Source organism: Calliphora vicina, chromosome 2 (assembly GCF_958450345.1).
Source record: "Calliphora vicina chromosome 2, idCalVici1.1, whole genome shotgun sequence".
Lineage (NCBI taxonomy): Eukaryota > Metazoa > Arthropoda > Insecta > Diptera > Calliphoridae > Calliphora > Calliphora vicina.
This window is the reverse complement of record NC_088781.1, coordinates 98,026,311-98,098,399: the sequence shown is the minus strand read 5'-3', so window position 1 is coordinate 98,098,399 and position 72,089 is coordinate 98,026,311. Positions and strand designations below refer to the sequence as shown.

The 72,089-nt window shown below is 30.5% G+C and overlaps 3 protein-coding genes across 3 annotated transcripts; 1 reads left to right on the top strand and 2 right to left on the bottom strand.

Moving 5' to 3' along the window:
- Positions 1-22,340: 22,340 nt before the first annotated feature.
- LOC135951383 (uncharacterized) lies at positions 22,341-22,957 on the bottom strand. The gene has a single exon (XM_065501024.1). It carries the CDS (start codon positions 22,947-22,949, stop codon positions 22,536-22,538), a length of 414 nt encoding a protein of 137 aa, XP_065357096.1. The 5' UTR covers positions 22,950-22,957; the 3' UTR covers positions 22,341-22,535.
- An 8,600-nt stretch (positions 22,958-31,557) lies between these two features.
- On the bottom strand, positions 31,558-38,342 carry LOC135950238 (amino acid transporter heavy chain SLC3A1-like). Its single transcript, XM_065499772.1, has 3 exons — positions 37,277-38,342; positions 33,151-33,332; positions 31,558-33,088 (listed from the first exon to the last, which is right to left on the bottom strand). The coding sequence occupies exons 1-3, from the start codon at positions 37,643-37,645 to the stop codon at positions 31,720-31,722; spliced, it is 1,920 nt and encodes a 639-aa protein (XP_065355844.1). The 5' UTR covers positions 37,646-38,342; the 3' UTR covers positions 31,558-31,719.
- Positions 38,343-49,355: 11,013 nt separating this feature from the next.
- Positions 49,356-58,327, top strand: LOC135950269 (phenoloxidase-activating factor 2). Its single transcript, XM_065499810.1, has 3 exons — positions 49,356-49,449; positions 56,437-56,785; positions 57,348-58,327. Exons 2-3 carry the CDS (start codon positions 56,450-56,452, stop codon positions 58,224-58,226), a joined length of 1,215 nt encoding a protein of 404 aa, XP_065355882.1. The 5' UTR covers positions 49,356-49,449; positions 56,437-56,449; the 3' UTR covers positions 58,227-58,327.
- Positions 58,328-72,089: the final 13,762 nt, after the last annotated feature.

The window sequence follows — 72,089 nt, the reverse complement described above, 5'->3', positions numbered from 1 at the left end:
ACAATAACAGCACAAAATTTATTTTTAAAATATTAGCTACATACATATATTGGCGATAAAATAAAAAAATCTTGCTAACAGTTATCTCGTTCCTATAAAAAGTTGGAACTTGTGAAAAGCACCGTATTTTTTACGTTGTTTTTTCCAAAAAAAACCCATATTATCCGGAATGATAAAATATGTAAAGTAAAATTTAGCTCACTTAAGCGGACATAACACCCCTCAGACCTATCCAAACTAGGCCAATTTAAAATACAAATTTCAGTTTGAGTAAAAAATTCTAAAAATATCCATGAAAGAGCTCCATATTTGTATAACCCTATATGTTTCTTAAATAATTACAATGTTTTTTACTATCACACGGTAAATAACATCACAGTAGGCACTTTTCTAAAAAAAAAACTCAGTTTTTGGAACACATTTTGTCGAAATTTCGGTATTTGAAAACAAAAAATTTCAAAAATAATAATACCGTTGATTTAAAGACATTTGAGTCTTAGAAAGTAACTAGCCGGTTTTCATGCTCACAAATCCATACTAACAGCCTAAGAGTGATAATAGAGCAGTCTGTAGAATCGATATCACCATCTCATAGAAGGGGAATCACTTGGGGTCTCCCAGGCTGAGGAGGACCTTGACTAGGCTGATAAAATTTGTCTACATACTCACACCTTTTCAGAGATGTCTAAGTTATCACTAGTCCAGGAAACTGTATAACACGTTGCATTTAAAAGAAATATCAGCAAAACAAAACAACTAAGAAAGCTGGTCAGTAAATGGACAAAAACTGTTTTCTTTTCAAATTTCAATTGATTAATTATACTAATATTTTTGGGCGTTACAAACATCAGCACCAACGCATAATGCCTTCCCCCACTATGGTGTATGGTATAAATAAGGTGAATAAACACAAATAATGAGCAAACATTAACCGTTCAGAATCAATCGCTTGACGAAGTAGATTCAATCTGTTACCTGGGATGCATATTGGATAAAAGTGGAGGTTCCAAAGCTGACATCTCCAGCCGTATGAACAAAACCTGGCAAGCATTCCGTGGGGAACTCGTCATATATGTCAAGTTTTTAAAGGAAAAAACCTAACCTTTTGAAAAAGTTTGATTCTGCAAAAAAAGTCAAAATTTTTTTATTTTTTTTTTAAAGATTGAAGAAATAGCTATCTAAACATCTGCAGTGATCGAAAGACTCCCTTTGTCTTTAGTTATTTGTCGAATTTCAGAAACAATGCAATTTTTGTAAGTCATTATAACTTATTTAAATTAAAAATTATGAAACATTTTAAGAAATTTAATAAATTTAAATATATATGTATGTATGTACATTTATTCGTTTTATTCAATTATTCTACATAAAATTGATCGAATTATACATTGACCGAACGATCATTACTCGAATGAATACCGTAAATAATACGTATGAAGACAGATTTAACTTATAATTTTTTATCTTGACAGCCATTTTGTCGTTTATCATGACAAAAAATTATCAGGTATTATCAGTGTGTTATATTTTTGTTTGTCCATTCAGCACTGCCAACTATATTTTAACTTATTTTTTTGTATACAAATTTGGCATTTTAGAATTTAGCCATTTGTTTACCAAGAATTGGTAACAATGGCTGAGATATAAAAAACTTGAATATTTAAATTTTGTACTAAAAAATTAACTTTTAAAAATTCCCAGATACTACAATAATACCTAAACTCAGATATATCTGTAATTTGTGTCGAGAGATTTATCCCATGATTTAAGCGATTCTAGTGAATAAGTTTTAAATGCAATTATCAATCCAAAGCATTGGAATCGCATAAAATTAAATGTCTTAAATACATATATGTTTAGGTGCACGTAATAATGTGCTTCAATTACATCATCTTAGAGGGCAATATATGTATTACTATCGGATTTAAAAATCTTAATGTTTAGTGATTATATGAATATTAGGGTGGCCCTTATTTTCTTATTTTTAAAATTGTTTTTCGTGGTTGTTGTGGTATTGCAAAATATAGCAACATTGGATTGTCATCTGGTTTATTTATGATCTGGAGATTAAATTTTCGAACATAACTTCGAATTTGATTTCTAATTTCCAACATAATACTGCAGGCTTTTCGGTCAACGACAACTAGTTCAAAATTGACTAACATAGCAAGTTAAATAAAAGTTTTTAAAAATTGTTTTTTGTATTTATTTTACCCATAGAAGTTAAAATATAAAATATCTTAAAATTTTATGAAAATTAGTTTTTGATCCTTTAATAGTCCTTTAATATAAAAATTAATCAATAATAATACGGTAGCACTGACCGTAACTTGATTGGACGGGATTGATGAAATGGGCGTGGCACCTTCCATACAAAGTAAATAGTTAATTTCGAATATCTGAAGAACTTTAATTGTGAAAGTCTTCAGACTTTGTTCAAATAGTAGACTTATCATTTTACATAGCTTGAATTTGATTTTTAGATGACGAAGAATAATTTTAGTTCAGAGGAGCATCGAAAATCGCAAAATAAGGACCACCCTAATGTACATATTTGTGGTCACAAGCAATAATAGCCTTAGTCGAAAATCATGCATTCGAGAAAAATTACGTTTTATAACATAAAGCGCTTCTGAAAAAATGTTAGAAGTGCATTAGACAAAATTGAATGCTAAATTCTTACAAATACAATGCTAAAGTTGCATTGATTTAGGAGATATTTATTATAATGTGTGTTTTTCGCAATATCTTCAATCCCGGGAATTATTTTTTGTTTAATATTATTGAATTGTGTTTAATATTATTGGGTTTTAATTAAAATTTTTACTTAATTTTTTATTTAACCCTCCGTTAGTTGCAATCATTTTCAATTGAGAATAGTCGCAATGTATCAAATTGATATTGTTACGAAATTGTACTTGAATTCAAATATAACGATTTTAACGGCTGATTTAAAGTTGCATTATGCTATTTGAAAGCAGTGCCTCTCAAACTGTAACATATATGTGGGCATTATTAACATTAAATAAAAGCTTTAAGTTGATCATTGATCGTTTGCTGCGACTCGTATATTCGAACATTGTAGAAAGTTCACAAGAGATGGCGTGTGCTCTATGCTGCGAATATACGAGCTTTGACAGTTAAAGAACAATCTAGAGTGCAGATGGCAGTGTTATTAATAGTAGATTGCAGTCGTTAGTCAGTTTATCAGAGACGCTAATCGAATAAACATCAACTGAGTGCCTTAAAGTGTGCTGTATTTTCAAGTGAATTCGTGTACATTATAAAGTGTGTCTGTATTTCTGCGAATTTATAAATGTGTATAAAAAAACATTGAGTGACTATTTAATTCTGTTGTTGTACATTTTAAATAAATAAAGAGTTGTTACAATTTTTAAACTACTAAACGGCTTTTATTTGCAATCAAAAGTATCCGGTTTATTTAAAGGAAATAAACCAACGTTTTGAAAAGGTTAAAACGTAACAATATTAATTAAGAAAATAATCTCATCACTTTTTAATTCGTAAACATAAAAAGAGTACTAAAAACAAAATTGCAATAAAATATATATTGTTACGTTTTAACCTTTTCAAAACGCTAGTTTATTTCCTTTAAATAAACCGGATACTTTTGATTGCAAATAAAAACCGTTTAGTAGTTTAAAAATTGTAACAACTCTTTATTTATTAAAAATGTACAACAATCACAGAATTAAATAGCCACTCAATGTTTTTATACAGGTTTATAAATTCTCAGAATTACAGACACAATTTATAATGTACACGAATTTACTTGAAAAACACAACACACTTTAAGGCACTTAGATGATGTTTATTCGAAAAGCGTCTCTGATCAACTCACTCACGACTGCAACCTCTGCCACTATTTATAACACTGCATTACCATCTGGAAAGCTCTTTAACTGTCAAAGTTCGAATATTCTAGATCATACGCCATCTGTGGTGTACTTTCTACAATGTTCTCCGAACGAGTTCATGCATTTCTTTTTCTGCTGAAGCACCTCACCCATCTTGGAACCCGGCCTGGTGATCTTTTCTCTGCGGGACAGACCAAGCACTCCAACAGGAACCATTCCGTCGTTGCACTGTTCAACGAGGGCCTCCATTGTTACATGACCACTTCTCACATCCACTGGTTCCAACACCAACAAACCATAATCCTCCACTTCCTCACGGGCCCATACCAAATCCTCTGACTGCGGTGGCAACCTTTTGTGCTCAACAAAAACTAACTTTCTTACTTGAGACTTGCTCTCATATCCGACGTCAAGGGGTATTTTAACATTTCGCCAATTCATGACTTTTTGTCCCATATCCAAAGTAATGCTGTGACTAATCATGAAGTCTGCACCAATGATTACTTCGTCCACAATATCGGCAACAACAAAGACATGATTTACGCTAATACCACCAATAGTTAGTTTTACATTAACTTTACCATGGACAGCGGCAGGCTCTCCAGTAGCGGTGCGTAGACTTACATTGCAAATTGGTTCCATCGATTTCTTTACTAAATCTGTTCTGATGATAGACTGCGACGCTCCCGTGTCCATAGTAAGGATGTGCTTCCGACCGTTGATGTACCCACTAGCAGTAAGATTGTTATTTTCCTGCTGCAGTACTGATATGGAGATGGTAGGGCCATCAGGTGTGGGTGTCAGATCATGTCCCTCAGTGCTAGCTCGCTTTAAAGGTGGCTCCTGTAATACTTGATGATTCGCCAGCTGGTTATTTCTTGATGGTGAAACATATCTGATTCGCTTTCTTGGTGCTCTGCAGTTTCGCTGAATGTGACCCATTTCTCCACAGTTATAACATTTAACTTTGGCTTTAGTTTGTCTCTTACTTAAAGCCTTTAAAACTGCCTCTTTTAATTCCTTTAATTCGTTGACCATACTTCTATCATTTTCAGCGACAACCTCAATTTTCCGCACATTACACACCTGGGGCTTTGAAATTATCTTTGCAGTTTCTTGTACCAGCGCGAATGAGACGGTTTCAACGAATGATGACTTTGGTGTGGCACATACCGCATATTTTATCTCTGGATCGCGAATACCATTCACAAATGCCTCTATCTTCAAATGCTCCAAAATCGGATGGTTCTCCACTGGATAAATAAGCTGTAGCAAACGCTCGATTTCCATCGCAAAATCTTGTAGCGTCTCATTGGCATTCTGCACTCTACCACGCAATTCCATTCGGTATAATTCTTTTTTATGTTCGCCACCGTACTTACGTTTTAGCGCCTCCATTATGTCATCATAACAATTTATGTTGCTTGCTGGCACGCTTTCAAGAACTACTGCTGCATTCCCTTTTAAGGCCAATATCAATTCTATAGCTCTTTCTTCATTACTCCATACATTTCTCTTGGCAACTGTATCAAACTGGATCTTGAAAACATTAAATGGTGTGCTGCCATCAAAACTAGGGGCCTTTTTTCTACTAGAGGATTCTGGAATAATTCGTACCGCTCCTTCTTGATACTGATGACTATTCACTTTTGTTACCAAGTCGGACACCTTTTTGTCAATTTCATCCATTCTGTTGTTAATAACTGCTCCTTCTTGACATTGAACATTATTCACTTTTGTTTCTAAGTCCGAAACCTTTTTATCAATGACATCCACTCTGCAGTTAATAACCTCAGACATTTCCTGAATTTTCTCATCTGTTACTCTAGAAGATTCTTGAAGTTTCGCTTCCATTTCCGCTAAGTGTTTAATAGTTTCTTTGACTTCAGCTTTAACCTCAGAACGAAGTTTCTCATTGTCGGCAAGAAGTTTCTCATTGTTGACTTGAGAAGTTTCTTGAACTTCTTTAAATTTCTCCATCATAACAGCAAACATTGTGGATAAATCCATGCTGCTTGTTGTTGCACGGGTAGAAACTTCCATTTCTTCCTTATACTCAAATTCGTAAGCACCGATGTCAATATCACGCCGCTTGAATTCGTCTATCAGCCTCTTCTGCAATTCTGCCTTGTTACCTGCTGTTGGTAGCTCCAACTTACTCAATTCTTTCTTGAGTTGTTCAACTTTTAGTTCCTCAAACTTCATGCTTATTAATTTGCAATTCCACTTCTGACACCAATTGTTACGTTTTAACCTTTTCAAAACGCTGGTTTATTTCCTTTAAATAAACCGGATACTTTTGATTGCAAATAAAAGCCGTTTAGTAGTTTAAAAATTGTAACAACTCTTTATTTATTAAAAATGTACAACAATCACAGAATTAAATAGCCACTCAATGTTTTTTATACAGGTTTATAAATTCTCAGAATTACAGACACAATTTATAATGTACACGAATTTACTTGAAAAACACAACACACTTTAAGGCACTTAGATGATGTTTATTCGAAAAGCGTCTCTGATCAACTCACTCACGACTGCAACCTCTGCCACTATTTATAACACTGCATTACCATCTGGAAAGCTCTTTAACTGTCAAAGTTCGAATATTCTAGATCATACGCCATCTGTGGTGTACTTTCTACAATGTTCTTTAACTGAATATTCGAATACAGCGTTGCCAACTTACGATCAAATCAACTGAAAGCTTTTATTTAACAATGCCCACAGATATGTTACAGTCCGCCATTACAGCACTGTTATTTGAAAGCATTATGCTACTTTTAAATCAGCCCTTAAAATCGTTATATTTGAATTCAAGTACAATTTCGTAACAATATTTTTATCATAAAAATAGCTTAGAAATTTAGGGCATTTAAACAAATTTACAATAAAAATGGTTGCTTGTATCAACCAGATCAGTTGCGACTAACAGAGGGTTAATAAGCAAAACATTGTCAATTCAAAATTAAAAGAAATCAAATATAACGAAGATAGAACAAAATCTAATGGAAATTGAAACCATTCCGATACAAATCCTGTATATAACCAATATTAGAAATCGAGTCCGTTTATCTCTTTATATTAAATGTTTAATGGATTTTTTTTTGTATCCAATTACATTTTAAAACCAAAGACATTTTTAGCTTTTTAAGGAAGTCTACATTCTTAAAATTTAATATTTTAGGCTGGAATTAATCCCAATTTTCCCAGGAAATGAAAAAGTGCGGGAAAAGAAAAACACTAAATGTAATATCAATTGCGTGTGACAAATGTAAGATGCGAAATTGAAAAAATGATGTCTTATAAAAAGACTCTTATTGTTGTAGCTTGATTTTGTTAATATCTTGTTAAAAACATTGTTTAAGAAATAGATATTTCACATAAATATAAAGTAACTGAATTCTTTGTTATGTGAACTTAGGCGGTTACAGATTGTGACCACAGATATTGTGTGAATTACAAAAAAGTATGTAAAAAGTACTTCTAGAAAAATACTAAGTTTTACATAATAAATTTAAAAAATTTTATTGCAAAAAAAAAATGTCGTAATTAAATATTAGTTTCCTTAGTAAATAATATCAATTAATCACAAAGTATTTACATAAATTGGTTACTCAACCGAAGTCAAGTTTTTGGCCGATAACGATTTACTTGCAAATTGAAAATTTGAAAATAGAAATTTACGTCACAGAAAAAAGATTGAATATAAATCAGTAGTATGAATTGCTTTCATTGATTTAAATTCATTTGCCTTTCATGCATATACTAGATCCATATGAAAATTACTGATTCATTCATGAATGAAAAAATAATGCATAAATTCAAATTAGAGAAAGAACATTTTCAAATAAAAATATTTAAGCATAGGAAAACTTAATTTAATTAAATATAATTTTGAATGCATTATTGTCCACGTCGTTTCTGAATTGTTTCCAAACAACATTATTGTCAGAACTAGAAATATTTTCATTATGATTAAAAGGTATGTTCAAGGGACATTGATTTTTGGTATCTTCGGTGCTTTCAAAATCTAAAGGCGAATAATTTCAGATGTTGGGAGCACCGAAATTCGAAAAACTTTAATTGAAGATGGACCAGCCTAATATGTATTACTGAGAACTAAATTCGAAAATGTTTTTAAATTTATTTAAAACTAAACATGAAGTGACAATTTTTGCTAAATTGAAAACGAAAACCATCACTATGTACGTCACAATTAATTGATAGTTGATGCTGAAAGTGCTAATAATTAGAAGAACAATGTATGATAACCCCAACAGCAAACATTGCGGGGGATATCATACATTAATTGTTTGAACAATAATAATATTTTTTGGAAAATTTGTCAAGGTTTGTTTTCAATTAATTTTCCACTCAACCGAAACAAATGTTCCATTAGTATTTTTCAAATAAATAAATAAATATACATACAGCCATAGTGAAAGGCTGGGAAACCCAAATATGTACATTATAAACAATTATGAATGCGCAATAAATTTGTAGTAAAAACCAAAAAAATATGCGGAAAAAAATTCGGTATATTTTACGTTTCCGTTATAATTTGTCAACATACAAATTTGGTTTTTATAAATCACAAAGCTTAGAATAAACTAGAGTTTCGTGTTCGGTTTTAATCGAAACCGAAAACGCGGTTTTTCAAGGCCTAAAACCGAAACCGACAATTATTATTCAGTTTTGACTTCTAATCTATTTTCAGTAGAAAAATTAAAAATTTAGAATTGAGAAACAAACTCTTTCATACAAGTATTTCCTGACAATTAAAATTCAAATGACTGTTTATTTATTTAATTTTAAAAAAAGTGCAAAGTGTTTTTAACAAAGACTTAGTTATTTTCAAATATGCAATAAAAGTATGGAGTACTGGCTGACCTGGTGCGCTTCGCCACCCCAATTAGAAGAAAGAAATAGTACTATTAAGTCTCCCTTTGTGAATTAATAACAATTCAGGATAACATGTCTCTAGTTTCAAGTTTATTGGTTCATTGTAATGTGGATTCAAGCTCATTCGAAACGTATTATTAGAATTAAAAAAAGTACCATAAAGACCCACATTTTGTATTCCCACTCAGCATAATGAATACCTAATTTCATATTTCTGGTCCCATTATTATTGAAAATGCAAAAAAAATGTACCACAAAGTCACCTTTTGCGAATTCTAACTCATTCAGAACCATGTGTGTCTAATTTTTAGGTTTATTATTATAAAATATACCAAAAGTACTATTACAACAGAGAAATAGTACTATTGACAACTATTATGTACATAAATAAAAAAATTTAATATAATAAAAAGTACAACTAGAAGATAAAGTACCAATGTTCCACAATTGAATCCCGTCAAGTTTGAAATCAAAGTAATTTATTGATTATAGGTTCAATATTACAGAAAATTCAAAAAGTACCATTTTGAAGAACGAAAAAGTACTCCTTAGTTTGGCTTAGTTCTCCTTTTTTGGTATCATAATACCATTGAGCACCCTATTCTTGATTATTTATTTACTGAGAAGCACTTTAATGTATATAAGCTAACTAATCTTCTTCTTATATATAAAAAGAAGTGTACATTTTGATGTCACCACTAACTGCGAAAATGGGTCGACCGATTTCAACCAAAATTTCAGGGTACGTTGGGAATGGTCTGTAGATGGTTTAAGTGAAGTTTGCACGAAATCGGCATAGTGGTTCCGAAGATATAGCTGGACCGATTTTTATCAAATTTTCAGTGAATCTTCAGATTTTTGATTTCGGTCTATGGGCGGAGGGGCGTGGTAAAATCAAATTTTTACACTATACCGCTAATGACACTATACCTAATGATTTCAAGGTCAGTAATTGTGGCCAAACTTTTGCAAATAAAAAACCCCAAAAAAAAATTGTCAAAAAATTATTTTTATTTTTTCATTCGAGAAATAAATGCTTAACATCATTCTAAAAATTTTAATTCACAGTGGTGTACTCTGAAGCGAATGATTTGGTTAACATGTCCGGTACATACCAAATTTTCATATCGTTCGATAAAACAAGTAGGCCACTGTTAACATTGTACTATAAAAGTGCTTTTATATTATCAACCGATGATAAACAAAATTTCCGAAAGTACAACTAATATAGTAAACAACGTCGACAAATCAGATTTCGTTCCCTCCAAACCAACTAGAAAAATTCGGATTGGCTGTGGTAATGCGCAATTTTGGTACCAAAAAATGATGATGTCAACAAGCTCAATGAGCGAATTAATTGAAACTGACTGGCGAAACAATGAAATACAAATCGATTGACTCAGTAATGAACGAAGAACAAGCCTCAATTATGCTACTGAAACATTGAAGGTAGGATCACAGATAATGTTTCTCCACAACATAAACGCGCCAAAATTATGCAACGGAACACGATTGACCATCAAAAAATGTTCACCAAATTTAATTGAGGCAACAATCATCGGTGGCAGATTAAAATGCAAAGACGTAATGATTTCACGCATACCAAAGATTTCCAACGACAAAGCATAAGGCCAATCGTTGACTTTTGCAGGCTTACATTTGGAAAATTCATGTTTTGTATGTGGTTTGCTCCCGAGTAAATAAAAAAAAATAAACGTATATCCCCTGTCCTTAAGATGAATTCATAAATATAATATCCCATTTGCCTTAAATACATCCGTTTCTCTTTTTTAAGGGCATATTATAAAACTGTTCTTATAGATATCTGCTACAACATTGTCAAATGACCACCTCAGTGTTTCGGGTTCGATGTCAGGTCGGGGAAGTCCGTGCTTTTTTTTGTCCGACACTGTATATTCAAATCGAGATGCAATATAAAACAGAATTATTGTAAGGGCCAGCAACGCGGACCGGGTTCAGCTAGTTTAATATATTAAAAAAGTAACATTAAAAGAAAATGTACCAATTTTCCTTATCCTCTGAACACCCGTCAAGTTTGAATTTTAAATTTGTTAGCATTTCCTATATTATCAACGGATTTTGTTTCTATAATACTTGATATTTAATAAATTATCACAAAATCGACCGAAACCGATCGGTTGTCAATTTTTTAAAACCGAAACCGTGGTTTTGAAATTCTTCGGTTTATTGGAAACTCTACAATAAACGCATAGAACGAAAGGAGAGAGTAAAAAATTACTCTCTTTTCACACATACTGGTGATACCATAGTAGAAAAATAGAAGGTAGTTTCATTCTCTCTTTATTTTTTAAAATTCTACGTCTGAAATGCTTAAGGATTTTGAAGTTTTTGTTAAAATAGTAATACCATATTAATTAAAAATTTTCCCATATATTCTTTGAAGTTTGTGAAAAAATTAATACATAATTTTCATTAATTTGAAAAATATTTAAAAAAAAAATATAAAAAATATTTAATATCAAATTGGGATCAAAGGTAAGATTTTCATTTTCAAATATTGCAAAGCTAATTTGTGAACATTATTTTAAGATTTAACAAACATGAGTTGCATTTTCCCCAACTGCGAAAATACCAAATATTTTTGCAAAAATTCAAATGTAATTTTTTTTAAAGTCCCTACATTACCTAACAAACGACAACAGTGGCTGGATGTATGTAAAACTTGCGAAGAAGATTTACCAAAAGAGCCAATGGTGTGCTCGGACCATTTCCTTAAAAGCAATATTTCAGTTAATACATTAACTTCCAACACAACATACTTAATACATTTTTATTTAAATACTAACTTATAAATTACACATTTTTTGTAAAAAATTTCTCTAAAATAAAAATCATTTTTAGGAATGTGGCAACGCTTTTTATAATGCTCACAAAATAAGGAAACTTCAAAAAACCTTATTTGAAAAAAAAAATTTGATTGAAACTACCTTCTATTTTTATCATGGGTGATACAAAACAAAATACATGCAATACATTCTCATGAATTAGGTTTTTGACAACAGACATAGGTTTTTGACTCTCAGTTACCTATCTAGTTGTTGTCTATGTCACAAACAATTTTTTATTTGTTCATATGTTTTTTATGTCAAATTTCAAATATTCAAACAGATTCGTTTGAAAATTATAAAATTCTATTGTGACGAATTGAATGAACTAAACGAATTATGAAAAATTTGGGGTAATTTTCATTTGTAAACATTTTTTAAACTTCACAGGATTAAATTGTCCAATATAGATTAAATTTTCACTGTTGCGGTTTTATAACAACACAGAGGGAAAAGGGAGTTATAAAACTATGAATCCATCCGTTTATAAAATTGACAATGAAGTGTTTATGATCTTTCGAGAACATCCGTTCTTAAATCTAGAACAAAATGTCAAATCAAGAACGAATCTATAAAAATACCAGACGTTGTCCATTAAGAACGTACTGTTCTTAAATCAAGAACGAAAAAATTAAAAATACCAGACGTTAAATTAAGAACGGACTGTTGTCAAATCAAGAGCGCCCTATTGTTAAATCAAGAACAAGTCGTTAATAAATTAAGAACTTTTCATTTCGCCTCATTGTTTTTGTCTTCAGTTTTGAAAATAATAAAAACGGAAAATCTACAAAATTGTATTTATAATAGTGAACAAAACCTTTTATTAATTTGATGAAACAAAACTCAAATATTGAGGCCTTAAACTGTAGTGGTTGATAATAGCGACGATGATTTTGAAAAATCCTTAAATCAATAATAGGAGCGTATTTCTTACATTTAAAATAGTATCTTCTAAACAAAACGCTTAAAATATAAATAAATATAGATATTTTATTTCATGTATACTTTTAGGAGTGACAAATAAATATTTAATTCATAAGTTTTGTGTTTTAAACAAATTGTAAGTTACTCCTTAAGGCATGTGAAATTTTTGTAGCAGAACATTTTTACAAAAGTTGAAGAAGCAAAACCAAAACGATACGAATTGGAACATACGATTATTTTCACTTTCGTAAAATTTGTGACGACCAGTCCATAATATACATAGTTTCCATAAAAAAAAAACTCTTGTAAATTGTATCGTTATTGCTATAATAGGTCATAGCTTACATATTTTTTTTTTTCATATTTTATTTATTGTATCTTCACAAAATAATATGAACTATCAATAATTTGTTCAAATCTTAAATCTAAATATTAATTTTTATTTACGTACCACCACAGTTGGACGAAAAATTATGTTTAATTTATAGATCAGCGCAGGTCTGTTGGATTCCTTCTTCTTAGTCGGATGTAGCCATTACTTCTCATTAATGTTCGTGCAAGTGGGTTAGGGTGAACTTCTAACTTTTTCAAATATGACTCCGCTTGTTTTTTTATTTAATTTTTCACCAGCGAGACACCTAGGTCCTTATGAGTTAATATTTCTCACATACCAAGGCGCTGCGAAGGTGGGTGAGTGATCCGAGGATAATTCCAATGAATTCTGTTAAGCACAGCCTGCAATAACATTGATTGTATCTTAAGTATTTCTTGCTTAAGAGTTAATACACAAAGTTAAAAAAAACAAGTAAGAGCGCTATATTCAGCTGTGCCGAATCTTATATACCCTTCACCAAATTATACTTCAAAATTTTAAAAATTTTTAGGTAAACAAAATTAAATTTTTTTTCCAGTTGTTTTTTTCAGTTTTTGGAAAAAAAATTTTTTCGTTTTAAATTTTTTTTTTTAAATTTAAAAATTTTTTTTTTGTTAAATTTTTTGGTGAAAAAAAAAAATTCGGGTTAAAATTTTTTTTTTCCGATTTTGACCCATTGTAGGTCCATCTTACTATGGTCTTATTTATATACGTCGTTGCAAATGTCTTTGAAATATCTATTATTACCCAGCAGTTCTAGGAGACAGTACCGAACTAGTGATTTTACCCATCATTTAGGGTGGGAGCTAGTTACTTCAATAGCCACGTGACTAGTCATTTTAACACGGACATGTCCTAGGCATGTCTCTTTTTGATTACAATGGGACTGTCTAATAGCTGGTCCAAAGTAGGATTCGATTCACAAACTGGTTACATAGCGTCAGTTACCTTGCTAGCTTTGTAACTGGTTACTTGATCAGCTTCATGACTAGTTATTTTAACATGTGCATGTCCTGACCCTTTGACCCTTTTGATTACAATGTGACTATCGCATAGCTGATCGAAGGTAGTCAACGTCAAAAAAGTTTGAAGTGACTTCACCATAGGTTACTAAGAGACACTAAAGTGACTATTGACTTCATGCTATGTTACATGCGATATCAGTATACTTAAGCAAAAATAAAAATAAACTATATGAGAATTATATTAACACAATTTGTAAAAAACCAGTTTGTTTTTAAACGTTTAAAGTGACTACACTCTAGATTACTTAGAGACACTTAAGTGACAATTGTCTTCACGCTAGATTACTTGGGATGCATAAAGTAACCAATTGTCTTCTCTCTGCACTACAAAGAGCACACACGTGTCAAACGACCAAAATATATAAAATGGAGTCAGCCAAGTGATAAGACATTTGTGACAATTACTGTCTTTAAGGGATACATTGACGGTACCGTGAAATAGCTCCCAAATGAAATAACTCCCAGTGAAATAACTCCCAATGAAATAATTCCCATCAAAAATTAAATAATTCCCAAACTTGAAAAATGAAATAACTACCAAAGGGTAAAATGAAATTACTCCCAATAATCGGCGGTTTCATAATTTTAAAAATATTAGTCCCAAAAAAGTGAAATAACTCCCAATGAAATAAATCCCAATAAAAAAGAAATAATTCCCAATGTGAAGCAATTTATTTATGCAATCTAAAAAAATTAACTACAAAAGTGAAATTATTCTTCGCTTACCAAACATTTTTTGCATTGCGGGCCTATAACGTAGCGCAAAGTTTCACTCCTCTGGGATGTGTCAAAAACTGGCTTCACTCAGAAAATTTGTTTTGCATTGCCGCTAAGTTTTTCTCCTCTGGGGTGTATCAAAAACTGGCTTCGCTCTGAAAAGTTTTGTGCATTGCCGACCTTCGGCCGTGCGCTAATGTTTTCTCCTCCGGGGTGTATCAAAATCTGGCTTCGTTAAAAAGAGATTTCTTTCATTGCAGAAAGGTTTTATAATATTTCAGCCGGTTTTTGATACACCCCAGAGGAGAAAACCTTAGCGCTCGGCCGAAGGCCAGCAATGCAAAAAACTTTTCTGAGTAAAGCCAGTTTTTGATATTATGGGTCCTGCTTTTTCAAAGTAGAACCCAACAAAAATTAAATAACTCCCAATACAGTGAAATAACTCTTAATTCCCAAAATAAAATGAAATAAAACCCAACAAAATTTTCATTGGGAGTTAGTGCATTATGAAATAACTCCCTATGCGTTAGGAGTTGTTTCATAATGAAATAAGTCCCAAGTTGTATGGAAAATTTGGTAGGTGTTATTTAATTTTTTCGTGGGGAGTTATTTCATTTGAGAGTTATTTCACGGTACCTACATTGACTACTTGCGTAACTGCTGGGTAGATATCCATATTGTCTATATTAATGTCTTAGTAATCCAGATATAGGTCAAAAATCGAGGTTGTCTTGGTTTTTTCCTCATATCTCAGCCATTTGTGGACCGATTTTGCTGATTTTAAATAGCAAAGTTCTCGAAAGCATGTCTGACAGAATTATTGAAGATTTGGATTCCAAAGATATCTAGGGTCTTCAGAAAATTGATTTCAACAGACAGACGGACAGACAGACAGACGGACATGGCTTAATCGACTCGGACCTGCAATGGGTCAAAATCGGGAAAAATATTTTTTAACCCGAATTTTTTTTCATCAAAAAATTTTTTTTGTCATAAATTTTTTTTCCAAAAAAAAAAATTTTAAAACTAAAAAAAAAAATTTAAAAAAATTTTTGAAAAATAATTTAAAAAAATTAAATTTTGTTTACCTAAAAAAATTTATTTTAAAGTATAATTTGGTGAAGGGTATATAAGATTCGGCACAGCCGAATATAGCTCTCTTACTTGTTTTATTTAATAATATTATTAAATTAAAAGCGTCCTTTCGCGTAATTAATAAACAGGTGTAATTTATATTTATTTTCCGAAAGAATCATTAAAATAATGAATTAACTCGGAGTAAAAATAAAACACGTCCAATTTCAATTACATAAATAATTACAAAATAATCCCCCAAAAATAAAATGAAATAACTCCCCAAAAATTAATACAGAGAGCAACAACAACGAATTTTGGGGAGTTATTTCAGTTTTTGGGGTATTATTTTTTAATTGGGGGGTTATTTCATATGAAATAATACCCCAAAATATCATTATGAAATAAGTCCCCAATATAAATTTTGGGGGATAATTTCATTTTTTAATTTATAAAGAAAACGTAAATTAATCTGTTAATTATGTTCCGATATATTAACAACTTGTATTTACCATACACAAAAAACATGTGATGTCAGTGTTAAGAAAGTTATAAAGAATAAAAATAAATTTTGTAATAGAAACTGGGTTCAGAATGACTTTTTTTGGTTCAGAATGTCAAAAAGTCGGTATACAATAGTACAAGTAAATAAGAGTACAGGAATAAAACTTGCAAGGCAAGAGTAAGTGTGCTAACAGCTAGTAACTGCTTACTTGCCAAGAATTCAACATACAGAAGGACAAAGAATTGTATGAGGAGTTAAAGGATCTGAATATAATTAAGGACTAATGCGATGATCTTTCAGGAATATTATGAGGCGATACCTCTGCAATGAGCTTATAAGATCTTCTTTCCGTAATATTTGTGAAACTTAAGTTGTATGGTAGTAAGTTAAAAAATATTGTTCTATTTTTCTTTAAATTAGAAATTTGTGTTTGAAAATACTTTCCAAAAAAGCAATTCAATTTATTTCCTCATATTTAAATAAATAAAAATTAAAAAGATTTTAATTTTAAAAAAATGTCTACTTTTTCATAGGAAATTTGTATATTTAGTCAGCTTTAAATTTTTTAATAAGAGCTATAAGGTTTAATTTCAAACCAGTTTAGTTGAAATATTGTTTTGTAAATTACTGTAATGTTTTGTAACAAAGCGCCGCAGTCGAAAAATTGTGTAAAAAATAAAAAATCGCGCGAAAAATCTTAAAAGAGATTTCAACGCAAAATGAGAAAGCTACAAACATTGTTTTTATTCCGTGCAAACATCACAAAATACAGTTCACAGATTACAGTTCAGGAAACTATATAAGTATTAACAAACATTTTTATTTTATTTTGTCAAATGTAAATACAAACATTTGGGGATTCAAACGGTCTGCTATTAAGTTATGTTGTGATAACGTCCTAATATATTATGATAGTTTAAACAAATTGTTGTTGTACTTCAAACAAAAAAGTGTTATTTTATGATAAAACAATAAAAATAGTTCAAAAAGTCTAATAAGTTTAAAACGTTTTTGTTTGAAAAACAACAAAAATTTGTTTAAACTCAAGAATTATAGAAACATAGATTGCGCATTCAGTATGTAAAAAAATGTTCGTTCTGCGCATGTACGTCATATCAGCCTAGAACTTGAGAAAAATAAAAGCAAAACATAAAAAAAAAAACATTTTTTAAATTTTTTTTTAGACGTCAATCACTTTATTTGCTGATGTGACGTAGCACATCGAACACCTGTTGATTTAAACCAAAAAAAACCTGCGCAATGCGTAATCTATATTTTTATAATTCTTGGTTTAAACTATCGGATATTATGACAATATGACCCAATAGAAGACAGTTTGAAACCCCCAATAGTTTTTGATCACCTTCACTGTGTTTGGGAACTAATTTCATTTTAAAAATTGGGGTTCTATTTCATATGAAATAAGGCCCCAATAATGGGGTGTTATTTCATTTCTGTTTGGGGCATTATTTCATTTCGTTGGGGTCTTATTTCATTTTCAAAATTGGGGTTTTATTGCAAATGAACATAATCTTTGTTGATCCGAAACGTTTGGTATTGAAAATGGGCAAAACCAAAACAATTTATGAACAAAATGTCTGTCCGACTTCTAAAAGCAATTAAAATACGAGGAGACCTAGAAAACCGATTTTTTTTAGAAATAGTTATTGCTAATATTCGTGATCTCATTTTATTTTGTAATATTTGCCGATGTTGTAATATTCCTAATTGAGAGTAGATTATAAAATTATAAGTACATAAAAATAACAATATGTAAAGACATAAACTACCTTCACTTTCTTTAGAAACATTTAACAAATCTCTTTTTCCATTTCTGATCAGTCCGAAACCGAACATACATGCTTTTAAATTTCATTTATGAAAATATGGAATTGATTCAGAAGTCATAGTAGGGATGAAAACAAACGGAGGGTTTCTAAAATTAGAAGCACTAGTTACGATATCTTCATTTGGACAATTTTGTTTAAAATGTCTTAAAACATGATTTTTAACTTTGCAATTGAAATTTTTGTGAACATATTTCAAAGTGCTAATACAATTTGTACCAGGTTGAGTTCAATGATCTTGTAAATTAAAAGAAACAAAAGCACTGGCCAAGAAAACACATAATTTAGATTTAATTGATAGGTTTTTTTTATTTTTCTCAACACTATTGCATAAACACATGTTATCGCAACAAATAAAGATTAACTAAATAAAATATACAAACAGTAGGCGAATAAAATAAACGTAAAAACTAGATTGTTTTTTTACGATTTTATATTTCTAACTGCCACTTAAAACTAGATGAAAAAAATGCAAAACAAAACATGCTAAAATTCAAATTAACGGACAAAACTTAAGTAAATATAGGCTTTACGTTAATTCAAGTTTTATTGAAAATGCAATAGTATTCAATTATTTATTTATCAAATGCTGTTTATTAAAATTGTAATTTGGGAAAGTTGTAATATACATTGATAAATACTACATGCAAAATTATATTTTATAAAAAAAAAAAAATTATCTATTAAACTAAGGATAAGCTAAAATATTGTCAAAGATAGAATAGAAGCTAGATAACTATAGTATTTTATGAAGACTCATAAATAAATGCTGTTCGTTATCATCTTCTCCGGTCTTCTCTTCATGATAGATATTCCGAGTTCTAAAAAAAGATTATGGTTGGGGAAGTGAAAATATTAATTTCTGCATTGCTTTCTTGTTATCTAAAACATTTCTATGAACGAGTTTTTACTATCAGCCCAATTATGAATAAAAATTCCCTGGGCGTTTTTTCCATTGAATTTTAATAGGAAAAATGGGACAAAATTGCCGGGGAATTTTTATTCATAATTGGGCTATATATGAAATAGCAGACTAGTTTTTAATACAATTCATTAATAACAAATTTTCACAAAAACTTACACACTTAACTCTGACAATTAATTAGATAAACAAACTAACCTTAAACAAACCAGCTAACACAAATATAGGTGCGAAATTCAATTTCGATACTTTAAAATTTACTTAAACGGTGGGTGAACTGAGAAAAAAAGTGGAAATAAATCTGTAACTTCTAAACCAATAGATCGATTTCAATAAAATGTAAAATGTATATCTTTTCTTTTAAACTAGTGCAATTTATGGATTCAAAATCAACACCAAACAGGAAATTAGAAAATCTAGCCGATTTGTAATATATTTTTTTGCACTGCCTTGCCGACTGATGCATATCCAAATACCGGTGAACATTACAAGATGATGCTAATTACTGTGAGTTATGTATTTTGAAGCCATTAATGAGACTAATGGAAAAGAAAAGATATACATACATACATATTATATATCAACGTTTAGGAAATTATGTCCTCTTTTAAAAAATGTACAACATTTTCAAGAATTCAAAAAATTATAGAAGAATTTTTTCAAAAATATGGGAATAAAAAATGGTGGCTGATTTTTTTTTTAAATTAAAATTTTTAAAATGCAATAAAAGTTTTGTTTATGAATCGTTTTTAATGAAATTTTACAGTTATATAGAAATTTTTGATTCAAATCCAAAAGTTTAATGACTATCCCACAATTATCAAAAAACTTTTCAAGTCCCAAAATTGGGGTTTTTTGGATATATTGAAGGCACCAAGTTCGGGGTTATGAAATTCCTTTGCAAAAAATTGAAGAACATATTGGGACATACAAAACAGGTATTAGTATTTTGAAAGCAGTTATGCGATTAGAGAACATGTTGTCTAATGTTGAAATTTACATAAAAAATAGGTCTAATTCGGAAGGCTCCACGCACTAACACGAATTTTGATATTATTTTGCTTTTATAATATTACCCGAGATGTTATCTTTCAGAAAAATATAAATACATTATTTATCTTTGTCTTATCTTCTGTATAATTTAAAATTAATGTAAGTACTTTTTTCGAAAAAAAAATGGCGAAAAACTACTTTTTTATTTTTTTTAAGTTTGAAGACACATAACTTTTGACTCAGTAAAGGTTTTTAAACAGATTTTTCTAGGATAATTTGTTGTTAATTAAAAAAATCGGGAAAAAATTGGATCCGTTATTAGCAAAAAGCAGACCGAGGTAGATAAAAAACATAAAATTTTACTTTTCAAATGCGAATAACGCGTAAACTATAGGAGAAAATATATGGCTAAAGCAATGTAGATCTCGTCTAGTAGATTACATACAAATATATAAAAGTCTTTTAAATCGGATCGCAAAAAAAAATTTGGCATCATTTTTAATTTTTGATATACCCGAGGTGACCCACAGGCATTGTGGCTCGGCGCCCCTTGGTGTTATAAGCCATGTGAATTTTTATTAAAATCGGTCTATTCGTTTAAAAGTTACAGATTTATTTCCACTTTTTTTTAGGTTCCCCCACTGCGGCATAGCAACTTGCTACCAAGAAAACCTAACAGCATTCCACGACACACAGTTGTTTAGAAATGATTTTTTTTGGAAATAATTTGGAATCTCGGAAGATTCGGATTGGTGATATTGTTTTGAAAATTCACATAGTTGCAGCTGAGGTGTTTTCGTGTTTAAGTTTTGAAATTGGTTTAAAACATATTATAGTTTACGAGATATTTGCATTTGATTTTAAATTACTATTTCAATTAATTTAGCTACCTTAGTCTGTTTATTTTTGCTAATAGGGATCCAAATCTTTTCCGATTTTTACTTAAATATATTTTTAATTACATTTAAAGTAAAAAAATCAAAAAAGTTGTTCTAACACTAATAATTAATAACACTATGTGTAATTTTTTAAGTCATGGAAATATAACCATATACGGACACCACTATGTGATAAAAGACCAAAAAAGACCCGTCTCCCAGTTTTCTAACTGAATAAAAATTTCACACTTTTTGCAAGATATGAGCCTTAGAAAATCTGTAAAAGTCGACTTTATTGTATTTTTATTACGGAAACGTGGAATCATTAAAAATACAGTCACAAAAATCAATTTAATCGTACTACTTTAGTGCTTTAGTAAATATATATAAAATATTGACAGTTGGTTTTATATTATTCTTAAAAATTCAGCTAACAAAATAACGGGTTAAATTCTATTTATTTTTTGAATCTTCTTACTTATACAATTACCCCAATATTCATAATCAATTTTTAAATGAAACAAAATTTCCATACAAAATTTGTTTTATAAATCTTCCAAAAATTTCCATACAAAATTTGTTTTATAAACCTTTGGTAAATTTAAGAATTAATTAAATAAAAATACGACTTAAAAACGACAAACAATTAGCTATAGTTTTTTATTTCCTACTTAAATACATTCTTTATATCTTAATTTTCCTAACCACTGTGCGACGTTATGATTAAATGATCAATTAAAATAAGCCAAGCCCTTTATAAAAGCGCCTCATGACCTACTAAGTGGAAATGCTGTTTTGGCCCAACAGCCAACTATATTATTACAAGAATAATTTACTCTAATAAAACCTGGTAACTGATCCAAATACGTAATAAATATGTACATATTATGGCATATGCCCAAACTCACACTCACTCCAAAAATATGCCCATATTTTGTCGATCGGATAGTTTTTATTTATATATTTTGTAATTATAAAATATAATGCAGTTATGAATACTAATTACGAATACAAATTTATTTGTTTAACCATTTAGACCTGTGAAAAAAAAGAAAGTGCTCTGACGAAATATTCGTTCGTTCATTCGACACATTGAACTAAAAAAATATAAAAAAAAACAAATTAAATATTTGTGCACATTGGAATATGAATGAATAAAAGTGTTTTTTAACACAACATAGTGAGACCATTAACAAAAATTCGTAGTAAATAATTGCGGTATGATGAGCATGGCTCATTTTTAGTTAATCACAATATATGTGATAATACATACAATTTCACAGATTTCCGTATTGCTTTTAAGATGAAATGACGCCTCAACCTACTTAAGTACGTTAATACAAATATTCGTAGTCACCTAATCATTGCAAGACAGAAATTTCATAACCAGACATTGAAAACAAAACAAAATTTAAATAATAAACAAAACCAATTTACATAATTCTTTTTAAAAACATCACTTAACACAAGATCGTTATTGTTTTTTTTTTATTTAAATTAATTAATATTAAAACTATTAAATAAATAAATAGATAATGGAAATTATGTATATTACATAAATAAATACTTTACTAAATTACACTAATGATTTTTCTATATACAATTTTACAATCTCAGCTTGTTACACTTAGAATGCATCACCACCGAATAGACCTGCTAGAGCGGCCTCATCAAAGTCTCCACCATCTTCACCGTCGCCACCAAAGCCGAATAAATCACCATCGGCATTGGGCGGCACAAAGGCACCATTGAATAAGCTCTCCAGACGTTCTTCCACACCCATGCTGGAGGCCAGACCGTAAATGAAACGCATCACTACCAAACGTATAAAATCGGGAGTACTTGTCTCACGACCGATTCCTTTCAAGAACAGAAATTGTCTGCTGTTGTTGTCTTCATTTTCAGAGTTTGAATTGTGTATTTGTAAAGTTCTGGATTTGACCAAAGCTTTGCTCTCCACCAGAGCCATAGAGGTCATTAGCAACACGAGCATCATCATGCCATAGATGAATGATTTGGTCACCGTTATGCTGTGCAACATAATGTATTATTTATTGTTGTTCTCGTTTTTATTATTCTCACACAGATCTTCAATTATGTATTAGCAACAGCAATTGATAATTTTCAATCAATGTGCTACAATTGTAGTTGATTGATCGACTGCTTGATTGATCAATGAACAAATGAATGAATGAATGATCCCGATCTATCAAACAAATGAACACACGAACGTATGAGCTGTAAATGCAAAACACTTTCTTTATTGTTTTTATTTTGTTTTATTTATCGAATCTTTTGCGCGTAAGCTTGAATTTCTTTAATGCTCTCTCAACTATGTTTCCAACTCAACTGACCAATGCGGCTACATTTGCAGTGTATGTTGATCATGTCGACTGGGGTCTATACTCGTGGTTAACGGCATCTGCTGTTTAACGCAGCTGCGGTTTCTCTCTGACATTTGTTTACACCACATGTTGTACGTGCGTTTTCGAAAGAAATGTTTTATTTTGGAGCTCTCCAGTACTTTTTAAACAAACAGTAAATTGTACTTTAGACCCAAAATAAAGTACCCGACACACTTTAAGTAGTGCATATAAGGAATGTTTGTTTACATAATTATAAAGTTAAAGCGAAGCCGCCACTTTTGATTGTTTGCTTATTATTTTGAATGCAGTTTGAGACTTTAATAATATTTTATTTTTCAAAATGGATACATTTTATGGCCAAATGCATTCCAAGATTAAAAGGCTGCTTGAGAGAATTTTGTCCAAACGGAAAATAATTGACGATGGTTCATCCTCCAGATATACTAGTGATCTGGAAGACTTTAAACCACTCCGTCATTAATACCTCAGACCTGATCACTTAGGAATCTTTATTGTTCACAACTTACAGATCTAATTCCCAAATAGCGTTTCTAAACCAAATAACTAACTAATATTTAGGGCGGTTCGAATGTCACATAAGACGAGTTATTGTATTATTAGTCCTTGTAAGTCTCTGAAGTACCCTCTGGCATCTGGCATTAATCCATACATTCAGCTAATGAAGCAAAATAAATCATCTGATTTACAAACACCGATATCTTCTATGCCACTTAACTCTATGGGGTTGACATGCTCTACACAAACTCTAACAAGACTGTGAACAAACTCCACCTGACTATTAAGACATCTCCAGTTTACAAGTTACAAAGTTCAAAAATAAGCCACTAGCATTTTGATATTGAGTGCAATTTCTATAAAAGTACCATATTCTCTGAAATTAAGTCACTTTATCAACCTGATGATGCAAAATATATCCGATATACTCTAATCCATCGTTGAATTGCCGATCCACCTACTTAACTTTGTGTGATAATAGTCTCTAACTCCAATTCGTCCCACAAGTTCTACAGCGTGATCCATTTGAAAGAACAATCTCTGGCATTTATTTTTTGAAGATTATGTCTATCAAACGTTGGTCGTTGTTACGTCGCAGATGGTCCATCCGTTGAGTTCAATTTTCGATGACTCGTTCGAGCATTTCGACTGGTAACTGGCGAGTGACACGCGTGATTTTTTCCTCCGAGGCCTGAATCGAAGCCGGTTTGTCCGCATAAACTTTAGACTTTACATATCCCCACAGGAAAAAGTCTAACGGTGTGATATCACACGAGCTTGGTGGCGAATCGACCGGCCCAAAACGTTAAATTATGTGCTCACCGAAGTGTTTTCTCAATAAATCCATTGATTGATGCGATGTGTGGAAGTGGAGCAGTCTTGCTGAAACTAAATTTCGCCGAGATCACGAGCTTCAATTTCAGGCATCAAATAATCGGTTATCATGGCACGATGAACGTCGCCATTGACGGTTACGTTCGACCGCCGGTGATTCCACCGGCCCACAAGCTTCACAGCGTGGTGTATTCGGTCGATTATTATCCAATAATGAATGCTGGGTCTCAAAATGGGTGATGGTGTTGCGAATAGTACGCTCAGTAGGCCGATTATGTTGACCATAAATTGAGCGAAGTACACGAAACACATTCCTCAAAGAACGTGAATTTTCGTAATAAAGTTGAACGATTTGTAAACTTTGTTCAGGCGTAAGTCTTTCAATTATGAAATGCCAAACAATACTAAACAAAAATAACATGACAACATGACACACGTGATCTGTCCAAAAAAAGCTATTGAAAAAAGTATCTCTACTTGAATCACCCATTACAGCAGTCAAGAGTGCTGTTATTGTATCTGCCATGTTATGATTGGACACAAGCCCAATAGTAGTGCCTAAGCGGTGGTTGCATTCGAACCTCCATGGGAAGTTCCGATCATCCGCATTACTGTTGCACCCAATATTCCAGTGTCCTCGTATTCAACACAGTCTTACTTCATATTATTCTATTAACCCATTCAGGGCTTCCTTAAGTTCTTGTAGATTGTTTTTAACCTTGTAGCCTTTCAGAGTTATTTTAAAGTTATCTTATTACCCCAGGTGGAATACCCCAGTACAAGAACTGAATCTTTCAAGGCCGCCAGAAATATCTAGTGTACATCTTAGTAAACACCAGAGACGGAGTCTTTTCCATTTTAGATCCGCCAGTAACGCAGTAACTTTCGTGAAATATAACAGACATCTTCCGGGTGTCCTAACGATGTTGGTTTTCGTAATCATAAAGTCTAAGATAACCGGATATTCGTATAAGATCTTTATGTATTTGTCTTAGCAGAGCGTAAATCGTAAAGTTTACAAATATGTATCGAAATAGTTCCCAGAACAAATAAAAGTACATGTAAATTTTTATAAAATTTATTTGAACTATTTTGTCAGCATAACATGAACAAATCTTGTTGCCATTCTATGACATACTCTTCAATGGATAATAAATGTCAAGTGAGTCACATCTTTTAACTATGGTCAGTGTCTTCTTTTGACACTCAATTCCCATTGCTTCCCATAATTAGTATATCCGTAGGTTAGAATTAGTCTCACAACTGATATGTATATCTGGTAATTGCAATTGTTACCAATAGAATTTCTGCACGCGTAGCCATTGAGTCCAGGTATGATTACATAGAGAAGTGAGTGAATTTTTAAAATATGTAAACATATTGTTACGAAATTGTACTTGAATTCAAATACAACGATTTCAAATAACAGTGCTGTAATAGCAAACTGTAACATATCTGTGGGCATTATTAAATAAAAGCTTTCAGTTGATTTGATCGTAAGTTGGCAACGCTGTATTCGAATTCGAATATTCAGTTAAAGAACATTGTAGAAAGTACACCACAGATGGCGTATGTATTAGTAAGATCTAGAATATTCGAATTTTGACAGTTAAAGAACAATCTAGAGTGCAGATGGCAGTGTTATAAATAGTGGCAGAGGTTGCAGTCGTGAGTCAGTTTATCAGAGACGCTATTCAAATAAACATCAACTGAGTGCCTTAAAGTGTACTGTGTTTTTCAATTGAATTCGTGTACATTGTGAAGTGTGTCTTTATTTCTGAGAATTTATAAACGTGTATAAAAAACACTGAGTGACTATTTAATTCTGTTGTTGTACATTTTAAATAAATAAAGAGTTGTTACAATTTTCAAACTACTAAACGGCTTTTATTTGCAATCAAAAGTATCCGGTTTATTTAAAGGAAATAAACCAGCGTTTTGAAAAGGTAAAAACGTAACAATATTTTAAATCTGTTTTAATTCCATCAAGACGTAACTGGTTCTCTTTGTGAGGAAATACGAAATACAAGACTCATTGTTTTGGAGAATATCGAGATAACAAGATGAACTTTAAAATTAATGTCATGGAACTGTTAAAAGGACGACGGCTTGTGTTAATTCATGTAGGAGAGATATTAGGAAAACTTGTGATGTCTTTCGAGATCCTTCATCGGATTTTTCTGTATGGAGTAATGGAAAAAATTAAATACAAAAGTATAAATACAAAAATATCGGGATTCTTCGCGGAAAGATATTTCTGACAGAAGGTCTGACATGTAATTAGTTTCAGCGTATCACTAAAGCTTCGGGGTAACTGCAACATTTTTTATACAGAGATTTTGTCAATTAAATATATTGAGGATTAATTAGGATTGAGTATCATTGCTACAACTGTCGCCAACACCAGGATTCTTGGTCCTGAGAAAAATAACAGCTCTTGACTGGCGCTCGTATATTAAAGATATGGCTGAGCCGTTAAACATTAGGTTATTATAGACGAATATTGAGACTGGTGAATTTGTTAGACTTAGATCTGAAATTTGTTATTATACTGTTACTCTTATTCAAATAAAATCTACCGGAAACATTACAAAACTACAATAATTACGGTGATACTTGGAAAACCTATGAAAAATGGGAATTGCTGTGTTAAAAATGTACCAACGTACTATTTTATTTAAATTCGTACACCTTTTCCAAAGAAAACAAATAAAAGTTTATAAATAATACTTGTATATCAGTATCTATGTAAATAGTAAATAACAATGCGAATAACAAAAAAAAAAAACATGCATTCAACCACACATCTTCTCAGCAGTTGAAGATGCTTAAAAGATGAATATACTTAAATTAACAACTCTTTTTGTTGCCGCATCATACTCGTACTGACAAGTAGTTTTACGAGTTTTTTACGTTTTTCTTTAGTTACTACCAGCGTTGCCGCTTTGGTCCAATTGGACCAAAATTGGTAGTTTGAAGTTAACAAATTGACTTTTGGTAGTTTGGTTGGTTTGTTCCGATATTTGTCGTATTTTGGTAGGCTACGATATTTCTGAATACATAAGTATTTTTAAGAACAAAATAATTAAAATAATAACGAAAAAACTACTTATGTTAAGCCAAAATAATAAAACTACATATTTGCAGAATATGAAGATAGCATTTTCTAAACTATTTAGTTTAGTCAGGTAAATGTGTATTTATTTAGTAGTGTTGAGTTCAAAAAATGCCAAAGGGCTCTCAAAACTTTTATTTTCTAATAATATGTGTTAAACTCTGCTTCAATATCATTCTTCCTCTGGATAATTTTATAGCAGCAATAATATAAGTTTAAGTTATCTATTAATTTTGAAACGAATTCATATAGCATTTCTCAAATATTTTAAATTTGGTAGGTTTTGGTAGGCTTTGGTAGTTTTTAATTAGAAATTTGGTAGGAAAAATATTTTATGAGTGGCAACGCTGGTTACTACAGTTAAAATTTAAATAAAATTCTCCCATTTGCTCATCGACTAAATTATTGAAGTTCAGACAACTCACAGATTCACACAAACAAAAGCGAATGTCGTAATACTCATAAAAATTATGGTAAAAAGTCTCTTTTTTATTGTGCGTGAAGCGCTTAACGTTTCGAACAGCTTGTGTTTGGATGTATTTCTGGTTCTCAATATTGAATACCAATTAATTTCTCTTTATTGTTTAAATTAATACTGTCATATTCACATAGATATTGTATAAATCTATGTTAATTAATGTTGGACAAACATCTGCACTTGACAAGCATGGGAGTTTAAAGCTCTTGAGGTTTAGATATTACGTTCATATTTATTGGATTGGGGATAGAGTAACACATATCATTTTACAAATAAGCTCTATTTAATTAATATGAATAAGTGTGCCGTAAGCTAAAAAATTGGAAAAACGTCAATGTTTTATTTTTAGATTCGATATTTTTAATAAGATTATATAAATTATTTAATTGTTTGGTTAGGTTAGAAAAGAGCCACACAGAATTCTATTCTCATAGATTTCAATACTCGCATATTGTCCGATACGGAAGCCTGCATTGTAGAATTCTAGTTTCAGATCATAAGACGTTTGCGTTGTAGCAAAGTTAAACTAATTTCTATTTACATAGGCGGCAATGAACAGATATAAGGCCCATCTATAATATGCATAAGCTAGCTTAAGTTAATGTCAAAACCGAACGAAAAGACTGTCAAATGCTTAAGAAAATCCGAAGAAACTTTTAGGTAGCCATAATGGACTTATGTGCATTTAAAACAATTTAGCCCCATTTGCACATTTATGTGCAACGCGTAATTAAAAAAATACTTTTATGAAAATAAATTAATTTACTTCAAGCTTTTCATTTTTTCTTTATTTTCTTTGTATACAATAAAGAAACTTACGGAATGTGCGACCAGCTTCGATCTTTGCTTAAGCAAATAAAATTTGACGAAACTTGACGAAACTCTCTTAAGTACATTACAGTTTGTCACATACGTTTTATATGTATTCGAACAGTTGCTTAAGCTGACTTAAACTAGTATATGCATATTATAGTTGGGCCTATAAGCTGTCAACATAAACAAACCATCAAGGGTGTTTAACCCATTTCGCTGCATCATTCAATTTTTATTTTTTTGATTGTAAAAATCTAGTCCAAGAAATCATATTTTTCGTTTTCTCAGAAAAGCCTGTTTAAAATTTCGAACTCTGGCGCTTAACCTATATGTCAGCATTGTATGCAAGTAAAACATCTGAATTTATTTGCAGTTTTCATACCCTTCGCTTTCGTGAGAAAGGTTTATATAAGTTTGTCATTCCGTTTGTAATTTCTACATTTTTCATTTCCGACCCTATAAATTATATATATTCTGGATACTTATAGATAGCGGAGTCGATTAAGCCATGTCCGTCTGTCTGTTGAAATCAATTTTCTGAAGACCCCAGATACCTTCGGGATCCAAATCTTCAATAATTCTGTCAGACATACTTTCGAGAAGTTTGCTATTAAAAATCAGCAAAATCGGTCCACAAATGGCTGAGATATGAGGAAAAAACCAGGACAACCTCGATTTTTTACCTATTTTTGACCTACATATTATCGAAATATCTTCAAAATTAATCGACTCAAAAAGTGATTCTGAGTCTATCTATCTGGGCGATACAAACATCTACATAAATGCATTATAGCTATACTGTGCCGAATCTTATATACCCTTCACCAAATTGTACTTTAAAATACAATTTTAAAAATATTTAATTATACAAAATTTAAAAAACAAAAATTTCAAAATAGTTTATTAAAATTTAAAAAAATAAATTTTCAAAAATTTATCAAAAAATACAAACTATGCAATAGAAAAAGCTGTAAGTCCAAAAAACCTTTTATCTCGGCAAATACTTATTTTATCATTTTGCTTTTACGTACATAGAAAACAAAGAAAAATACAGAAAAAAATTGCGTTTACAGAATTCAAAAATATTTACGCAAAAGTTTGAATGTATTTTGTCTCTCCTATAAAATTTTAAAATATGGACTTAGAGCCTTTGCATGTTAAGCCAGCGATATGTATTTCATTTATTAACAGGAATTTTTAAAGATTTTTCTTAAGCTATTTAAAAAGTGAAATATTATCAGGCAGATTTTTACAAAATCAGAAAGTGCAATTAATTGGTGGAAAAATGAAGTGAATTTTAATAATCTAGCAATAAAACTTTTCAAAAATATTGATGTAAATAATCTTTGACAAAACCGTTACCAATGTAAACACAAAGCTTTTGATATTTTTGCATATTAACTAAAAAACGGCAGTTAAATATAAATTATATTTGAAAAAGAACAACGCACAGTGGTATGTGAAAAAAAGAGGGAAATAAATCTGTAACTTCTAAACCCTTAGTCCGATTTGAATGAAATTTGAAATGCACACAGACGAAGTGTAGTCGAGTTTAAGTTTTGAATTTTGACGGCATGAGCCCACCGGGGGTGAGGCCAGGATTCCCCAAAGTAGGACACCTCGGGTATGTTCAATTTTTAAAACGATCCTATTTGAATTTAAAAAGGCGATTTTTCGCTATTTTTTTGGGAAAAAAGTACTATTATTCTTTTTAAGTTATCTAAAAAATTTCTAAAAGGATGTATAAAGAATTTATACTTTTTAAAAAGCTAACTTTACATCAAATGTTTTAAATTAAAAAAAAATTTAAAATTTTTAATACCGAGGGGACCAGGTCCATTCAAAGAACGCCTATTATTTTTATGTAACGTCTATTTTTTATCGCATACTTTGTAAAGGGTTCCGATAACCCCGCCACTGGTATGGATATTATAGCTTAAAAACTAAAAAATCCCATTTTTGGGATTTTTCAACACTTTTTTGGGAATTGCGGGATTCCTGATTACAAATTTAAAAATTGGTGTTCAGCTTTTCGTTTTAAATCGAAAAATATATATTACTGTAAAATTTTGTTAGAAAATATTCATAAATAAAAATTTTATTTCAAATTAAAATATTTGTATCTTTGCAAAAACTCAAAAAATAATTATATTATTGATGTCCTTGTTTAGACCTACAATAATGTTTATAATTTTGTCGGGTTTATTAAAAATATGAGACGTATTTTACCACCGATTTCTTTCTAACGTTACTTGTTAGTTAAACAATTAAACTGTTAATTTCATAAAAAAGACCATTTATATTTTTGTAAAAAAAGCGGATTTGTAAGGCAATCCTCAGTCGCTATCTTGGACAGTTAACGTGTTAAGAACCTTTGTTTGTTTTTTGGGAGTTGCGGGATTTACGTTTCTTTTACCTAGTTACTTAAAAACAATTTTCGACTTTGTAGAAAAAAAAATGCTTTTAACACAAATTCTGTATTGTTCCATTTACAAAATCAAGCATTAAATGTGTAATTATTATTTAGTTTTTTATTAAAGTACAATTTTGTTTATTTTTTAAAAAATAACTGAAATATTTATGTCTGTGTGTAAGTACGTAAGTATCTACTATGTATAACAAATAATGATTTATAACAATTCTAAGTACATTTTACGGTGGTTTTCAATTGTAGAATCTCTACATTTCTCTATTTATCCAATCTAACCACAATGCTCTCGATTGAGCCGATTTTAAAATCTCCAAAAAATATTTTATCACTATCGACCGTCTCCAGCATAATATGGCCACTGTAGTACATGGATGTCATATCCATGGTCAAACGTTTCTGACCAAAATTCGTGACAGATACAAAGGTATTGCGACGTGGATAGGTGCGTTCCACAATTAAGATGTCATCGTTACTGCGTCTTATCACTGTGTTGGGAAGAGTTGTTTCCGCTTTACAAATGGAATTTTTGTAGATGGAAGGAGACCGATCTCGTAAATGCACCATCTTTGATATGAGAACGAATGTGTCTAATTGTGCTAGTGGTGATTTCGGCAACCAGGGAAGTGTTTCGCGATTCGTAAATTGTTGGGTAAAGTTGAGGGGATATTGCATGGTGGCCAAATGATGCAAATGCTTGGTTTCATTGTGTTCATTGAGTTGATCGTGAGCAGCTTGAAGAGCAATTTCGTCGCCATAAAACAGGTTTGGAGTACCGGGTAGCATTAGTTGCATAATAGTGGCTGCCAAGGTATAATTGGCGCTTTGTTTGTTGCTTGTGAGTCGTTGTCTGTCAACACCGGACAATGACCAGTGAATCCATACTCCGGTTTCACTGGGTCCCAAATCGGAAGTAAGTACGGAGTTTATACGATTTTCCAAATATTGTGTACCATTGAAAATATTCAAGTGGACATCCACCAGATCAACATGTGAAAGAGCCAATTTTCTCTGCGGTCCCCGTAACTTTTCGAATATTTTCTCATTCACAATTAACACACGATTTGGACCAATGATATCTTTCCATTCTGCTAAATGGTACGATAAATCCTCAAGATCATCAAAATTCTCAAGGCCCTTTATATAAAAGCCATCCACCCCAAGTTTCACCCAGTGTTGAAGGGCCTGAGTTATAGTATTCTCGGTAATAATCGGCCTAGCTGTTGTGGTTGAAACTGACTCGGCTTCAGAGTAATTTATTTGTGTGCTTTCCAAAACCTTGACCATTTCAGCTCCATCAGATTTACCCAATACTCTTAAGATGGGAAACAATGGTATGTCCAAAATTAGCGAAATATTTCGAGCATGCAGAGACTGGCTTAGTTGATGCATGTCATCCAAATTGCCTAAAACATGCGAAACCTCCATTAGCGAAGTAATATTTTCATAATTATCGGGATATTCGGTAGATGGAAATATAGAATTGAGACGTATGGCTGAAACGCCCAATGATTTCAGATAGTCGCTACTCTTGACAATGCCACGCAAATCACCAATGCCATCATTATCTGAATCTTGATAACTAGCAGGGAAGATTTCGTAAAAAACACTTCCACGATACCAAGAGGTTCTGAAAATAAATGTTATATTAATTCGAGTTTTAGTTTTAAACTTGTCTAAATGTGTACTTACCTAGGATTACAGGTCTTCGGTAATGTTACAATCATGGTCACCACTACGGCACACATGGCCAGCAAACTGGACATGAATACGAAAAATGTACATTTACGTATTACAGGCCAATTCCAGGATACAAATGACGGTGTGTCATTCGTAAGCTGTAGATTTCCATTGGGTCCATGGCCATTTGAATCCTGTTAAAAGAAAATAAAAATTATAATCAAAATATTTATGAACAAAATCGTAAATATTTATTTAACAACGAATTGTTGCAAAAAAACACCAACCATATCTAAAAAAAACACAATTAATTAGAGAGTTTCTCTGTTTATCGTTTGTATAACACAAAATTATATTCTACATCTTACTAAAGTCAGTTTTGATTTTCTATTAAATTTTGCAAAATTCACACTTCTGTAATTGAAATATGATGAGTATAAGAGATGATAGAATCTCCACTATATTTTTTTGAGTTCTTTCACACCTCTTTTTAAAGCATCCACTATGAATAACATATATTTCCTTCCCTTTTCTACTTGTATAAAGAAATATGAAAGTTGGAAAGAAAACTAAATAAAACAAGTGATTCAATATTTGAGATTAGTTGGAGCTTTTAATCCCCCATCCCCCCTATACGATTGGTAAATGGTGTATACTCTTAGGTAGGGTCAACAGTTTTATTTTAAAAAAAGCGAGTCAATTTTCAAAATAGGTAAAAATCGCGCGAATTCTACTTTTTATTTAGAAATTTCATGTGGGCGTGGCACTTCCCATAAAAAGTAAATAGTTATTTTCGAATATCTTCAGAACTATAATTGTGACAGTATTCAAACTTTATACGAATCAATTTCTTATCATTGCATGAATTTAAATCTAAAATGGGACGGATCGGAACGGGATGTGGCACCTCACATACAATGTAAATCCTTAATTTTGAATATGTATCTGATGAACTATAATCGTAAAAGTTTTTAAACCTTGTACGAATAAATTTCTTATCACTATACGGAGTTTGGTTGAAAATGTGCGGGATTGTATTCAATTGATTTGTGCGCGTTTTTAGAAATTGTTTGTGTTAACATTAATTTTTTACATTTTAATTTCGTAAAATTTATTTTTTTTCACACATAAACTTTTCAAATTGATTTTTTCAATAAAACTGGAATTTAATTAATTTTTTGTTTTAGACATTCCATTTTGATATTTTTCATTGAGAACATACTTTCTAATAATTATACCTGGTTGATTCTGCCATGATGTGTTTGTATGTTTATTTGTATGACAGCTAAGCAGCTTTTTGCTTTAAATTTTTACAGTATGTTCCTGTATGTATTTTTACATGAGCAATTCCACGGTTTGTATACATAATTGAGGGAAAATTAGAGTTTCGTGTTCGGTTTTAACCGAAACCCAGGTTTTTCAAGGCCTAAAACCGTCAATTATTCTTCGGCTTTTACTTTTAATCTATTGTCAGTAGAAAAATTAAAAATTTTTAAATGAAAAACAAACTTTTTATTCAGTGATTCATTCAATTTCTCTAAAAACAAATCGATGTAAAACATGTAAGAGTGCTTATTCGGCGGTGCCGAATCTTATATACCCTTCACCAAATTATACTTGAAAATAAAAATTTTAAATATTTTTAGGTAAATAAAATTAATTTTTTTTTCCAAAGTTGTTTTTTTCGAAATAATTTTAAAATTTTTTTTTTTTAATATTTAGGTAAAAAAAATTCGTGTTAAAAAATATTTCCGATTTTGACCCATTGTATGTCCAACTTACTATGGTCTTATATACGTCGTTGCAAAGGTCTTTGAAATATCTATCATTAGATATCCATATTGTCCATATTAATGACTTAGTAATCCAGATATAGGTCAAAAATCGAGGTTGTCCTGGTTTTTTCCTTATATCTCAGTCATTTGTGGACCAATTTTCTCGATTTTAAATAGCAGACGAGCCGGAGATATTGATGTATGAATCATGTATGTAAGTTATTTAGGGACTTCGGAAAGTTGATTTCAACACACAGACGGACATCGCTATATCGACTCCGCTATCTATAACGACCCTTGCCACTCATGGTGAAGGGTATAAAAAGAATATTTGAAGAAAAATTACCAATTTTCCACACTTGAAATTTACACAATTTCCTAGGTTCACGTTTAGTTCTAATTTTTTGGTATCATAATACCATTGACCCCCCTATTCTTCATTATTTCTTTACTAAAAAAGTACTATTAAAAGAAAAATTACCAATTTTAAATTTGTATAGCATTTCCTATATTATCAACTGATTTTGTTTCTATTACTAAGTTAAACGCACGACTTATTCGCAAATAAATATATTGCAAGTAGACAAATTTTCCGCATAAACATTGAATTATTTTTTTTATTTGCGAATAGCTAACTCACGAAAACAATTCCTGATTAACGACACTATTTGCAAATAAGATTTTAAACATTGCCATATGTTTTCAGGTTTTTAGTTTATTAAGGCGTTTTTTAAATATTTCAATGCGTTTTTGCATTAATTGGTTGCAAAACAAAGAAGAATTTTTGATTTTTTAATTTTTGCATTTACAAAAATGAAAAATTGTATTGCCTTCCAAATGATTAAATTTTACCATCCGGCATCACATAAAAACAAGAATTTTTGTAACTAAAGTGACATATAAACAGAGTGTATAACACTTAATATTAAATAAATTATCACAAAACCGATAATAAATCGCAACTGATTCGTTTTAAATTTTTTAAAACTGAAACCGCGGTTTTGAAATTCTTCGGTTTTTTGGAAACTCTACTTAGTTATATAGAGATATCCAAACCAAACTGTTTTTCAAGATGATTTGAATAGGAGAAAACACTAAAATATTACTATGTGTAAGAATTTAGAGCTTATTACAACATTTTATTGGCAAAAATTATAGTTTAAATTGACTTTATTTAATTTTTTAATTTAATTGGCATGTTTTAGGCTAAAATTATGGTTAAAACTAGGGATGCCAAACGGGACTGGGTTTTACAAATCCCGGGATTCGGGATTTTGGAAATGTAAATCCCGGGATCCCGGGATTTTTCGGGACCCCGGGATTTTTCGGGATCCCGGGATTTTTCGGGATTTCGGGATTTTTCGGGACTTCGGGATTTTAGTTAAACGTCAAAAACATCAAATTCAACAATAAAAACTATTATATCATTAATATATTTAAGTAAAAACATAACAAATCAAAAACTAATGCGTTAAATTAAAATAAAATGGTCCATGATTTCCCCTAGCTCCATACAATTGTCCCCCGGAGTACTGTTTGAGCAGTCATAAATATCTTGATTATGCGGCAATCCTTATAAAATTTTGCACAAAATAAGTTGTAAATACTCTGAAATTATACTGTAAAGTACTGCGGAAATCGGGCTACATTTGCCCCTAGTCCCCTTTAGAAAATAACTTGAACATAAATTTCGTAAAAGTGTAAATTGTGTAAAAGCCTGTTAATGCAAGGGAGACGTGCATTAACAGGCTCTCCGATTCAAATGAAAAAATCTGCCTGCGTTTGGATTTGAAGCCAGATTAGTATTATAAAAAAATATGCTGAAATTTAGCTTTCTAAGTATTTTGGGTGCTTCAAAAATCTTCCTAAAATATAAAAAATCTCATAATATTTCGGGATTTGTTAATCCCGAAAAATCCCGGGATTCTTTTTCACAAATCCCGGGATTCGGGAAATCCCGATCCCGAAAAATCCCGGGATTTTCGGGATTGGTATCCCTAGTTAAAACTAAGTTCCGAATTAGCATATATGTAGTATGAAATGAATTTATTTGCTATTATAAAATTGTTTATTGAAACCGAATGAATATTTTCCCTTCATTGCTCTCATATAATCTTCTGGGTGTAGGGTATCATATAGTCGGGCTTGACCGACTATACTTTCTAAATTGTTATATACGTACTGGTGATTGAGTTGCGATAGAAATCAACATAGTGGCCTTAATTTGTCTAGAAAATATATATTTTAAACTTATTTGAAATACCAAATGCTAACAAATTAACTTCAATCGTTTTAAAATTTCGCGCTCGTCCTCAACATCAAATAAATATGTATGTATATTAATATATATGAATAGCAGTTACCTGGACTGATGAATTGTTCTTTTGCAGATGTTTGTACGAGTGTTTGTTAAAGAGTGCAGTTGACGTTGCATCCGGAACACTCATACCTATGCCGGAGCTGCTGCCTGACGATGAACTTGTTTCGACCTTGGCATCCTCATTACATAGATTCGCCGAAGTATTGCTGTCGTTATCATTGTCAATGCACGGTGTGAGTGGGTGGGAAAAAGTCATTGGTGTTGTGGTGCCATTTGTATTGGACGAAAGCAATGGACAAATAGAGGCTTCTTCTTCTGGTAAAAACGTTGATACCGATGGTGATTCGATGAGTGTGCGAGGCAATTCAACGTCTAATAGACCAGGATCTGTTGAGATGCCCATTGTGTTCATGGCAATTGATAAAAATCTCAGTTAAATTTTTAAATTCGATTTATATTCGAGTTTTCACAGCGTTTTATAGTCAGACAGAAATAATTATTTTGTAATATTGAATATTGGCAACAAATGGGAGAACCAGACGAATAATAACATAACCACAAAATAGATATGAATGATATTAATCTTCTTCTTCTTCTATGTCTGTGGTTAATAAATTACTTTTTTTGTTCGTTCTCCTCTAATCGAGGCCGCTGTTTGAATCTTGTGACTTTTGCAAAAGTATTATGTATGGATGAACTCTCGATACGTTTATTTTTAATTCTAGCATTCAATAAATAAAATGGAATTATTTGTGTAAAAAAATGCTTTCTATGCGTTTTCTGTTGGTGTTGTTTTCTATTGTTCTTGTTGTTGTTGTTTTCGTTATAATTATAATTCTTGCCTACTCCAGCGACAAAATCCACTATGCCACAATTCGATTGTATGAACCAACACAGCAGTCTGTTCCACTTTGTGTACACAGCATTAAACTCCAGCCAATTCAGTTTCAGTTTTCAATTGATTTTAATTAATTCGTATTTTATAAATTCGAATATTTATTTCTTAATTTATTATTTGTTCTTCTTTTTCACAGCACTTTTTTTTTGTTGTCCGCAACACTTGTGTTCGTTATAAAATTTTTAGAAAGAAAAAAATATTTGGATGATGAAAAAATGAATGAACAAACGCACTAACAAACTCACGTACATCTACGTATCCAATAAATGTTGATTTTATCGAATGGATGAATAAATAATTTTCTCTACTGTATCTGCGCACTAGAACCGCGTCCACTTGTCATCCACGCAATGCAATGGGGATGAATTTTGGCATTTAAGTGTTTCAAATTAAAAACGCAATACAAACGAAAGTATTGAAATGAAAAATGTGTTCAATTTTCCTACTAAAAAAATGCAAACCTGTGTAAATTTAAAAGTTAAATCCATTTGTATGTTATTTATAAACTGTTTTGATATTTCTTGGAAAAGCAACAAAATGAAATTTGGTAAATCTTTGAAATTAATAAACTAAAACTAAGTATTATCCTAATCTAATGAAAAATTACATATGGATTGATTGATGCTTGTGTGAATCTTGTGTTTTTCTTTTAATAACTATTTAAAAAATATATAAAATTTTGTTGAAAGCATGATTGGCTTATCGCTTAGAAAATGTAACAATAGTGTTATAATCGGCTGTACCCACCATCAATATGTAGTTTTGGATTTTTATGGGGACTTGAATCAGTTAAGTTTGTTAAATTTTTTATTGAGAATAAAATATTTTTCTGATATATGGGTAGGGTAAATTATGGACCGATGCTTAAAAGTTGGTAGAAAGATTTAGGTTCATATAAAACATTAATTACACAGTTCAACAGCATTTTTGGAGCAGAATAGCGACCCTATAATTCTGAAAAGGTAGAGTAGAGTGAGTAGATCATTTTTGCAGAATAAACTTATAGTCCAGCTATTCTCAATTTTTTTTTTTCAGTGTGTCAAAGTTACCCAACATACCATATACAGTGGTTGACAAAACAATGGAAACTTTTCCAAATATTCCATATGTAGCCCAAAATTTAAAATATTTTTAAAATAATTTTTTTTTTTTTATTATTTTACTTGTATAGTTTTATTTATATAAATTAACTGAAAAACAAACAACATAATTAATTATATTCTGAAAAAAGGGAACAAAATTAAAAATATTCACTATTTCTACTGACAAAACAATGGAAACTTTTAAACTTCTGCAAGAAAGAAGTGTAAAACGAAAATAATATTTAAAAGATCGATGTAAAAAGCATCCTGTTTACAGTTATTTTATTTTTAAATTCTGGTAATTTTTCACAATTTCTTTTTCCAAGTTTTTCGCATAATTGCTTTTTTTCAAAGTTAACGAAAATGGCTAAAGTTAAGATTTGTGAAGACTTAAAAAATAAAATAATTAACGATTTTAAAGCTGGTTTAAAACAAAAAAGTATCTGTGACAAATACTCAATAAATAAATCAGCAGTTTTAAAAATTATAAAGAAATTTCGTGAGACCGGTTCTGTAAAAACTCAACATTTAGGTGGAAGACCTCGTAAGACTACTCCTAGACAAGATAATTTAATAGCGAAAGAGTTCAAGAAATTCCCAAAAAAAAATCCTCGAGAGGTTGTTAATAGCCTAAAATTAGAAATAAGTACCAGAACAGTTAGTCGCAGGGCAAATGAGGCTGATTTTGTGAAAAAACCACTCATTTCTAAAAAGAACCGTTCTGCTCGTCTACAATTTGCGAGGGATCATTTAAACTGGTCGATACAGAAATGGAATACTGTCCTCTTTTCCGACGAATACAAATACAATTTAAGTGGCAGTGATGGGAGAACATTTGTAAGACGATCAAAGGGAAAAAGATTAGATCCAAAGTACACAAATAAGACTGTAAAGTTGGACGGTGGCAATATTATGGTATGGGGATGTTTATCAAGGCAAGGTATGGGCCCAATTCATATTATAAAAGATACCATGACAGGTATAGGATACAGAACCATATTAAACGATGTTATGTATCCATACGCTGAGGAAAATATGCCCCTAGTTTGGAGATTCCAACACGACAACGACCCGAAACACACCTCTAGGGTTGTAATAGAAAATCTATGGGAAATTGTAGATAGTAAAATAAGGACCCAAAATTACACCAGGAAGGAAGATTTATCGGAGGCGGTTATAAGGTAATGGCGAAATATTTCAAAGGAGACCATTGACTCTTTAATTGGTTCAATGCATCGTCGATGTGTATCAGTTATAAAAAATAAGGGATCCCAACAAAATATTGAGTTATTGCAAAGTTTAGACCATTTTTGTTAAAATAATCAGGTATGTTCTGTAATCCACGTGATTTCAAATCACATACCGTTTTAAAATCATACGTGTGATTTGTGCGCGTTCTGTAAATCACACTGTTATAATATTTTTCGGTGTGATTTTAAATTTTCGAAAGCACAAGAAAACAGCTGATTCGTTTATTTTAAATGTTTTGTTTTGCTAATAATTTTGTAGAAATATTAAAGTGAAAATAAAACAAGTAAGAAAGTATGGTCGGTCAAGCCCGACCATATAATACCCTACACTAAATAAAAGAGCAAAAACATTTTTTTTTTAAATTTCAATAATTTATATTTTTGAGTGATTTTTGGAAGATTGGGGCTATGACCAATTATGGACCGATCACCATGAAATTAGGTCGTGTAAGCGATTTATGCACGTTAAAGTGATTTTCGGAAGCGGGTCTATATGGGAGCTATGACCAATTATGGACCGATCGTAACAAAATTTGGTGACATGAATTTTGTATATATAAAACTTATTTGGAGAGCAATTTGTGGAGATACATTTATAAATTAAACATTTATGACCGATAAAGTCCAATTTCGGAAGGACATTTGCATGGGGGGTAGGTGAAATAATGGACCGATTTCAGCCAGTTTCAATAGGCTTGGTCCTTGGGCCGAAAAAATAATATGTGCCAAATTTGATCGAAATATATTCAAAATTGCGACATGTACTCTGCGCACAATATTTACATGGACAGCCAGCCGACCAGACGGACGGACGGACATCGTTTAATCGACTCAGAAAGTGATTCTAAGTCGATCGGTATACTTTAAGGTGGGTGTTAGACTAATATTTTTGGGAGTTACAAACATCTGCACAAACACATAATACCCTCCCCACTATGGTGGTGTAGGGTATAAAAATGCCTGGAGCTTCTGTTATATCTTTAATGGAATTAAAAAGAATGGAACTACATTTTATAAAAATTTTGCAAAAACTATGGCGCAAGCTCAACCACTATGTCAAAAAGAAAACAAAACAGCAAAGCTGTCACAGTACACAATTGCTTTTGGTTACCACTTGCTTCAACTTTGTTGCATTTTTTTTCCATTATTTTTAGATTATAATATAATCTAACAAATATTATAAATTTTATGACGAATTCTATAATTAATTTAAAGATATTGAACATATTTTAGACAAATATTAAAAAATTTTAGTCCGGCAAGCTTCCATGTATTTTCGAAAATCATAAACAGCTGACAACTGAAAACAAACCTGAAACCTCAAAAGAAATCACAAAAGCAAATAAACAGAAAAGGTGTCTCTAGATTTTAATTTTAGGTGTTTTTTTAATAAAACAAGTAATTCTATAAGAAAATTAATAAAGGACATATTGTTTAATTTATTTAAATAATTTATTTTAATATTTTCCATTCAATAGCCGCAGAAATGATTGGAAAATATTGGTGACTTTGTTGAACGTTTTAAAATCACAAAATTGTGTGCTCAGAACACCTTTTATGTGATTTCAAACCACTTTTATAAAATTTGATTTGCAGAACATACCTGAATATCCAAGTTTCCATTGTTTTGTCAATGCCGTAATAAAGAAATCTTTTAATTTTGTTTTCTCATTTTTAGAATTTAATTAATTATGTCCTTTGTTATATCCTCCACCACCATAAGTGGTGAATGAGGTTATATATACATAAGTTTGTTTTTTTTTATTAAATTAAGTTAATAAAAAAATACAAATAAAATACTACAAAAATGTTAAAATTGTTTAAAAAATTATTTCAGATTTTTGGCTACTATGAAATATTTCGAAAAGTTTCCATTGTTTTGTCAACCACTGTAGTTATCAAACTACAATACAACTTGAGAATAAGCTTATATAAATAGTCGCTTTTAAGCTTTTCTTAATTTCATTTATAATAATATTTATAAAATGTGAATTCACAAGCCGTTTTTAACAATGCTTTAGAAACTCTTATTATACACAACTGTTTCTAAAGTATTAAAAACAAAATATTGAAAAAGGTTTATCTTTTTCAATACATTCTCAAGTCTTGTTGTAGCGTTTCATTTTTTTGAGTAAAATTGTTGAAAGTGTTTTGATGTAAATTTCATAGCGAGTGAACATGCAGAATAACTGAACATGCAAAATAATTGGTAATAAATATATAAATAAGTAGCTGTCCCGGCAAACGTTGTTCTGCCATAGCTAACACAAAGTTTGAAGACTCCCACTATAACAGTACTCCAGATTAATTAATAAATTAATTTTAATTTTGTATGTACCTATATATGCCAATTGTGAATCTAAACCGTTGGTGCCCAAACACTACCCCGGGGTAGTTATGTTATTCTCACTAATACATACGCAATACGTATGCTCTGAGTAAAAACACAAAGTAAACTCAAAATAAAAACAAAAACTTTTTTATAAAAGTGCCCAAAATGACGTTATTTATCGTATGATAGTGAAATAATTTTGTATCTATTTAAATCAGTGATGTTCAAAAATAAAAATGAAGATGTATTGTTGGTGAGAGAGCTACCCAGCAAACATAATGTCAAACACTTAAAATAATAACAAAATGAAGAAAGTTTAGATTTAGAATTTTTGTCAAATAAAACCAATTTATTAAATGAATGTAATTTAAATTTTAAGGAAATGAAAAAATATACATTGTAAGTCCGAAATTCTCTTAAATTTTGTATTTATTTTTGACTTTGTTTTATTGTGTTCAATTGTAATTGAAACGCGTGTGTTTGCTATGCTTCAAACAAAAACAACCAACAACAATGCTTAATAAATTTCTGAAAAAAATTGCGATACGTCACATGTGGTTTCTTCGCATTCTCAGCGATGAATGAACAAAAGTTTTTAAAAGAGCATAACAAATGTGTGTAAATTTTTCAAACAATTGTTGTATGGAGTGAACATCACTGATTTAAATAAGATATAGAGTTATACAAATATGGAGCTTTATCGAGGATCGGTGTTTTACCTTTTTAGAATATTTCACTCAAACCTAATTTTTTTTTAAATTGGCATAGTTTGGATAGGTTTGGAGGTGACTAGGTCCGCTTAAGTGAGCCAAGTTTTACTTCACATGATTTTGTATTAGTTTTTCTTTTGAGATCATATACAAATTTTATACAGACCCGAAGAAAAATGTTTGCTACAAAAGAAAAAATATAATGACTTTTTAAAAAAAAACTTAAAAAATACGGACATTTTTATATCTTCCAAGTTTTGATACATGTAACTTTTTAGACGTACGAGATAACTGTCAGCAAGTTGTTTTGATTTTATTCAGAATTTAATAGCAAATTCAACCGATATTTTTTAAAAAAAAAATCGACATAGGCCCACTATATCTAAAAACCCAAAAAAAAATAAGGAGAATTAAAAAAATATACCTTAATATCCCTTGAACTAAAAGAGATAACTTACATATGTATGTGTGGATGTTTTTTTTGTAGATCTTCTTAAGGAATATTTATATTTAAAATTTTTGCTCAGTCTTGGATTTTTGGCGATTTTTTAAAAAAATGTGAGACCTGAGTTGGTTTGTAATTTTGCTAATTAAGCGTAAAGAGCTTTATATACAACTTTGGTGACCCCACTGAAACTTTCTGGCAAACATTCTCGTAGAATATGCCCCCTAAAGAGAGGAGCTAGAGGGTAAAAACCTTCAAAATCTTCATCTTCACAAAAATGAGCCCCATAAAATTCCACAATATAAATTTGACAATAATAATTCTATCAGACATTAACTTACAACATATTTTCAGTTAGTTTAATGCTCTCTCGATCAAAAAATCAAATCTTTGACCACTGTAAAAAAAATCAGACCCGCCGGAGTTTAAGTTTATTCCACAAAAAATTATCACTCAACATGCCCTTTATATATAATAATAGGGTCGCTATTCTCTTCCATTCAAAAAGTGGGACAGTGTTATTATAAGACAGTAATGAATGTTGAAGTCATTTTCTTCAGGATTTATAATTGAAAGGACAAATGTTGCCCGATTTTCGCCATACTTTACAATATAATTTTAGAGTACTTAGAAATTATTTGTGCAAAATAATATCAACATATTTATACATAATCAACATATTTATGACAGTCCAAACAGTATTCTGGGGGGACATTTGTATGGGAGCTAGGTGAAATCATGTACCACAGAGCTAGCTCCTTTCGTTTGGGCCCTAACGTGTTTTCACATGAGGACCTAGAATAGAAACACAACCTCAAAAATGAGTTTGAGTCAAATAATTCGATTTTTTTAAGATAAGGAAAATGCTAAAATCTATCCATAGATTAAAATGTAAATGTTTCGGTTTGTTGAAGATTGGGCTGAATAATAGATTCGGTACTGAAAAAAAAAGAATTTTTTTGGATTTTCATGATTTAAAAAAAAATAAAAAAATCAATGGTGTTTACACACTTTTGAGGCAGTGTGTCTGCCACAAATATTTTGATGTGTTATAAAATTAATATATCCCCATCTTTTTTGATGTTGAGTATAAAAATAATGTTTAACTAAAATAGAAACATAAGGCTTTTCATTAAAACTTCCCTATCTTAGCTATATTTAACCATTAACGGGCTTAGTTTTTATAAAAAACCGACTTTTTAAAAAACCGGTTTGTCGGTTAACCGAAAAATTGCCTTTTTTAAAAAACCGGTTTTTCGGTTAACCGACATTGAAAAAACGGGTTAAACCGTCATATATGTGTAGAAAACATAAAATGTACAATAAAGTATATACAGCTTTAAATTTTTTAATTTTTAGTAGTCAGGAATGGTTGATATTAAAATAACTATAAATATAAAAAAGTGCTAAGTCCATTTATTTTGTAAAAATTTCAAAATTATTATCTCAGTCAAATGGAAATGAGTATAAATATGTTACTAAATATAAAATACTTGTTTTAATTATTGGTTTATTCATTAAATTTCAACCAAAAAATGTAAATCACTGTTTTAATTTAATATTTGATAACTTTGAAATTTATTTTCACCTCTACTTTCTGATATGAAAGACAAAATGTTCCAAGTCCCAAAAAAGGACCTATAAGATGTAGACGCACTTCCTCTTAGCTGTGATTATTTGTTATTATAAAATGGTCAGATTCAGATTTCATAAATATTTCAAATAATGAATTTTAGAACGTTTTTTGTCTCTCATGTAATATTTCTGAAAAGCTAACGAAATTATTAATAAATTAAAATTTTAAGAACAAAATACACTAATGAAGTCAAATTTATTGAAGGAAGGTATGTACATCGAATTCAATTTTACGTTTGATAAGATCATCACTAAGTTTTTAATGAATCATTAGTAAGATTTAGCCTAAACTTATAGAATTATGCGGGATTTAATTTTAATTTTTAATAGTTTCATTATGTGCAAAAAAGTTTTTAAGTAAACTCATCGTCCTCTATTATTTAGAATCATTGTAATTCTTAAAAATATTAATCTAAAGAGGTTTGTATTGTAAATCAGCAGTTTAGGTTTCAAATCAGACCAATAATGTGTATACAATGAATATTAAAAATGAACAAAAACGTGAGATTTATCAATTTTAGTCCCAAATTTTAAAAACCGGTTAACCGAGTGATAAAAACCGGATAAACCGGTTAACCGAAAATCAACATTTAAAATTAACCGGTTCGCAAAAAACCGAGATTTGGAAGAAAAACCGGGTTTTCGGTTAACCGGTTTATAAACACTAGTCGGGCTGTTTTACAAAAAAGACAACATCTGGCTCTTGTGGATATTAGCACTAAAAAGTTTATGGGGCAAGATTTGGAATTTTCTGCCAAAATTGAAGTTAACAAATTGTTAATATTAGTTGTAAAATTAACCAACAAAAATAACACATTACTAAAAAATACCTTTATCGACCATTTTAAAACATCTATTTCATATTAAAATTCAACTAAAAATTAAAATCTAACTTTTACCCTCCATAACTTTTCTTTTATTGGTAGATTTTGGAGCTACGAACAAAGTCCCCAATTAACGTAGTCCCCAAATCGAAAATGAATTAGAATTCCAAAATTGGGGTCTAAATGAAATAAATCCCCAATAAAAAGAACTAAACCCCAAACCAAAATATAAAACCGGCTTCGCATACTAAAACTTTTTTGCTTTGATGGCCTTCGGTCGGGCGCAAATGTTTTTCCTCTGGGGAGTATCACAAATCGCCCAGAAAAACGAGACAAAAAACTTTTCTGAACGAAGCCAATTTTGGATACACCCCAGAATTAAATCCCCAATTTTAGAAATGAACTAAGTCCCTAAATTTCGTTGTTGGTTTTTTCTATATAGAATTTTGAGGACTTAATTCGTTTGCGGTTTGGGGACTTTATTCGTAGCGCCGTAGATTTTACGTTTTACAGCGTCAGGATTTTTCAAAGGAGGCAAGGTATCACAAAGTATACAGAGGCGACACGGCAAAAAAAATATATTTGTCTCTTTCGCTCGAAACAATTTCACCTGGTTTGGTTTTGTGCTTATTTATATAGTTGTTTGTTTTAACGCACTATCTGTATTAAACCGCAAATTTGTTTTCTCTTTCTATCGAAACAATTTCAAAAAAAGCTGATTTTAGTGTTTTTGAACTGTCAAATTTGACGCCTCTGTATACTTTGTGAAGGTATGCGCAGCTTCTGAAGAGTATATACATATAAGTATTTGGTGAAAACCTTAGGACTTAAAGATTGAAGAATGCCTTATAACTTGAAGATTACAAATTGGCCAAGTTTGGATAGGACTGGGGGGACTATGTCCGCTTTAGTGAGCCGAATTTTACTCTCTTTCCGGATCGTGTAAAAATTATATGAAGTACCGAAAAAAAATGTTCTACAAAAGAAAAAATATAGCCACTTTTTTTTTAGAATTTTATAGTAAACATATGTGATATTTACAAGCGTATTTGTAGATCTTTTTAAGGACTATTTATATTTTAAACATATCAAGAAGCAGTGTGATTTAGGTTATGTTTTGACGCCAAAATTAAGCCAGGATTATCTAAATCTAAGAATTAATTTTCAGGCCAATACAGATAATGTTGCTCAAAACTATAGATATTTGGTTTATAAAAAACGGTAATTAAATTTGTAAAATATTTTTGTTTGTGTAATATTTTAGAATGTTTAATTTTTACAATTTTAGGTTGTTAATTTATTTATACATTTTCTTACATATTATTTTTATTGTTGTATTAATTGTTAATTTTATCTGAATATGTTACTCAAGCAGTAGCGAAATATTGGGAATAAAAACTATTATTTTATAAAACTGACTTCAAACTCAATTAACTATAACGAAACAAAATTTACAATTTTCAGATATACATATAAAATTTTTAAAATATCATAAAATTTTCAAATATAACGCTTTCAATTAAAAGCAATAATTACTCAATTACAAAAAACATGAGTTTGTATTTTTCAAATAAAACGGTTAATCTTACATCTTGATTATTGTGAACAGTTTAATTTTATCGCTCTATTGTGACTGGTTTATTGAGCTTTTAAGTTGTAGCTGTGAATTAAAAAAAGCTCAAAACCAGTGTTGCCACAGGGACATTTTTTATTTTATAAATTCTTTCCCAAAATTGTTTGAATGAATAATATTCATTCATTTTACATATCGCACTCGTTCAACAATACTGTATTAACTCAAAATTTTAAAATGATCAGTAGAGGGCAAAAACTGTTTGTGATTACATTTTAAGAGAATTTGAAAAGCCGAAAACATCATATTAAGCAAATTCCATTTGAAAATATATTTACATTGTTTTTCTTTAAAATTTTTGGAATTAGTGCAAAATAAATCAATTTTTTGAGTTAATACAATTTTTCTGAAACTTCTCGATATTTTTTTGTATTATTTATTTATACAAAACAGTATCAACTCAAAATACAACAAAATTTAAATAAAAAAATTTGATTATTTTTAACTTGAATAAAGGCTCAATGCAAAATAATACATTTTTTTATGAAAATATACGATGTATTTCTATTGAAATTTTTGTATTAACTCAAAATAATACCTTTTTGTTGATACAAAGGTAGTACTAATTATCACGAAAATGGTCTCATATGTGGTTTTCGAGATGAAAGAGTAATCGGAATACGTTGAAATTTTTACAGTAGATAGATATTGATGTTGTTAGTTGATTTCTTGTAAAAAGTGAATTTTTAAAAATTTTGAGTTAATAGAGTATTGTTGAACGAGTGCGATATGTTTTAACAAAAATTATAAACAAATCTGTACACAATTTTGAATAAAAAATCTTGTCTCACCTTATTAGTTAGACAGTTCAGATTCAATGAAATCTGTCTCAAAACAGAAGCTTTATTATTTTACAAACATATTTAAATCTAGAAAAATAATGTAAAATGAAAGAATAAACAAGAACTTCATAAAACTGTAATGTTAGCCACCTCAAGAGAACTTAGATTACTTTTCTTTCTATTATTATCAGAAATATTACTTTAGGACAAATTTCAACAACAAACGCCTACCAAATGGTAGGGCTGACTTTCCATTTCATTAAACTACAAAAATTCCACCAAATTTGGCAGGAAAATTCCAAAACGGCAGCACTGTTTGGCATTAAGCTTTGGCTTTGCTACGCACCTCCAACTAAACTTGCACATCTTCTTTCTACCCATCCACATCTATACGCCTTTGAGTGTATCTGTGCTTCGTATCTACGTATAATTAAATATCTATGAGTAACAAATATTCAAGATTTATTCTCAGCTTAAGTTGGGCTTCTGATGATAATTGAATGATTTGAGTGCGATCAGTTCTTTTTAGATTCTTCAACTGAGCGGTTGTCTAAAGCGAATAAATTGCTTTGTTCTCGTAGTTGTCCGTTCTGTTGTATTTTTTTTTTATTTTAATAAAATAATTGTGAGTTTTAAACTTTAAGATAGATTGAGTACTATTTTATATATATATATATATTTGTGTTCTGTGTGTGATCTTGTTGTACTAAAATTTTATTGCCAAGAAAAAATATACAATATATTGTAGTCGATCGGTCGTTTTAACGGTTATAATGATGACCACTAAACTTAACAGTCAAGTTCAATGGGAAAACCAGTTTGTTTTTAAATAATTTTTTCTTTAATTTTTTTATTTTGTTTAAACTTGTGTGATTTTTTTTTTGCGTCCAAAAGTTTTTTTTGCAAACTTTTTTTTGGTTGTTAATTATTATTTTAAATAAAATAAATTTATGCGAATTAGAATTTAAAAATGATGTGCATTTCTCATACTCTAAACAAACTTCTCAACAACAAGTTATACTGATTGTATTATATTCTTTGCAATTAATTTTGTTTAATGCGAAATTTGATCATACGTAACCGGTAGACGGCCACACAAACATCATGATAATTATTTTTTGTTATTTACAATATTCGTAATTAAAAAATAAATACTTATAATCACTATTTAAATATTGTTTTTAATTTATTTATGTATTTAAAACAAATAAGAGCTTAACAGATTATTTAAAAGTTGACCAAATGATGTCCAAAATTATCCGGTTTGATGTTTTCTCTTTGTAACGTTAACAAACTTGATTTAGTTTTTTTTTTTATCTTCATCTAAACAATCTAGTTCAGTTAAGTTAGGGTGACCATTAAAAGAGTTTGTTTAGCAAACTCTTCGGAAATATATTCCGGAGAAGACAAACTAATAATGTTCTTAGTTATTAACATAAATTCTGAATAAAATTTGGTATACACCACAAAGTCTCTTATCATGTCATATTCTCATAATGTCCTAATATTTCACAATGGTTTTTATTGTTTTTCAAGCAAAAAATTTCATAAAATAATACTACTCTGTTTGCTATGTTTATTGTGTTATCATAACCAACCAGCAGAGACCTTTGCCGAATGCCTAAGAGTCGGTTAAGCCGAGCTACCGAGTCGTGATACATTAGGACATTATGACAATATGACTGAGACCTTGTGAATTGACCATATGAATCGCTGGAGCAGAATGGTACTTTTGAAAATGAAATAGTTTTAAAAAAAGTACGATTGTATATATTTTTTCTGCCCTAAATGCTACGTCACACAGTGGCGCCTGTAGAAGAAGTGAGGTTGCAAAAATCAAAAATTTCGTGTGCCCCTAAAACACATCGCACTGGTTCCTCTAAAGAGCGTGCAAGAAAGCGATGTGCAGTGGCCATATCTACACACTGTAAAAATCTGCTATCATTTTCTCTACTCTTTCGCCAAAAATTACAGTTGTTTCATTGTAATGTATTAAAAAAATTGTTTTTTTGCTTCTACTGAACATTTTTAAATTTTGAGTTGACTCTCTTTAGAGAAACCAGTGCGATATTTTACTGAAAATTGTCCAACGATTTCAAATATCAGATTTTTTGTTCAGAAGATATAGGCCTTCAAAGTTGATGTTCAGTGTTCAAAAAAAAACGGTAATTTGGTCCGCTTTCATATACAGTATCTTGAAAACTAGGTAACGAATCGTCATTCTTTTTGATTCTATTGACAGATCTATTTATTAAGAAAATTGTAAAACAAAATTGTACTGTTTGCTTTGTGTTTGACTAGAAAAATCGATATTTAACAACTATATACATTTTTTCAATATTTCTCAACTATTTCCCGACAAGTTAGACTCGCCAAACTTGGTTTGCAGCCTTCTACTGTCAAAATATTCGATTGGAGTAAAAATGGGCGGTTCACGCCCCCTTTTTGCGCCGCCCATAAGGGTGATTTTCGAAAAAAATTAATTCTTACTCTCTAAAACTTCCCCTTTATAATTTGATAGACTCATTTCTTAGTCAAAATTATGAAGGTCGTGTCAGTTTTTTCGTGGGGCTCCCATATGAACTTACCTTTTGCAAAAGCAGCATTAAGTCGTGAGTTTGCAATTATTTGCAAACAAATTTTACATGGCATTAAAAATTACCCTCCCACAAACAACTATATGCAGGATACCCCTTTAAAGTTTGTTATCCACGGGAGTTCTATTCCACAAAAGACGATAACACAATTTCCCAAAAAGGTGACTCAGTAAAAACATCAAAATAAGTGCCAAATATAAACATATACAAAATGTCTTTACAACAGTTAAATATACACACCTAGAGTAATAGAATCCATATTCAAAGATTTATTTTGTTGAAAGTATATTTTGTAAAACGTTTTATTTAATAAAAATTATATTGCTTCACAATTGATAACACGAATTATAATAAATTTGCATATTATCAGCATTTTATGTCTAATTATGGGTTGCTAACTTTCATTATTTTTATCAATTTTTTCTTTCCAATATTTTGACAATTGAACACCATAAAAAATTTAAAAAATATGATGTTGAAAAATCAACTTTTTGCCGCAAAATTTGGAATTTTTGCCATGGTGCTTTGATGGAAAATAAACAAGACTATAAATTTCTGTATTTACCATATTTCGTAATGCAAAAATTTCCAGCTGCCCGTCCTTGACCCATTTTTTCTAGAGGTAAAATTTTTAAAAAATACATGATTCCAAAAATGTGTTGCATGCATTTTTGGGCAATTTATGACATATAACCCTGAAAACCCATCAGATTAAATTAAAAATTTTCAAAAATATTTTATTTCCCCAAAGGTGCCCATAAGTAGGCACCTAAAAGCCGTAGAACCCCTTTCAAACACTCATTTTATAGGTTGATCAATTGAATCAAATGGCGGCACTGTGCGTCGTATAAATGACATTACGTAGCCTTAATAATAATGAATAAACTGAAATCCAAGGCGAATCTATAGAAGGTGACGACAGAACATGTACAAAAACAACAGGTACTTTGTTTTTGTAAAAACATAAGTGAACTGTCAAAGTTGCCTGTGGTTGTTTTTGCTTTTGGGTTTGTTGTATTTTTCGCCACAACAAACACAAGTGAATTGACAGTTCACTTGTCTAAACAACTGAATAAAAAAAATAATCAGCTGTTCTTCTGTCGTCACCTTCTATAGATTCGCCTTGCTGAAATCCATGCAAGAAAACTATTGTTTTAAGGGCAGATCTAATGTGCTTCATATAAATTTAACATATTGAATATTTAAAATCTACTTCGGTTTAATTTCTCTATTTTTTTTAGCTTTAGCTGATTCACACCTATTGTTTTAATTTTTGCTATGTATATTGGTAAATTTTCTATGAATATTTCACAGATCATTAAGATCATAAAAAAGTTTTATTAACATTCAAGAAAACTCAATCTGTGAACTATATAATTTCATAAATATGTAATTTGTATAAAATAACGATTTGTAATCCAGAGATAACTTTTTCCTATAAAATTATCAACATTTTATGTTATTAATGGATTTAGATTGATAATACATGACATTCTAAACATAGTTTTATTAAAAAAAAAAAAAAAAAAAATACGTTGACGTATCACCCACATTTAACTCAACATTTATGTTAATCGAATGACCTGAAATTTTATATTAAGTATATTTTAGAAACTGATGGGATTTTTTATGAATATTTTAGTTATTAATTTAATGCACACTGCAAACACGGAGATTTGATCTCAAATTGGGATTTAATTTAAATTAAAGTCTTTCTCAACTTTAAAGTTTGAAAATATTTGATAGTGTTTGAAATAATGGTTTTTCCAAATATTCTTAAAGATTGTTAAAATTACATTTGATATTGAATTAACAAATTAGCATTAATCAAACTTTGACTTTGTGTATAAACAAAATTTAGGAATAGAAGATTTTCCAAGATGATATTAAATTTGTATGTGTTAATAATTTCTCTGAAACGGATACTCTAAGAGTCTGGTCTAAGTAAATATGTATGTATGCTAAAATATAATTACAGAAGTAAAACCCCTTTAAAAAAAAAGTCCGGCTTGAGATGTAGTCACTGATATGAATGTAAAACTAGTTAATAAATACTTTATGATTGACAATAAATAACTCGACCTTGGTAACCGTCCACATTTAACTTAATTATAACCCAATTTTAGACTTCCGTTAAGTGTAAAAATACGAATAATTATTTATTTATATTAACGAAATAATGAGAGACTGTGATGATTCCAAGAAATATTCAAGTACGTTGAGAAAAAAGTCAACAACACTCATAAAATTATTGGCATTCGTTTATTTATCCAAATAATCAGACACAATTATTTGTATACATTTAAAGGTATGTTCACTTAAATTTATAACGAAATAAGCGTAACCACTATGTTCAGTATATTTTGATTGGTCGTACAATTCTTTAAAGATCTGATTTTACGACACACATTTAGGACAGTATGATATTAAAGTAGGGTTTTAACAAATTTAACATAATAAGAGAGCAATGTGTTATACGGATGGCTCTTCATTTTTTGAAGTTTTCAAAAAAACATTCTACAAGCGGATTGGAAATTATTTGTGTTACTGTCACAAATTACGTACGTAAAGTCGTCTAAAGCAGCCATTAGCAAAAGCAAACTACGTCACAAAATATGATATATTTTCTAAATAAAAACTTGTTTAATTACATAAGTATTCGTTCAAAGGAAATATAATTTTTTTGGGGACACGCTTATTTCATTAAATATTTGCTCAATGTAGACGTAACTGTTGAACACACAAATATTAAACATTTGGGGGATTTTTGCACACAAAAAACCAGTATTATTGTTTTTTGATTTGTTAAATTACCTTTATACCTAGTATATACCTTAGAGTGTAGATATATTCCGTATACATAATAATTAAGGTTTTTTTCATTTCCTTATGAGGGCGTTTACTTAAAATATAAAATTATTTAATAAACAAAATGAATTTTACAAATTTATTAAGTTTGAAAAACTAACATAAAAAGTTATCTAAAAACAAGTAAGAGAGCTATATTCGGCTGTGCTTCACCAAATTATACTTTAAAATACAAATTTTTTTCCAAAGTTGTTTTTTAAATTATAATTTTGTTTTAAATTTTAAAAAAAAATTTTTGGTTTTTACATTATTAGTGAAAAATATTCGGGTTAACAAATATTTTTTCCGATTTTGACCCATTGTAGGTCTAACGTACCATGGTCTTACATAGGTCGTTGCAAAGATCTTTGAAATATCTAACATTAGATATCCATATTGTCTATATTAATGACTTAGTAATCCAGATATAGGTCAAAAATCGAGGTTGTCCTGGTTTTTACTCATATCTCAGCCATTTGTGGACCGATTTTGCTGATTTTAAATAGGAAACTTCTCGAAAGCATGTCTGACAGAATTATTGAAGATTTGGATCCCGAAGATATCTGGGGTATTCAGAAAATTGATTTCAACAGACAGACGTCACATGGCTTAATCGACTTCGCTATCTATAAGGATCCAGAATATACTTTATAGGATCGGAACATTATATTGTGGAAATTACAAACGAAATGACAAACTTATATACATATACCCTTCTCACGAAGCTGAAGGGTATAAAAATACGGACTTTTTTATAATACAATTCAAGTTTTACCACTTTTTATTTAGCTGCTAGATAATACAAATTTTATAAAGTTTTCTTAAATCGGTATGCCAATAAAATGTGGTAAAAGTCGTTTGAATGTTGCTTTTTACCTTTACATGATCCGTATGAATAGATGTAACTTTATGCAACCCTAATCAATACTACTTGTTTGTTTTTGAAAATTTCCAAATTAGAAAGATCCATATGACTGTCAAATTTTCATCCGTATTTTCATTTAATGTCAAATGAATTCACTTACATATTAACCCCTATCGGCAATAACATGTGAAATTTATGTTCACTCGAAAAATTGCTATCGTGATATTACCATGAACTTTTCATTCACAATAGTTGATTTTGTTCGTAACAGCTATTTATTGTTTTCAAAATTCTATCTAAAAATTTCACAACAGGGGGAATTTTTTCACGTGAACCAAGTTGATGAACGAAAAAGGGAACATATTTTTATGAAATGTTGATTCGTGATAGGCCAATTTAACGATTTTCAATAACAACATCCTAGGTAGCACTTTTTTTTAAAAAAAAATGTGAGTGATTGTTTTGAAGTAATTTTAATTAAATGTTGTTATGATTTATCCACAATTAAAGGAAAATTTGCGAAACCAGTGCCGATGTACAAATGGGTGCCTTTAAGAGTATTTATCTTCAAAATTCAAAGGTATGCAAAATGTCTACTTTTGTATCTTCTTTTAGAGCTACCAAGCAATGACATCATGGTGAATTTTCGGTTAAATGAAAAAATATTGGGACTACGCTCAATTATGAAGTAATGCTCTGGGAATTTGGTATAGCAATTTATGCTTTAATAAAACTTATTTATGGCAATATCTGTTGTGTTTCCAATTTTTTTAAAAACAAAAAACACTCAAGTGAATTTGCCCATGCAATAGCTAGTTAGTAATACAAATAGCTTTCGTGGAATCTGCAAATCACAGTGATTCTATTATTTGTATTCGACAATTTTCCCAATTAATTAATGGTATTGAATTTGGATTCCCGTAAAATTTCAGGAATTCTTACGCTTCAACTGAATCAACAAATATATGAAGCAAGTATTCATGTTTAATTTGTGATTAAAAGTTTAAATATAATCATACACAAAAAACAAGTACTAGGGATGTTTTTAGGTCATCGGAATGTATGTATGTCAATGGATTGTATTTTCCAAAATCTAAAACGAATATATGTAAATATAAAACAAAAACACAAATTAAATACTGATTACAGTGATAACCCCTAATGAACTTTAAAACTGTTTGAGAGTGTATAAATATACTCAGAAGTACTCAGATTTGAGCAACATCATTATTATTATCAATTTGTTTATAATTAAAGACTTTTTTAAACTGAATTTTGTCCCTTAATTTTTTTATATTTTCAGTACAGACCAAACAATGGCGGCAAAAGTGTCATTGATAGTGTTCAGTTTATTAGTTGCTCACACATGTGCTCAACTTTCTTTGGACGATCTTATTGGTCAAGTTTTTAATAATAACACTCCGGTGGAGAGTACAACTCAAACTTTCCAACCTACACCAACAAAAACTACTGTTTTGGATCAACGCGGAGAAACGGGTGGCTACAGATCATGTGGCGTGGACAAGGAATGTGTTCCCAGACATTTGTGCGTTGATGGTGCCATCAGTACAACCGGTGAAAACTTTATTGACATTCGTATCAACGATGATGTCTGTAGTTATAGTGAAATTTGCTGTGATATTCCCAATAAGGTAAGATATTATTATGTCTTTAATAATTCGCGAAATTCGGAAAATAGTCATTATAAACGAGTTTGTGTATATCTGTTACAACTGTAGATAATATTGAACAATTTACTTTAATCGCCTTAGGAATTGAATAAGTATAATTGATTTAGATAACTTTTTGAATATGAGCTTCTTTAATTTTAAAATCAGATCCATATTATGTAAACCTAAATTATACTATAATTTCGACGTAATTTTCTGTTGAAAGTAGGTGACTGATATAATCTGCACTTCTAAAGCCAAGGACTTCTTTATGATTTAGACAATGTTTGGCAGATATATCGAATGAGCTTAAAATTACAAGTATTTTTTGGAGAAATTGTACTGATAGCATGATTTTGAAGTCTCTGATAGGGAACTGAACCCCTTTTTATACTTTGTGATTTTTTCCCGTATTCAGCTCACCAAAAAATGTTTAAGAAATCCGCAATAATTGAATTTCTCCAAAATTGTTGTCTTCATACACATGTTTTAATATTAATAACTTTATTCTATAGTCATACCTTTAAAATATTCATATTTACAGAGAAATGAACCTGTCATTCCTCCCTATCCCAAGGAACTTCACGAAGGTTGTGGCTGGCGTAACGATGAAGGTGTTGGCTATAAGATCACTGGTGACACCGATAACGAGTCTGAATTTGGTGAATTCCCCTGGATGGTTGCCATTCTCCGTACCGAAGATGCTGGTGGTGAAATAATTCACTTGTACGACTGCGGCGGTTCCTTCATTGCACCAAATGTTGTCTTGACCGCTTCACATTGTGTCATCAATCGTAAGCCCAATCAATTGGTTGTGCGTGGTGGTGAATGGGACACCCAAAATACTAATGAAATTCTTAATCATGTTGACAAGCCAGTTAAGGAGATCATCACTCATGAGAAATACAATAAAGGTGCTTTATACAATGATGTTGCTTTGCTTATTTTGGAGGAACCTTTTGTTTGGCAAGAGAATATTCGCCCCATTTGCTTGCCCGAACCTAATGCCAACTTCGATCACAGCCGCTGTTTTGCCACTGGTTGGGGTAAAGACAAATTCGGTCGTGAGGGTAAATATCAAGTGATTTTGAAGAAAATTGATTTGCCTGTGGTTCCTCAAGCCACCTGTCAAAAATACTTACGTGACACTCGCCTGGGCTTGTACTTCAACTTGCATGAAAGTTTCTTGTGTGCTGGCGGTGAAAAGGACAAGGATACTTGCAAAGGTGATGGTGGCTCTCCATTGGTTTGTCCCATACCCGGTGTTAAGAATCGTTACTATCAAGCCGGTATTGTTGCCTGGGGTGTTGGATGTGCTGAAGAAAATGTTCCTGGTGTTTATGCCAATGTCCCACACTTGCGCCCCTGGATTTCAGAAAAATTAGCTGCCAGAGGTATACCATTTACCCCCTTTACTCCATAAGTTACTTAACTTTTGTTTGTGAAAAATTAATATAATACAAATATTTGCTTATGTACTTGTGTATACATAAATATTGAAATAAATCTTCTTAAATAATAGAATATATTGTATTTTTGGACTAGCCATGAATTCCATAATACATCAGTGGTTTTGAATGGAGAAAAGTGTTGTTGTTACTGCAAAGAGTTATTCAAAATAGTTGGACTTCTCGTCACAAACAAAATTTAATTTGGTTGTTTAGAACGTTAAATAATTATTAAATTTAAAGACACACCTAGTGTTTATATACCGGTTTTTCTTATGGGACAGATATTAAAGAAACTTATAAAAATATGAATATCATTCTTAAATTAATAAATTACGATGCACATCGTTGGCTTATTTGTTGTGACCTTAAAGTGGTGGCTATTCTCATGGGAATAAAAAATGGATTTTGTAAACATCAGTGCTTTTTATGCCTTTGGGAAGGTCGACGACGTGATTTGCATTATACCGACCATAAATGGCCATATCGCCAAAGTCATCAGCTTGGGATCAATAGCCTATGTTCCATCATCTAAAATAATTCTCGCTCCCCTGCACATTAAATGGGGTTTAATACGCAATTTTGTTCGGGCACTTGATGCAGATTTGGAATATTTGAAAACTGTTTTTCCAAAGTTAAGTGCTGCGAAAATCGAGGCTGGTACGTTTAATGATCATAATGGGTAAATTTTATTTATATTTGTTTTTAGGTGTATTTAATGGACCACAATTAAAAAAAATTAATGAAATCAAAAGAGTTTCCCAATTTATTAACGACGGTGGAAAAGGCAGCGTGGCAAAGTTTGGAAGAAGTAAGAAAAAAATTATTGAGCAATAATAAATCTGCAAATTATGAAGCTATTGTTAAGAAACTACTGGATAGTTATGGAATAATGGGTGTCAATATGTCACTTAAACATTTTTTGGACAGCCACCTGGATTTTTCCCCCCACTAATTTAGGAGACTTTAGTGATGAACACGGGGAGCGATTCCACCAAGACCTCGCCATAATTGAGAATCGGTACCGTGGAAAAAATATTGCCCATATGCTGGCCGAATATTGTTGGTCAATTTGTCGTGACACTACTGGTCTCTATAAACGAAAAACCAAAAATATACACTTTTCTTAATAATGATTTTTTGTATACAAATAAACAATTTAATTTGAGTTTATATATAAATAGATATGTATATAAAGGAAACAAGTTTGTCATTTATATATTTAGGAATATCTAGTCGATGTTTTAAGTGACAATTATTTCAGAATCTACAAAAACATGATAGGTACAAAATAATATATCGCACTCGTTCAACAATACTGTATTAACTCAAAATTTAAAAAATTTCAGTAGAATGTTTGTGATTACATTTTAAGAGAATTTGAAAATCCGAATACATCGTAGTAAGCAAATTCCATTTGAAAATATATTTACATTGTTTTTCTTTAAAATTTTTGCAATTATTTCCAAATAAATCTATTTTTTGAGTTACTACCATTTTTCTGGAACTTCTCGATATTTGTTTGTATTATTTTATCAACAAAACAGTATCAACTCAAAATACAACCAAATTTAAATAAAACAATGAAATTTTAAAAAATTAAATAATGCAAATTTAAAGTTTTATTTAACGCTTAAGTAGTGAAGCTAGAAGGACGGTATGTGGTATTCCATAATTGGGTCTTTGACGCACTATCTTCTTAAAAAATAATATTGAAAACCTAAATAGATATTAAAGGATAAAAATTTTAATGGACATTTTTGACATATTTTGATCCTGTCAGAATAAAATAAAAATATTTTACAACTGTTCTGGTTCATTTGACATTTTTTGATCAGTAGAAGTATTTTCGGTTCGTGTTTAACGAATTTTTTCTCTATTTGTCGGACGGTGTAATATAATTTTTTTTAATATTTACAATGATTGCAAATACTCGTAGTAAAAGACGATGAGCTTATAGACTTGCCAACCGTCCAGTTTTCGTCGGGACAGACCAGTTTTAGAGTCGAATGTCCCGTGTCCAGGCGATACTCTGACCGGGACGCAATTTGTCCCGTTAAAACAACATAATTTTTTCATCAATTACCACAGTAAAGTAAAGGAGAAGAAAATGTTTCCAAACTAATTGAGAAATTTGTTGCCTGTGATCAAGATTCGGAAGTACAGAAAGACGAGCAAATCAAATTTTGTTGCATAATAAAAAATAATATTTATTCATCAGGAGCTCTACAAACTTTGCTCCCTTTTGAAAAAATTTAATGTTTTTTTACATATTCCATGCAAAATGTGTTTTGGGATAAATGTAAAAAATACGGCCATTTTTACATGTTCCAACTTTGGATGCGTGTAACTTTTTATAGGGAACATATAACTGTTAGCAAGTTATTTTCATAGTATTCGAAATTTTATCGTAAATATTGATGATATTTAAAAAAAAATTCGAACCAACGTAGGCCCAACATACCTAAAAAACTAAAAAAAAGATCGAGCAAAATTAAAAAAGATAAACCTAAATAACTCTTGACATAAAAGTGATAACCAGGGAAACCGGAAATATGCTCTAAAAAAAGCGTTTTAGGCGCTTTAAATATGCAGTAAAAACTTTAAAATATGCTCTTAAAATTTAAAAAATATGCTCTTAAAAAAACAAACTTTTACATAATTTTTAGCCAAAAAAAATTTACTTAAATTTTCAAATAAAAATCGTTGTCTATTGGATCTGAAAACATTTTTAAACATAGAAAATGTTCTTTCGACATCAACTGATGTTACAGGAGCAAATTTAAAAGACAATATTTCTTTAACACTTAGAACGGTTAAGTTTGAATTAGAACTAAAATTTGATATTTAGATGGAGCTATTATTAAAATAGTGCTTATTTTATATTAAAACAAGTAAGAGAGCTATATTCGGCTGTGCCGAATCTTATATACCCTTCACCTAATTATACTTCAAAATAAAAATTATATTTTAATATAAAAAGTTTAAATATTTTTAGGTGAACAAAAATTTTTTTCAGTTTTTTAATTTTTTGGATAAAAAACTTTTTCGAATTGTTATTTAAATTTTAAAAAAAAAATTTCTGTTTTTAAAATTTTTTTTTTTTTTGGTGAAAAGCCATCTATTTTTCAATTTTGAATTTTAAACAAAGGAAGTAAAAACCTGTAACACAACAGCGAAAAATTAGTAAGACAAAATTTGTTTTTGATAAACTCAAAATATGCTCTAAAAACGCAAAATATGACATAAATATGCTCTTAAAACAAATATATGCAAAAATATGTATTTAAGGGTAAAATATGCAAAAATATGCACTAACAAATCGATGCCAAAATTCTTAAATAGTTCTGAAACGTGTAAATATCTTATCCATGTGCTCATTAGACTCACCAGAAAAAACATGCATTTGCATATTTTGGTTTCCCTGGTGATAACCTACATGTGTATGAATGTTTTTGTAGCACTCTAGGACTATTTATATTTTAAATATCAGCTCATTCGGATCATAAATGGATTTTTGGTGATTTTTTTTAAAAAATGTGAGACCCAAGGCTTTATTTACAACTTTGGTAACGCCCACTGAAATTTTTTTCAGCGTCATGAAAAATAAATGACATGATACTCGCTCTAGAATGCTGTGCCTTTAGTTAAAGTTGTTGGTCCATTTTAAATTCAGCTTAAAATGTGCTGAGTTTGTTGAATTTATTACTTCAAATAAGATTTAACTATTTAACTAAAAATCAACTATTTTTTGAATATTTAAATTGAAAATCGTTTATTTTTGGATCCATAATTGATATTGCTCTGAAATCTTGGCTACGCCCACGTCAAATTTTATCTGCGATTGAACCAGCCGTTTAGAAATGGCAGATTTATTTCGATAAAAATTTGATTCTGCCCTACTGTGTGATCTTTTAATGGTGTCCCGTTTTGGAAATTTCAAAAGGTGGCAAGTCTATGAGCTTACTTAAAAACTTTTTCAGAATCAATTACACACAATGAAACTATGAAAAATTAAATTCCGCATAATTCTAGAAGTTTAGGCTAAATCTTACTAAATTCATTAAAAACTTAGTGATGATTTTGCCAAATGTTAAATAGAATTTGATGTAGGTACACATACATATCTTCCTTCTACAAATTTGACTTCATTAGTGTTTTGTTCTTAAAATTGTATTTTATTAATAATTTCGCTAGCTTAGTGTACTATGTTCCTTTTCAGTAATTTACAGGAGAAGAAATCCTTGATTTCAAATATTTTTGAAGTCTGTTAATGCAGTTTCATTACTTATTTGGTTTCATTTATAATGACAAATTATCACAGTTAAGAAGTGCGTTTATATCCTATAGGTTATTTTTTGGGATATTTTAATGTATATTTTATGTTTTCTACGTATAAAAATTTATTTTTAAAAAATAACTGTTTTAACCGTTTGTGTACTTTTCAAATTAAACATTATTGATGTACATATAATTTGTAGTATATTTTTAGAAAAATAAGAATATTCATATAGACATAAATCATACGACCTAATTTCATGGCGATCTGTGCATAATTAGTCATATCTCCCATATAAAGTCTGCATCCGAAAATCATTCACGAAAATAAATTATAGTGTAGGGTAATATATGGCCGGGCTTGACGGTCCATACTTTCTTATTTCTTTTTATCTGCTTATAAGTTTCAAAAATAATAATTTTCATAATAAATGTTATAACAAAATTAAAAGTTCAACCTTAGCTTTTTATAACGTTAAAACTGGAGAAAATATGTCTATCGGTTCAAAAGTTGCAGAGTTTTGGCCGATGAAAAACGATACTGAAGAACTGTGCAGCGCACAGAGGGATTTTGGTGTTAAAAATAAAAATTGTATTTGATTTTTAAAAAATGTAAGTAAAGTCCATGCAAGCGTGTTATGCAGAAATTTACTTATATTTTCACGCAATTCAGTGGTTTATAAATGGGCAATTCCACGAGAATGACTACCACGACTGAAATCCTAAAAACGCTTGAATCTTTTTTAAGATGATTTTAATAGGAGTAAACACTAAAATATTAATATGTGTAAGTATTTAGAGCTTATTGCAACATTTTATTGGCAAAAATAATAGTTTAAACTGACTATATTTAATTTTTTAATTTAATTGGCAAGTTTTAGGCTAAATTGCGGTTAAAACTATGCTCCCAATTAACATATAGTATGAAATGAATTTGAATCTGATAATAGATCTGCTATTGTAAAACTGTTTATTGAAATTGGAATAAAACAGAAAACGCTATATTTGTTTCCAACGATAAAACAAATAATTTATAAAACCTTTATAAAATAGCCCATTGTATTGATTTAATGTAAGCAAAAAAATTATTATATTCATGTACTTTTGTGGCAGTTATGAAGAAATTTATAGACAGGTGTTGAAAATACCGATGTTTGCACTTTTCTGAGCTCCTATTTCTGTTTCATGGTCTTATTTTTCTCGATTTTTATTTTAAATAATCTACAAAAACTCTTCTATTTAAAGAGGTCCAAAAGTTCTCAAATTATTTTTAATTTAAAAAATATGGAGATTTTTTCACTTTAGAAAGTCTGGAATTTCAAGGGTGTTGGAAATTCGACAATCATCTGGGCGTGACAGTTGGATGATGGAACAGTTAAGAAGAACTTTCTTTTAAAAAAAATAAGATGTCCGTCCGTCTGGTTGGCTAGCTGGCTGTCCATGTAAACCTTGTGCGCAGAGTACAGGTCGCAATTTTGAAGATATGTCGATCAAATTTGGTACATATTATTTTTTCGGCCCAAGGACGAAGCCTATTGAAACTGGCTGAAATCGGTTCATTATTTCACCTAGCCCCCATACAAATTTCCTTCCTAAATTGGTCCATAATTAGTCATAGCTCCCATATAGACCCGCTTCCGAAAATCACTTTAACGTGCATAAATCGCTTAAAAATGTTGGTATACACACAAAATTCAACATAGTTAACTTTATTGTAGACATAAATCACACGACCTAATTTCATGGTGATCGGTCCATAATTGGTCATAGCTCCCATATAAGGCCCACTTCCGAAAATCACTCAAAAATATATATTATTGAAATTTTAAAAGAAAAATGTTTGCTATTTTACTTAGTGTAGGGTATTATATGGTCGGGCTTGACCGACCATACTTTCTTACTTGTTTTCTATTAATTTTTTTAATTTTGTATACAAGTACAAAAGCGTAGAATGCCTTGACGCGTAGAATGCCTTGACCCGTAGAATGCCTTGACGCGTAGAATGCTTAAAGTAGACATACTTTCTACTTTTACAGAATATATATTGTTTTATTATAGGAGAAAAATCTGTCACGTACGATATTAAATTTTATTTATTATAAAATCATCCAAAGATTGTTTTTATTTAAATATGACGGATTGTAAAGGAAAAATATTTGATTTAGTGTAAGAAATTAAACGAAAACATAATGCCTCTCACGATTCGAAAATTTTCGCATATTTCTACATGTACCTCAACATGACTTCCGTTTTATGTCACGTACGATATACCCTTATTTCGCTCGAAATTTTGGACAACAATGATTTGAAAGAACTTTTGATTATTTTAAAATATAGTACCCTCTAAATGGAACATAAAGACCAAATTATTTTTCAGATACATACTCTCATTTTTGCAAAATCTATTTCACTATATAGGCGTACAAATGTCACGTACGATGATATGGAATTGCCCATATTTTTTTTTTTTTTTTAAATTAGGTAAAAAAAAATTCGGATTGAAAAATATGTTTTCCGATTTTGACCCACTGTAGGTCCAACTTACTATGGTCTTATATACGTCGCTGCAAAGGTCTCTGAAATATCTATCATTAGATATCCATATTGTCTATATTAATGACTTAGTAATCCAGATATAGGTCCAAAATCGAGGTTGTTCTTTATATCTCAGCCATTTGTGGACCGAGTTTCTCGATTTTAAATAGCAACCGAGCCGGAAGAATTCCGGAGATATTGCTCCGGAATGTATATTTCAACAGACGGACAGACAGACGGGCATGGCTTAATTGACTCCGCTATCTATAAGGATCGAGAATGTATATACTTTATAGGTTTGGAAAATTATATTGTGGAAATTACAAACGGAATGACAAACTTATATATACCCTTCTCACGAAGGTAAAGGGTATACAAATTATGGGGATATAAACCGTTAAGAATATATTCCCAAATCTATAAGACTCTAAAAATTATATTATTTTTGATTTTCCTTGGAAAAAAAATGTAGCCTACTTTCCCCCAAGATGTTGTTTTAATAAAATGAAAGGTGGGAGTGTCTTGTTTCGATTAAAATAAAATTAATTCTCGGAAGTTTTCTGAACAGGATGAAAATTTAAAACTTTTTGTCGAATGATAAACGAAATATCGAAAAAATTCTTATCTATGTATGTATGGGTTTCATAAGCGGTGGGAGTGACCAATTTTCAGAAAATGTATGCACCAAATTTCTAGACTTATGCTTGGACAGGAAAAATTTTATGCGATAAAATCGATTTGGATTGCATTGGCGGTATGCGATGGGCGTGGCAGATTTTAATAAAAATTAGTATGCCAGAAACGAAAAATTATTGTTTCTTACATCAGGATTTAAACATCCTTCTTTTAAATTGCATTTTTTATTTATGCAATATGCACTTACAATTATTAACATTTCGTGAGAAAAGATGTTTTGGATGAATGTGATAATGAAGAAATTTATTGCGGAACAGAAGTGGATTTATATAGATATTTCTACAAATAATATAAATATTGATATTGTTAAAGAATGAAAACATTTCTAGGTTTTGATCGGCAGTAGATAATTTACAAAATGAGATGAATGTCCATATATTTCCAGACATTTCTAGATTCGTTATTGGAATTTAATCCATTCCACATTCGTGGCAAGAGTTTTTTTTTTCAAAATATAATAAAAACCATGATACAAAAATACAAGTTATAGGGCCCATACACAACACCATCATTATTGAGCAATGAAGTGATTGTGCAATTAAGCTTAAAGCACACATTACTCCAGCATGCTGGTACAAAATTAATTTTTTACCAAAAAATTGTGTGGAAAAGTTTGTAATGAATAATGATAAACAAAAACGAAAAATTATCAAAAAAAAAAACGTGTTTGCATGAAGAAATGGTTAGAAAACAAAGGAGAACTAGGACACACTAAACTTCTAAAAGAAGATGGTACATTTTTCTTCTCTGGAACATTGCTGATTTTCCAAAATTGGAGTTTATCGTAATACCACAACGAAGACTCCAAAACATCATCTGTTCCTGCAGTATTCGAAAAACGTTGATTTTTTTTACCATTCTTGCTCTTGGCCCACCTCTTTCAATTGTTCTACCATTTTATTGTAGCATTGGTTTTTTAATTCATAGGCAAGGCATTGTTTTATAAACTTCGAAAAATTCTCCCCAAAATATTTTTTTCTTTGGCATTCATATTTATTTTTTGATGTTTATGTCTTCACATTTTAAATTTTATGATCTAATTTTACAACACACGATTCAATCATGCTGGTTCAATCAAAAAAATATCAAAATATTTTTGATAAAGCACCAGCAGCTGGTACAATCACACCACAAGCTCATACACGATCAATCAGCTGGCACAATCACTTGATTGCACAATCATGATGGTGTTGTGTATGGGCCCACACAGTCACACTTTCTCAATTTGTCGCCATATTAACGTTCTGACGTTTGTTAGAATTATACAAAAATGTGCTACCATACATATAAATTGAAACACATATACAAAATATTAAAAATTTAAAATAAATATTGTTGATTGTGAAAAATAATAAGTAGAATGCTATTAACATGAGCTGCTGGATGTGACAATACAAAACATTTTTGTAAGGACTCGGAAATAAAATTTTTTAAATTTCCTTCTCTACCATACATGCGACAAAAGTGGCTTTCTTATTGCAATTTAACGGAGTCACAATTGCGGAAAACACCGCTTATATGTTCGGTACATTTTGACAAAAATTACATTGTTGTAGGCAATAAATGCAAATTAAACAAAACAGACAATATAAGGTAATTAATAGTTTTGATGTGAGATTTGTTTTATAAAAATACATTTTGAATTCCAGTTTACCAAAACAAATCCCTGAGTCCACCAATTCTAGTGTGCATAGTGAAACAAATTTTTCTTTGCTAAATAAAATGCTTCAACACAATAACCCTACAGTGGAAAGTGTGGCATATTTGAATCTATGTAGTAGGTATGTAAAGCATTATATCGTATTTACAGAACACACTGCACCAATGGCAAAATGAGTGGTAATGTACATAACTTATGCGGATTAAATTGAAACGAAAACGCTATATTTGTTTCCAACGTTGAACCAAATAACATATAAAACCTTTATTAAATTGCCCCTTGTATTAATTTAATGTAAGCAAAAAATTAATCATATTCATGTACTTTTGTGGCAGTTATGAAAAAATTAACCCATTATCGGCCACTACCAGAATCCGACGGAGCTTATTAAATTCCTTCTAAAGGCATGGTTTAAAAGATCTAATTAAGAAAAAAAAAATAAAATTTTTTGCCCCAGGGTTGCCATTTTCCTAGTATGGCTTGGTCGAAAAATCGACCATTGGCCGAAAACGATATAATTTAAGAAATATAAATATTTGCAATTAATAAAAGAAAATCTTTAGTTTGAAGGAAAATATTAAAGTAATGCGGTTTAATTTAAAATAATTATTATTTCTGAATACGTGACATTTAAAAAATGGTATTCATCAAAACATTTGATGTGTAGATAAATATTGCACTTCTTACATGTAAATAAAGTGTGCTTCTTGCATAGCTTACACCGACTATGTTTATTCTTTTTGATACGGCGTGTACTTTCTCATTGATTGGAGGATTGTTCGTGGGATATTTCAGGTTCTCATTTTCAGACTCATTATCCTTTTCGTATGTCAATAGTTTACTTGTGACTTCAGAATGAAAATCAAGTTGCGATAATGGTTTGTTGTTTTGAAGTTTTTCTATTCTTTTATCACTTTCGGCTATGGAATTGTTATGGTTTTCTTCTGCTTGCGACACTATCTTTTTTCATTGACCAGTGGTTCAACTGTGTAGTTATTGTTATAACATTACTGTTGACTATCAACTAAAGGAACAAATTCTCCTCGCAACCTTTCTTTAGATTTTGCAACGGAACATTTTCCATTCTGTTTTCACGTATAGTTCCAATTGCATAAAATTTTGGCTCAAAAAGACACATAAGCTGATAAGAAGAACACAAAATTGTCAAAGGAAACAGTATGAAACTCCGGATCAGGTACGTTAGCAAGCAAATTTAAAACTTTTTGGGCACCAGGACATATGCTCTTACTATAAGATGTGTCTGAACCACTGTATAAAATACTATAAAATAAATAGCCCTTTTCTGAACATAAGTACCACGACTTATGCCCGTAATTTCAACAAATAGATATCTATCAGGGCTTAGTTACTTATGGAGTAAAAATATTTGGTAATTTTTAGCCGTAGATATTGATTTGAAATTAATGTCAAGTTACCTTTTAGATAAATTTATCTGCTAGGTATTTTACACCGTAGATATCTATTTGTTGAAGTTACGGGCATTAAAGCCGAATCGAATTGGCTTTTATTTTATAAAAATCGTACATGAGTGCAACAAAACGATCTGATATATCCAAATTAGTATTATCGGCAAGATGCAAATACATGTTTCAACATTGATAATGCCATGTCGGAGAAGACCAATAATGATCGATATGTGGTAAAGTATGATAACCAGACAACTATAAAATTCCAATGAACCGACGCAATTCTATTGGTAAAGGTTAGCAGTAGCATTATTTTCACGCTCATAGACATTTGTAAAAGCGACCATTTCCGCAATAATGGAATTATCCAAATATAGTGCATAAATATCAAAAGGAGATTTAGATCTCACAAAACAAAATGATATGCATTTATCACATAAAAATTACCCAAGGGTATAAGTAAAACATATGTTATGATTTTGAAGCATTTTAATATAATAAGAAAAGAAAATAATTAAATTAGTATGCATGACGCTATATGATGGGTTTCGGCCATTGGTCGAATTTTCGACCACTAAAAATTCCGGCCTCTCAAAAATAAGAGTTTTATCATTTTGAATTTGATTTCTTTTTTTTCTTATAATTTGGTATTTTGTCTGCACGGAAAAGTAATAAAAATTAATTACTTTTTTATTTTTTTAATTTTTTTAACATTTTAGAAAAGTGACTAAAAATTGCATTTTTTGCTCCATCAAGAAAAAATTCTGGTTTTACTTAAAGACAAAAATAAATATATCAAAGATGTTAAAAAAATATAAAACTTAATTTCTGTTAAAACATATTTAAAAAAATATGGTCAGCTTCTTAGATATTCACTTACAAAGTTGCTGGTCGAAAATTCGACCACCAGCCGAAAATGGGTTAATATACAGGGTTGGAAATGCCGATGTTTGTGCTTTTCTGAGCAGCTTATTTGAGTTTTATGGTCTTATTTTTCCCCATTTTATTTTTAATATTCTACAAAAATGTTTCTATTTAAAAAGGTCTAAAAACTCTCAAATTAGTTATAATTTAAACACATGCGGACATTTTTTGACTTTAGAAAGTCTGGAATGTGAAGAGTGTTGGAAAACACCATAATCATCTGGACGTGACAGTTGGATGATGGAATAGTTAAGAAGAACATTATTTTTAAAAAAAATAATCTCTGATGATTCTTCTTATGAAATGATTAATTTTGTGAAAACATTTCATAATATATTAGAATTGATGGTCAAATCAAATTCCAAAAAATTCAAAATATGCAATTTACTAGAGTTGGGTTGTTCATGAACGAACAAGTTCAATTATTACTGTTGATGTTTGAAACTTATCTTTTGAAAACTCTTTTAAATGGGATTTATGTTCTTTGAATTTTATATAAATACCTTCTTCTTTCCTTCATTATTAAATTTAATAATAGGTCAATTTTCGTTTTGTTCACAGCAAAGACATTAACCGCGCAATTGTTCATTCACTTAGTTCAGTCAAACACCACAGAATAGAAATGATCAACTGAACAAAAACAACAAACTTGTTCATTTATTTGTTTTCAATAATAGGTTTATTTACTTCTAAAAAACGTTCACTTCTCTGCCTTTCACTGCCACTTGATGTAATATATAACAAATTTTTCCCGATAAAAATAGATAAAATATCGAAAAACTTGCAAATATTTTTTCAAGGTAGTTCTTATTTTGTTAACATTTTGAAATAACTAAAAGCTAGATTTTCAAACGGGGTTTTAAAGTATTAAGGCAAAATATAACGTAATTCAAAATAAATCATAAAACACTAATAGTTCATGTACGTTGGCCAGTATCAAATTTTTGTTGCAATTTCATTCCACATACGTTACCCAGCAGTTCTAGGAGACAGTACCGAACTAGTGATTTTACCCATCATTTAGGGTGGGAGCTAGTTACTTCAATAGCCACGTGACTAATCATTTTAACATGGGCATGTCCTAGGCAGGGGGTCAATTGTCTCTTTTTGATTACAATGGGACTGTCTAATAGCTGGTCCAAAGTATGCAACGCATTGGATTCACAAACTGGTTACATAGCGGCAGTTACATTGCTAGCTTTGTAACTGGTTACTTGATCAGCTACTTGACTAGTTATTTTAACACGTGCATGTCGTAAGCCCTTTTGATTACAATGTGACTATCGGATAGCTGATCAAAGGTAGTCAATGCTTCTGGTGGGTAAAATAAACTGCAGTACAAAAAAAAGTTAAAAGTGACTACACCATAGGTTACTAAGAGACACTAAAGTGACTATTGACTTCATGCTATGTTACATGCGATATCAGTGTACTAAAGCAAAAATAAAAATAAACACTATGAGAATTATATTAACACAATTTGTAAAAAAACAGTTTGTACGAATTACTCACAAAACGTTTAAAGTGACTACACTCCAGATTACTTAGAGACACTTAAGTGACAATTGTCTTCACGCTAGATTACTTGGGATGCATAAAGTAACCAATTGTCTTCTCTCTGCACTACAAAGTGCACACACGTGTCAAATGACCAAAATATATAAAATGGAGTCAGCCAAGTGATAAAACATTTGTGACAATTACTGTCTTTAAGGGATACATTGACTACTTGCTTAACTGCTGGGTATATATATCTAAACCAGTGGTGCCCAAACACATACCATCAAAGCTTTGGTTGTGTTGGTAAAACAGCGGAGAATAAAACTCAACTCAGTATAGGAATGTCGTACTCAGTGGTGTTATACCATGTTCACACGACGGCATTATTCGTCATTCACGCTCTCATTCGTCATTCAACCCCCAATTACGAACTGAATTACATGATTCGCCATACAAAATTTCAAGTGCGAATTACCTTGTTCGTACGTAATTCAGTTTGAATTACCTTATGAATTACGAACGAATGACTGTCATCTCTAATTTTTATCGATTATTTATGTATCAAAATCAGCTGTCCAAACAAAAATGTCAAAACAAAACAAAATAAAGAAAAAGATTTTTGTATTAAATAAATAAATTAAAATAAATAAAAAGTCTGATTAAAGTTAAAGCCACGCAGCTCTGCCATTCTTTCAGCCCACACCTCTAATAAAGCCCGCTCGCTGCCCTGGTCCCACTTGCTTGCACTTTTTCTTTTTGCTAATAATGAAAATAATAATTAAATTATATTTGTTTAATTAATAATGCTACAATTTTAT

What these genes read in the sequence shown, in the direction of transcription:
- LOC135951383 (XM_065501024.1), bottom strand. Translation starts at nt 22,949, where the DNA reads ATGTTGCACAGCATAACGGTGACCAAATCATTCATCTATGGCATGATG.
- LOC135950238 (XM_065499772.1), bottom strand. Translation starts at nt 37,645, where the DNA reads ATGAACACAATGGGCATCTCAACAGATCCTGGTCTATTAGACGTTGAA. An exon ending in AGAACAATTCATCAGTCCAG is followed by an intron (nt 33,333 to 37,276) that starts GTAACTGCTATT and finishes TTCTTTTAACAG; the next exon opens with GATTCAAATGGCCATGGACC. An exon ending in CCGAAGACCTGTAATCCTAG is followed by an intron (nt 33,089 to 33,150) that starts GTAAGTACACAT and finishes ATTTATTTTCAG; the next exon opens with AACCTCTTGGTATCGTGGAA.
- LOC135950269 (XM_065499810.1), top strand. Translation starts at nt 56,450, where the DNA reads ATGGCGGCAAAAGTGTCATTGATAGTGTTCAGTTTATTAGTTGCTCAC. An exon ending in GCTGTGATATTCCCAATAAG is followed by an intron (nt 56,786 to 57,347) that starts GTAAGATATTAT and finishes TCATATTTACAG; the next exon opens with AGAAATGAACCTGTCATTCC.